General features: G+C 34.6%; 3 protein-coding genes and 3 long non-coding RNA genes across 8 annotated transcripts; 4 read left to right on the forward strand and 2 right to left on the reverse strand.

Moving 5' to 3' along the window:
* Positions 1-24,330: 24,330 nt before the first annotated feature.
* On the reverse strand, positions 24,331-25,987 carry LOC146926382 (putative phytol kinase 3, chloroplastic). The gene has a single exon (XM_085758752.1). The coding sequence runs from the start codon at positions 25,939-25,941 to the stop codon at positions 25,222-25,224; it is 720 nt and encodes a 239-aa protein (XP_085614878.1). The 5' UTR covers positions 25,942-25,987; the 3' UTR covers positions 24,331-25,221.
* Positions 25,988-27,305: 1,318 nt separating this feature from the next.
* LOC146926383 (uncharacterized) lies at positions 27,306-40,948 on the forward strand. 3 transcript variants are annotated; one of them, XR_015034106.1, is made up of 8 exons: positions 27,306-27,511; positions 37,921-38,005; positions 38,111-38,283; positions 38,737-38,857; positions 39,148-39,344; positions 39,426-39,530; positions 40,308-40,560; positions 40,666-40,948. It is a non-coding gene; the product is annotated as an uncharacterized LOC146926383 (long non-coding RNA). The 3 variants fall into 3 exon arrangements; XR_015034107.1 differs by having other exon boundaries at positions 27,372-27,511; positions 38,111-38,173; XR_015034105.1 differs by lacking the exons at positions 40,308-40,560; positions 40,666-40,948 and having other exon boundaries at positions 39,426-39,538.
* On the forward strand, positions 28,323-29,666 carry LOC146926384 (uncharacterized). The gene is made up of 3 exons (XR_015034103.1): positions 28,323-28,704; positions 28,784-28,830; positions 29,001-29,666. It is a non-coding gene; the product is annotated as an uncharacterized LOC146926384 (long non-coding RNA).
* Positions 29,965-32,391, forward strand: LOC146926385 (uncharacterized). Its single transcript, XR_015034104.1, has 3 exons — positions 29,965-30,460; positions 31,241-31,301; positions 32,075-32,391. It is a non-coding gene; the product is annotated as an uncharacterized LOC146926385 (long non-coding RNA).
* On the reverse strand, positions 34,043-37,010 carry LOC146926386 (glycerophosphocholine acyltransferase 1-like). The gene is made up of 5 exons (XM_085700366.1): positions 36,990-37,010; positions 36,794-36,889; positions 36,613-36,706; positions 35,021-35,258; positions 34,043-34,660 (listed from the first exon to the last, which is right to left on the reverse strand). Exons 1-5 carry the CDS (start codon positions 37,008-37,010, stop codon positions 34,354-34,356), a joined length of 756 nt encoding a protein of 251 aa, XP_085556492.1. The 3' UTR covers positions 34,043-34,353.
* A 5,857-nt stretch (positions 40,949-46,805) lies between the features above and the next one.
* LOC146926387 (F-box only protein 8-like) lies at positions 46,806-48,270 on the forward strand. Its single transcript, XM_085708079.1, has one exon. It carries the CDS (start codon positions 46,873-46,875, stop codon positions 48,079-48,081), a length of 1,209 nt encoding a protein of 402 aa, XP_085564205.1. The 5' UTR covers positions 46,806-46,872; the 3' UTR covers positions 48,082-48,270.
* Positions 48,271-57,307: the final 9,037 nt, after the last annotated feature.

The following is a 57,307-nucleotide window of genomic DNA, read 5'->3' on the forward strand; positions in this document are numbered from 1 at the left end:
ACAGATGATGCAGCAGATTGGTACACTAGTCTGAGCAAAGATAACATCCATACCTTTGAGGAACTCGCTGCTGCTTTTGAAGGTCAATATGAGTTCAACACCCGTCTAAGGCCAAACAGGGACTCTCTCAAAGCCCTATCTCAGAAATCAGATGAAACATTCCGTGAATATGCTCAAAGGTGGAGAGGGGCAGCTGCCCGTGTTTCCCCTCGACTTGATGAGGAAGAGTTGACACAGACATTCCTGAAGACTCTGAAGAAGGAATATAAGGAGAGAATGATAGTCTCTGCTCCAAACAACTTCTCTGATATGGTTACAATGGGAACTCGCCTAGAAGAGGCCGTCCGAGATGGTATTATTGTCCTCGAGAAAGGTGAATCATCAACCAGTGCACCAAAGAAGTACGGTAACGGTCATCACAAGAGAAAAGAATCTGATGTAGGGATGGTGTCTGGTAATCCATCTGCAGCTGCCACACAGATACCTCTGCCCTATCACTACATGCAATACTCTCAACACCCTTTCTTCCCACCATTCTACCAACAATATCCTCTGCCACCGGGTCAACAACCAATGCCCGTCAATGCTATCCCTCAGCAAACACAACAACAGCCTCCTGCTCAACAGCAACGGCAGCAACAACAGGGTCCCCGACCCAAGCCTTCTTTTCCAACAATACCAATGCGGTATGGTGAGCTGCTCCCAACTCTACTAGCTAAGGGACACTGTGTTACTAGGCCAGGCAAGCCTCCGCCTAATCCATTACCTCCCAGGTTCCGTCAAGACCTAACATGTGAATTCCATCAGGGTGCTCAAGGCCATGATGTTGAAGGTTGCTTTGCTCTGAAATATATTGTGAAAGATTTGATAGAAAAGGGACGGTTGACTTTTGAGAACAGTGTTCCTCATGTTCTTGACAACCCGCTTCCAAACCATGCTGCTGTCAATATGATTGAGGCCTTTGAAAGGGTTCCCGTTCCTCAAGAGGATCCCATGTTGGATGTCCGCAATGTCGTTACTCCCTTGGTGCCATTACATGTCAAACTTTGCCAGGCTTCTCTGTTCAAACATAATCATGATTCTTGTTCAGAATGTCTGCAGAATTCCATGGGCTGTTGTGTTGTGCAAAATGATATCCAGAGTCTGATGGATGACAAACACTTGATCGTCAGTGATGTATGTGTGATTGTGCCAGTGTTCCATGATTCTCCTGTTGAAAGTGCAAAGAATGTTGAGCCTTTGGTGATCAGGTTACCTGGTCCGGTATCTTATACCTCTACCAAAGCAATTCCCTACAAATACAATGCAACCATGATTGAGAACGGAGTGGAAGTGCCTCTGGTATCCCCAGCTACAGTTGACAATGTTGCTAGTGAAGTTACAGCTCTGAGAAGTGGAAAAGTCCGTCCACCCTTGTTTCAAAGACAGGTGGTCACACCCATTGCTACGGCAACTCCACCGGTTGCTCCTCCTGTTGACAAGAACACCGGCCCAGCAGGCCAATCTATTGAAGAGTCCAATTTGGACGAAATCCTGAGGCTTATCAAGAAAAGTGACTATAAGATTGTTGACCAGCTGCTACAAACCCCATCGAAGATATCCATCTTGTCTCTGCTCATGAGCTCAGAAGCTCACAGGAAGGTGTTAATGAAGATATTGGAGCAAGCTTATGTTGACCACGAAGTCTCTGTGGATCAATTTGATGGGATAGTAAGTAATATTACCGCCTGCAACAACTTGGGGTTCGGTGACGATGAGCTCCCCGAAGCAGGGAAACGCCACAACTTGGCTCTACATATCTCGGTGCACTGTGGGTCTGATATGATATCCAACGTATTGGTAGACACTGGATCGTCTCTGAATGTAATGCCTGAATCCACACTAAGGCAATTGAGCCATCATGGAATTTCTCTGAGGGGTAGCAGTTATCTGGTTAAAGCTTTTGATGGATCCCGCAAAGATGTTCTCGGAGAAGTGGACTTGCCAATTACCATTGGTCCCGAGACATTTCAGATTACTTTCCAAGTCATGGATATCAATGCCTCTTACAGCTGTCTCCTCGGAAGACCATGGATCCACGACGCTGGAGCAGTCACGTCCACTTTGCATCAGAAGCTCAAGTTCATGAGAAACGGTAAGGTTGTCACCGTATACGGTGAGGAGGCATTTCTGGTTAGCCAAATATCATCGTTCTCTTGTGTTGAAGCAGGGTCCGCAGAAGGGACGTCATTCCAAGGCTTGACTGTCGAGGGTGCAGAACCCCGGAGGGCTGGTGCTAGCATGGCCTCACTGAAAGATGCCCAGAAGGCTGTCCAAGCAGGGTAAGCTGCTGGCTGGGGCAAGGTGATTCAGATCTTGGAAAACAAACGTAAAGAGGGCCTTGGATTCTCCCCGACATCTGCTGTTTCAAAGGGAACCTTTTACAGTGCTGGGTACATCAATGCTATTACCGAAGATGCTGCTGGAAGTTGTCACGTGCCTGCATTTGTTATACCAGGAGGCACTGTGAGAAATTGGGAAGCCATTGATGTTCCTTTAGTCATGCATGCTTCCATGTAATGTGTTTTGTTGCTCATGTTTTTCTTGTTTTCAAAATAACAATCCTTTCGCTCTGCCCAAGGCGAAAGTGATATCTTTGTAAGGGCGTGTTTGTTTCGGCATTGCCGTTATCAATAAAAGTTGTCGTTTTTCTCACGACTCTTTGTTTTTTTACTTTTTAGTGCCTTTTTCTTGGAAATAATGGTAATGCCAGAAAAAACCAAAACATTTGTTATTTTCTTATTAATTTCAAAAATCTGCATAGAAAACATTTTTCTAAAAATCATCCCAATCATATTATGCAGATTGAACCATAATAAACCCGTTGAACACAGTGACCCTATGGTTCCTCCAAATTTTGAATTCCCTGTATATGAAGCTGAAGATGAGGATGATGATTATGAGGAGATACCGTATGAGATCACCCGACTGCTTGAGCAAGAAAGACGAGCCATTCAGCCTCATCAGGAAGAGATTGAACTCATTAACCTGGGTACTGAAGAGAACAAGCGAGAGATCAAGATCGGTGCTGCACTTGAGCCAGAGGTGAAAAAGAAGATCATTCAGCTCCTCCATGATTATCCAGATGTCTTTGCATGGTCCTATGAAGATATGCCGGGTCTAGATCCCAAGATTGTGGAACATCGGATACCGACAAGGCCTAAATGTCCTCCCGTCAAACAGAAATTGAGAAGGTCTCGTCCAGACATGGCTCTTAAAATCAAGGCTGAGGTGCAGAAGCAAATTGATGCGGGTTTCCTCATGACAGCTGAATATCCTGAGTGGATTGCCAACATCGTACCAGTACCAAAGAAAGATGGGAAAGTTCGAATGTGTGTTGATTACAGAGATCTGAACAAAGCCAGTCCAAAAGATAACTTCCCATTGCCTCATATTGATGTACTTGTTGACAGTACTGCTCAGTCTAAAGTGTTCTCTTTCATGGATGGTTTTTCCGGTTACAACCAGATACGGATGTCACCTGAAGATAGAGAAAAGACGTCCTTCATCACTCCGTGGGGAACGTTCTGTTATAAAGTAATGATGTTTGGATTGATAAATGCTGGTGCTACCTATCAAAGAGGTATGACGACTCTGTTTCATGATATGATTCACAAGGAGATTGAAGTGTATGTTGATGATATGATTGTGAAGTCAAGTGATGAAGAGCAGCATGTTGTGTATTTGAAAAAGATGTTCGAAAGACTAAGAAAGTACAAGCTGCGGTTGAATCCTAACAAGTGCACATTTGGTGTAAGATCTGGAAAGTTGCTTGGCTTCATTGTCAGTCAAAGAGGCATTGAAGTTGATCCCGATAAAGTCTGAGCCATCAGAGAGATGCCGGCCCCTCAAACTGAGAAGCAAGTCAAAGGTTTCCTCGGACGTCTGAACTACATTTCAAGATTCATATCTCACATGACTACTACTTGCGGTCCAATTTTCAAATTGCTCAGAAAGAATCAGCCTGTTGTATGGAATGATGAATGTCAGGAAGCTTTTGATAGCATTAAAGAGTACCTGTTGGAGCCACCTATCCTTGTCCCGCCAGTGGAAGGAAGGCCTTTGATTATGTATCTGTCAGTGTTAGATGATTCAGTGGGCTGTGTTCTCGGTCAACAAGATGAGACTGGTAAGAAAGAGCATGCTATCTACTACCTGAGCAAGAAGTTTACCGACTGTGAGACTCGGTATACAATGCTTGAAAAGACATGTTGTGCTTTAGCTTGGGCTGCCAAACGCCTGCGTCATTATATGGTGAATCATACAACTTGGTTGATATCTCGAATGGATCCAATCAAGTACATCTTTGAAAAGCCTGCTGTTACTGGAAAGATCGCACGTTGGCAAATGTTGTTGTCTGAATATGATATTGTGTACAAAGCTCAGAAAGCAATCAAAGGAAGTATCCTTGCTGAGCATCTTGCTTGTCAGCCTCTTGATGATTATCAGCCGATTAAGTTTGATTTCCCTGATGAAGAGGTCATGTATCTGAAAGCAAAAGACTGTGAAGAGCCACTGATCAATGAAGGGCCAGATCCCAATAGCAAGTGGGGATTGGTGTTTGATGGTGCCGTTAATGCTTATGGTAAAGGAATTGGAGCCATCATTGTAACTCCACAGGGGCACCATATTCCTTTCACCGCTCGAATAACCTTTGAATGCACAAACAACATAGCTGAGTATGAAGCATGCATCTTGGGTATTGAAGAAGCCCTCGATCTGAGAATTAAACACCTTGACATCTATGGAGATTCTGCACTTGTTATCAATCAGATAAAGGGTGAATGGGAGATTCATCATGAGAAGCTGATCCCTTACCGTGACTATGCAAGACGTCTGTTGACATATTTTACCAAGGTTGAGCTGCACCATATCCCTCGGGATGAAAATCAAATGGCTGATGCTCTTGCTACTTTGTCTTCCATGTTTCGTGTCAATCACTGGAATGATGTGCCTGTAATCAAAGTACAACGTCTTGATAGACCCGCTCATGTGTTTACCATTGAAAATATACCAGATCAGGCTGGTGAGGTTGTGAATGATAAAAAGCCCTGGTATTACAACATCAAGCAATTCTTGCAGAATCGTGAATATCCACCTGGCGCTTCCAACAGGGATAAAAAGACTTTGAGACGATTGGCTAGCAGGTTCCTTCTGGACGGAGAAGTCCTATACAAAAGGAACTATGACATGGTCTTGTTAAGGTGTGTTGACAAACAAGAAGCTGAGAAATTAATGCATGATGTACATGATGGTACTTTTGGGACCCATGCTTCGGGCCACACTATGTCAAGAAAACTGTTAAGAGCCGGCTATTACTGGATAACTATGGAGCGTGACTGTCACAAACATGCTAAAAGATGCCACAAATGTCAAATTTATGCTGACAAGATTCACGTGCCTCCACATGCTCTCAATGTTATATCTTCCCCATGGCCTTTCTCCATGTGGGGCATTGACATGATCGGAAGAATTGAACCAAAAGCTTCCAATGGACATCGTTTCATTCTAGTGGCAATTGACTATTTCACCAAGTGGGTTGAAGCTGCCTCCTATGCCAATGTGACCAAGCAAGTGGTTGTCAAGTTTATCAAGAATAACATCATCTGTCGATATGGTGTTCCCAACAAAATTATCACTGACAATGGTTCCAATCTGAACAATAGCATGATGCAAGCTTTATGTGAAGAATTCAAAATTGAACATCATAACTCTTCTCCTTATAGACCTCAGATGAATGGTGCAGTTGAGGCCGCTAACAAGAACATCAAGAAGATTGTTCAGAAGATGGTCACTACTTACAAAGACTGGCATGAAATGCTACCATTTGCCTTGCATGGTTACCGTACTACAGTGCGCAGCTCAACCGGGGCAACTCCTTTCTCTCTTGTATATGGTATGGAAGCAGTTCTCCCTTTGGAAGTGGAGATTCCATCTCTTCGAGTGATCATGGAAGCCAAGTTAACTGAGGCTGAATGGTGTCAAAGTCGGTATGATCAATTGAATCTAATTGAAGAGAAACGTATGAATGCTATGACTCATGGACAGTTGTATCAAGTGCGAATGAAGAATGCCTTTGACAAGAAAGTCCGACCTCGAGAATTCAAGGAAGGCGAACTTGTATTGAAAAGAAGGATAAGTCAGCAACCCGACCCAAGGGGCAAGTGGACACCTAACTATGAAGGTCCTTATGTTGTCAAGAAGGCTTTCTCTGGTGGTGCTTTGATTCTTACACACATGGATGGTGTTGAGCTTCCAAATCCTGTTAATGCCGATATAGTCAAGAAATACTTTGTCTAGAAAGAAAAGAACAGCGTGGTAGGTCGAAAACCTGAAAGGGCGGCCTAGGCAAAAATGCGCTTCCCGGTGGATCGAAAACCCGAAAGGGCGATCCAGGCAAAAGTTAGGGACAAAAAAAAAATGAATATGAAAGAGCTCGCTGAGATTGTACGCAACTCAGGCAAGAATGAGCGCCTCGATGAGCCGAAAACCTGAAAGGGCGGTTCATGCAAAAATGAGGTTGACAATAAAAGACGAGTAACTATATCTGGCAAATCACCATCACCCCTTGGGGCATCTGCAACTGTCAATGATCGTCTTCATCAGAGGTTTCTGTACTTGTGAATTCAAAATTTCTATGAAATGTAGCGGTCATCGTGTTCAATGTATCACCAACCAATAAAATTACCATTTTCCAAGCTTTGTAAATCCGTGAAGTCATGCCTTTGGCTAACTTTCACTCTTCTACATCAATTTGAGCCTTTCTATTGATTGAAATTCTATTTCCTTTCTACTCTCAATGCTATATACAAAACATTTTCTGTCTATTTGATGATGTCATTGTCTGAAACAAACATCTTTGAAAATTAAAAAAAATCTTTTTCTGTCTATTTTGAAAGCAAACCTGAGCAACAGGGTACATTTCAATGAAACATGCATGAATAAATGAGTGTCAATGTCCATTTCAATACATGTTACAAGCAGGTTACCCCCCAGGATGATCTGTGGTCAATGGCAAGAATGAAAAAACAGAATGAAAAAACACAAAAATACAAATGAAAAGCTCGCTAAGTTGAAAACCCGAAAGGGCGGCTTAGGCAAAAATGAGCACCCCGCTGATTGACAACCTATGAAGGCAATTCAGGCAAAAATGGGGCAATGAAAAGAATCTTTACTCCCCGGTGAATCGAAAACCCGAAAGGGCGGTTCAGGCAAAAATGGGGTTTGAAAATGAAAAATGAAAGAATATAAAAGCATTGACCACATATGCGAACATCCAATGTTTACCCAGCACTGACACGCCTAGCAATGGCGACCTGTATACAAGGACTTTCCAAGGGTCCCTCCTTTACAAGTTTTATTGCCCTCAGCCATGGTTTTGATACGTCTCTCAACGACGGTCTCTCCAAAGAGGTTGTTCCCCTGTGAATATGTTGCAGCACGAGCCACTACGTGCCCAATCTTCCAATGTTTTGTCTGCCTTTGCGAAACTTCTCTGCCAAATTACATCATGCATTCCAGCATTCATACATGCATAATCATGCATTTTATGTGCTCCTGCATCCAATAATCTTGCTATATTTTACATACATGTTGCATATCCAACTTTCAACTGCCAAATTCAATACAAGTTTCAACTCTCCAACTTCAATCCCAATCATGTCAACTGTCAAATTCGAAGCAATTTCCAAATCTCCAATGTCAATTCCAATCTCAATTTCAATGCCAAACCGTCAGATTCAACTCAATTTTAAAATGTCAAATTCGAAGCAATCTCAACTCCAATAACAATGTCAATGTTGACATCCAATGACAATGTCAATGTCAATCTCCAATCCCAATGTTGACATCCAATGACAATGTCAATGTCAATCTCCAATGCCAAATTCCAATTCCAATGCCAATTTTCAATTCCAATTTCAATGTCAATGTCAAATTCCAAATTCAATGTCAATCCCAATGTCAAAATTCCAATTTCAATCCAATTCCAATATCAATTTCCAATTTCAATCCAATTTCAATGTCAATTACAACTCTCCAATCCAATGTCAATGTCTATGTCTCAATCCAATTCCAATTCCCAATGTCTCTTTCAATTTCAACTTCCAATCCAATGTCAATGTCTATGTCTCAATCCAATTCCAATTCCCAATGTCTCTTTCAATTTCAACTCTCAATCCAATGTCTATGTCTATGTCTCTGCCAATGTCAACTTTCAATTCAATCCAAACCAATGTCAATTTACTCTTGGGCCAACAAAAATGGTCATGTCTATTTCCAAATCAAGTCAATAACAATTTACCCTCAATTGGTATCTTGTTAAGCCAGACTTTCAATTGGTATCTTGTTACTGGTCAAGTGCCAGGTTCAATCCAAAAAAGAACCACTTGTACCTGCTTGTATGCTTTGTTATCGGTCAAACGGCAAGTTCGATAGAACAGTTTGCACCCAGCTTATGCTTTGTTATCAGTCAGACGACAAGTTCAATCTGAAGAACAGTTTGTACCCAACTTATGCTTTGTTATCGGTCAAACGATGAGTTCGTTCTAAAAGAACAGTCTGTACTCTCCCACATGATGTGGTGATAATCCAACAAGCAAGTTCGATCCAAAGAAACAGCTTGTATCAACCCTTTTGTCTATGTCTCCTGCCAAACAGCCAGTTCAATCCAAAGAACAGTTTGTGTCTGCCTATCTGTTTGTATCTTCAACCAAGTGTCAAGTTCGATCCAAAGAACCACTTGTATCTGCCTATATGTCTATGTTTCCGGTCAAGTGCCAAGTTCAATCCCAAGAACAGCTTGCACCTATCTCTTGTTTTGTACTTCTTGGTCAAGTGACTAGTTCGACCCAAAGAGCAGCTTGTACCTTATGTTCTATCCCTGGTTTGTCTACCCTATCAATGTCCACCGGAGTCCCCAGTGACATGACAGGTTCCATAGACTCCAGTCGTTTGTCTTGCATTCATAATCAAATATTGCATAGCATTCATAATTTCGAAAGTCTGAAAGCGTATTTTTACGTCCAAAAACAGTGCAAATGTTAATATTTAAGTATCTTCGTCCCGTCAACTCTAAGACTTCGTCTCTTGACTCTCCGGACAAAGAAACTTAAATAGGGGCAGCTGTTATACCCTAATTTTGGACCTAAAAATACTAGTCAATTTTTCTCTTCTTGCATTACAAGCTATTTGAACTATCTCTGATCAGTTGCATCTTTCTCTGCATTTTATTTCAATTTTATTTGCAAAATTCACATGCAGGGGCATTTTAGTCATTTCCTATGTCAAGTGTCTTTCAGTCTTGTAAAAATTTGTTTGAGTCTTTCCATTTGGTTAGGATAAGTCCCTGTTTCATTCTATGTCAAAATCCATTTCAAAATTTGCATTTGAAGCCATTTTGAGTCAGTTTTGCCCCTAGGGGCATTTTGGTCATTTCAAGTGTCAAGTCACTGTTTAAATCATAAAAAATTGTCTCTGAGTCTTTTAATTTTGCCTGTGTGAGTCTTTGATTCAATTCCTTGTTAAAAATCCATTCTAAAGTTCGTATCTGAGTCATTTACAGTCGTTTTAGCCCCAGGGGCATTTTGGTCATTTCACACGAAATTTCGGCAGAGAGGTACTTTAAAGTACCTCATTTAGGCCATTGGTTCATTTTAGTCCGTTTTGTCAATTGTATTTGTTTCACTTTACGTTCTTTCCAGTTTACCAATTTTATTCCAATTTTATTATTTTTATTTTTTGTTTTAGTCCTAAAACTTTTAGAAATTGCACTTTGGTCCTTTTATGCCATCTTATTTCTTTTTTAGGTTTTACTTTTTAGTCCTTTAAGTCCCTTAAGTCCATTTTTCGATTTAAGTCCTTTTTTCCCTCAATTGCAGTCCAGTCCTTCAAATCCAGTAAATTGCAAATTAGTCCATGGTTTTTTTTAAGTCCAAAACACGTGTCAGCCACTCATAGGGTCAAAGGCCACATGGCTCCCTATAAAAGGAGCATTTACTGCAATGTGCCAGAATCAGCAATCACAAGGTGCCAACTCAACAAACACCATTCCATTTCTCTCTCCAGAATTCACAGATCAAAGTCATAACCGTTTTCAAATCCATCAAGAACAATGAAGAACACAACGAAACCCTAGAACATTCCAGAGTTCAATTTCAGCCAAGATTCATAACAATTTCGAAGAATTCAACACTGTTCTCAGTAATCCTCTACAGGATTATCATCATCGAACAGTTTGCTTCGCAATTCAGTGCGAATTCATCGCCAAGAGCGACGAACTCCAACACGATCACGAAGTCTTGAGAAGAAGAAGAATTGAAGAAGAACTGAATCAGTCCAGAGAGAGAAGAAGATTCACCGATTCATTTTCGGTTGCGAAGGTTTCGAAGGCTTACCAGAACGATCAAGAACGAACGCAGGATCCTTTTGTTCGAATCTCCAAACAAATCCAGGTAAACACATGAAAACCTTCTCGTTCTCATTCGTATTCGTCATCGAAGGCTTGAAATAGAAAATAAACGGTGAATTGATGCGAAGATTCGAAAAGATTTGAAGGAAAAATTGAAAACCGAACCCTAAAAAAGCAAATCATCCAAGATTCACCGTTTATTTCAAGAATCCAGGTTCATTATCATCATCAGTGTGAAAAATAAGTCAAAATAGGGTTTAGTTTTAAAGAGATTAGAAGAAAATTTTGAAACCCTAGGACGTCAATTCAAGTGTAGATCTATTCAAATCCATGCCTGTTTTCAAGAAAATAGTTTCAGAATCGTAAAGAGGAGACTCAGATGAACACGATAGTGCAAAAAGATTTCAAAAATGTTCAGGTGTGGTGGCGCCGCCGGCGAACCACCACTCCTCCGCCGTCGTGTTCATCGGAGAAGACGAAGAGAGATTGCAGAGCATCTCTCTTTAGAACTTTGTAGTGAGAGAAGGGGAAGGAAGAAGTGAATTGGACCGGTTTCATTGTGCTTATATAGGCACATGAACCGGTCTGGTTCAACTCGGTTCATTCCATCTCTCAATCTCCATCGTCGGATCCATGGCTCTCCACGTGGACGATCCTGATGCCTTGTTTCTGTGCGTCTGTATGTTATCACGGTGTGCTGCGTGTTTACGAGCGTTGGATCTAGGGTTTATGGATCCTGGATCAATCTAACGTCCCTGGCACGTTTGGATAGTCCAGGATCCATGTTCCTTTGGGTTTGGGCTTGTTTGTTGCGCAGATTGTCCTCTGGTTTGCTTTTTCTTGCTATGTACACCCCTGGACTCTGTTTCCTGCACCTCTTGTGCATCAAAACCTTTTACAAAAATTCCAAAATACATTTCTATGATTTCTTGATGTTTTTTAGGTGTTTTTTCTAACATTTTTGCATGATAAATCTTGATAAAATATATATATGGCTTTTTTTTTTCTTTTCTTTTTGTTAGAATTAATAATTTTCTTGCACTTTTTAGTCCAAAAAACCTTTAAAAAATTCCTAAAAAAATTCATGTAGATTTCTTGATATTTTTGTAGTATTTTGTGATAATTTTCACATGTTAAAGTTGGTTAAAAAATTAGGTGTCAATTTTCTTGCTATTTTTGTCATATTTTGTGCTAAAAATAAGTGGAAATTTGCTTGATTTCAATCCAATTTGCTTGATGAATTTTGATGACCTATACCATTTGATCTCATAGAAGTTTAGCCACTGTTTGTGTTTAATTTTGTTGCATAATTGTGAATTTTGGTAGGTTACTTAGCTTACAAGTCATTAAGTAGTTAAATAATGTAAATATGCTTCAAACTTGTTTTAAAATGCCAAGTAAACCATGTAGCCTTAATTCCCATTCCAAAACTTGTTTCTAAACCTTTAAAATGTAATTGGAATGTGAGAATTATAGATCACTTGGTTCTTGCATTTTATGAACAAATTTTAGCCATGTTTGCACTTATTTTCTACCTTTTACATTCTAATATTTCTCTTACTTCACTTCTTTGATATTGCCCTATGCTACTAACCTTTTCCTTTCATATTTCATATTCACCATAAGCATCATCATTGCATCCCATTTTCATCTCTGTTTTCTTTCTTGCAACTTAATTTGTACCAAAGTTAGAATGTAAACACTTAGGAATTCTTGTAATATTTTTTCTTTTTGCACTTTTATTTTTCTTGGCAAAGAGGCCATAGAATGTATCTAGGGTATGATGTAAAGGACAATGGACTCTAATGATGTACACCGACACAAGCACCGACACATGCACACACATCACTATATAGCTAGAATATGCATGTTTAGATGTATGTTTAGGATTGTATGTTTAGATGAATGCCTAGGACTTATGCTTAGAAAAAACCAATTTTCCAAACAAATGTGAACAACTTCACTCAAATCTTTTCCAAATAAACCTTGGGATCCAACATCCCATTGTATTTTCTTTTCCATTTTCTTAATCAAATTTCAATGAAAATAATCAAATTTTGACTTCTTTTGCAATTCACTAATTCAACCTCACTATTTCCTAATCTCATGCCCTTGAGGCCCCTTTCTATTCTTCAAAATCCATTTTCAAACTTAAAATCAACCAACAAAATCAAAAACATTTTTTGAGAGAGAACTACGGTGGATTTGATCCCTTAAACGGGTACGTAGGCAAGGAACAAAATTCCTTCAATTCAACTAAAATAAAAATCCAAAAACATTCTTCTCCCTCCAATTCTTCATTTAGTAACTCTTAGGTGTAAATAACATTTTCAAATAGCATTTAAAGATAAAGCGCGCGCGTAGAAATTAAAGACGGTTCCTATAGGTTACTATAGTCGTTATGGGTGCCTAACACCTTCCCGTAGCGAAAACAACTCCCGGACCTCGATTCTCAAGGGTTTTGCTTACTTTTTCCCTTCCCAAGAAAAAATAAGATATCACCGGTTTAAAAGGTTCAAACGTAATCAATGTTTGACACCCGAAAACCAAGATAAAACATCCCTCATCCACCTTTGTCATGAGAATGTCGACCAAGCAACCGTACCGCCCTCGAAAATGATCTGGATCCTCCAATCTTCTTGGTAATTTCCTTAAGCTCTCCAAGTCTGGTTTCTTGAATTCATACCTATGAGTCCTCCTTACATTCTCCATTTCCTATGATGTTTACAAAAAACCTACATAAGTCCTTCGATATTTTATGGATGAGAGGAAAAAACTATTTATGAATGGATGCATGTATGTATGATTATGCATGGAAAACATAATGAGGTTTAAGGTATACAATGTTGGAGTCAAGGGTAACAATGCCATTTGGTAAGGACTATGGTTTTATTTATACTTGTAACAAAGGTTCTACCAAAGTTCCCGAATTCCAACCGCCTTTGAACTTTATCGGATACCGAGACAACACCCGGTCCAACATCGTTCGTAGGAAAGTCTAATTCGAGTGTAGTATCGCGTGTCGACTAATACCGAGACAACACCCAGTTAGCCACCGCACTACGTCCTAAAAAGGCCAAGATGGGTTAAGGGTTACTAAAGGTCCTTAGCGTTCAACGGAAACTTAAGAGTGATAAAGTCTAAGCGTGACAACACCCGCCGACATATATCACTTCAAGCTCCTCCGCTAAGTGTGGTTATCTCAAGTGTGACAAGACACGAGAATAATCTCGGTATGCCACTACGAGTCTACCACTCCTATCTTATGTTTCACTCAAGTCCGGGTTAGGACTCATCTCACCACTCACGTTAAAAGAAAGAAGAAAGAAGAAGGAAGAACATATATACACGTATTTCCATTTATTATTTTTTTTTGATTTTTTAAGCAAGTTATAGCACAAAAATTAAATAAGACCAAGTTAGGCTCAACCCTCTTTAGACTTTCCCCAGTGAAGTCGCCATTTCTGTCGCGTCATTTTTCGGAGATCAAGGCTATTTGATTAGCTTTTGACTCACTAAGTATTTTCACGACTTTGAAAAAAATTATTTAAATTGGGGGTCCGGGGGTTGGTTACATAAAGGGAAGGTGTTAGCACCCTTTATGTCCGTAGTACTCTACGGGAACCTTTTGGTTTCACTTAAATAATGTGCTATAACTTGCTTATTTTTGAAAAAAAGATGAAATTTTGAATGATTAAAAGAAAGACCTAGTTATCTACATTTTATTGATTTGGAAGGACAAGGTCCTCTGCCTACGTACCCGTGAAGGATCAAAATCACGTAGTTCGTGGTTAAAAATGACGTTTGATTGGTTGTGTGTTTTTTATTAGTTTTGAAAAAGGTTTTAAAATGAAAAGCCAAGTGGCAAAATGAATTTGTTTGTATTTTTTATGTTAAAGAAAAAACTACTTGAAATATGATTAAATTGATTGAAGTTTGATTAAGGAAAGAAAATAAAAAAGCGTCACTTGATTTAAGATCAAGGTTTATTTAAAAAATATTTTTTTGTTTTTTTTTTTTTGAAACTATTTGCATGTTTTTGTTGTTTTTGAAACAATTAGAATATAAACTAACGGAGCATAAAAGTAAAGCGTGGGCACCTTATGGTGGCGTTGGACCACCACAAGGACCTTTTACCTAGTCTAGCAACATAAAGAAAGGCATACACGCACGCACGCGCGCACACACACACACACAACCTAAGCTATTACAAAAAACCTATTAATACATGCTAAGGTCGCGATAAAAATAAATTACATAAATCCTATATTTACATTCTAAATTCTGTGCAAGAAACGAGAATAAATAAATAAGTTACATGAAAGCCTATATACAATCTAGCTCGATGAAAATAAACAATGATAACTAAAAAATGCTAATGATAAAAAATGAAACGTAAAAAATGGAAGTAATGTGTCCTTAGAATGAAGCAAAATTGAAATGCAATAGAAGGTAAAAATGCATGGGAGGATTTAAACGAGACATAGCAAAAAAATATGAATGCAGGGGGTGCAGCAGTGTTCAGGGGGATGCAGGAATTAAACAAAATAGGAATTGGGCTTGAAGAAGACAAAAGGGCGCTGGGGTGTCAAGGATTTAATCAAAGTCGCCTGATTGAAATCAAGTTGCCTTGATTTGATCATGAAGAGAGGCATCAGGGGCCTCTTGATCGCAAACCAAAGGCTGGAAGCACGAGGGTGTACGCTAGTGTGTGTACAGAGATGCATTGGATCCACGAAGCCTTTAAATAGGCAGTAACACTAGAATTCATTCATTTTCCTGATCTGTTTCTCTCTCTTATTCTCTTCTTGCTCTCGGCTCTCTCTCTAAACCCCATCTTCTTCTCCGACGGAGAGATGGCGGCCGGAGATAACTCCGGTGCGGCGGTTAGCCGTCATAGACGGCGGCGCCGCCGCTGCTAGCCTCCAAACAACTCTTTTTTTTTAAAAATTTTTCGGTTTCTTGCCTATTTCTTACCCTCCTTTCGCTTACGACACTTAAAAATCCCAAATACTATCCCTAAGCTTTTAGATCTAGAAAGATGGAAAGGAAAACTACCTTCTTTTTGGATCGGTTTTAGGTCCTGATGACGTATCTGGTCTTTGTGTTGTGCAGATTGCTACTGGGTTGTTGATGCTTGCGGTCGGGTTCGTGTTGGGAATGGCTGTGGATGTGCAGTTCTGTCCTCTTCTTTCTGCCGTCCTTTCTTCCTCCCCCTTTGCTGGTTTGTGCGTGTTGTATTTATAGTGTTAAGCTGAGGCTAGGGTTTGTTATTTAAGGAGCAAAAATCATGTGATTGGATTTGGATTGGAAGGGAAACAAGAGAGCAATCTGTTCCTGTGTTTGGGTTGAGATAAAGGCGTGAAACTGGATTGGGATGGATGAGAGAAGATGCGCATGAACCTGGACAGGATTCGGATGGGAGGAACGCGTGACTGGATTGAGACGAGATGATCACGCGCGTGACAGGCTGTGTACTTGGACTTATTTTTGAGTTTTTTAGCAAATAGAAAAATAAATAAGAAATACAATTAACAAAAGAATAAAAATAAAAGAGGATAACTACATGGACTTTATTTTTTGGAACTTATCGCCTAAATAGAAATAAAACGTAAAAAATAAAAATAAAAAAATAAAAAAGGGATAAACACATACATACATTTTTGATTTTTTTATCTTCTAATTAACAAGTAAATAAAAAAACTTGGATTTATCTAAAAAGAAAATAACAAAAGAATTAAAAGAAATAATGACTAGATAAAACTTTAAAGTTCGAATTTGATTAAGAAAAATTTAAGAGATGGAAATAAAGAATAAAAAATGATATAGAGACAAGGGCTCGATTCGGAACTGAATATGAGGTATTTAGAATATCTTTTTGCCAAATTTTAAATGAAACATCAGATCGACTAGGGTCACATGACGTGTGTCAGTGGGACCTTAGGTCAAAAATTGGGGTGTGACAACACCTTTTGGTCACTACCAAAAAGAATTCCAAATAAGTAGTAACTGTAGAGGGGGCAACACCAAAATACTTCCTCTGGTATTTTTCATTATAGACATTTGAATCAACAAAAGTTGAGGTATCTGGTTAAAAAAATTGAACCAATACATTAACTTAAAATATGTCTAATAAGCTTAAAATATGCCTCCTCCTCAAAATCATCTAATCTCCAGGTCAAAACATAGCAACTTAACGTTTCTTTGAGACACCAATTGTCTTTCATCTACGACCAATCGTCTAGGTGTGCTGCTGACCACGATCACGAAGGCCCCAATAGTGCCTCAAACAACGACGGACCCTGCATAATACATAGAAAATATGTTATATTTATTAGTTTGTTCTTAGACCAGATATCGAGTTTTAAAAAAAATATAGAAAGGATGTCAGTCTTCAAATTTTATTAACCATAATGATGGTGCATGATTAGAGGTGTCAAATGGGCTGGCCCGGTCCAGCCTGGCCGGAGATAATGCAAAGAGTTCCTTGATATATTTTTATTTTTATCAGTCAAAGCAAATATGCTACTGAGATTTTGGCATGGTTTGGAATGGAAAACTGCACTATGTTGTGCAATCCAATTGTAACTTGAAGTAAATTGGTGAAGTATGAAAATGGCAAAGCTGTAGATGTAAGTAAGTATAAGCAGATTGTTGGATGCTTGATGTACTTGCTTGCCACCAGACCTGACCTTGCATACTCAATGTGTTTAGTGGCTAGATACATGGAAAGACCTACTGAGATGCACTTATCAACGGTTAAAAGAATTCTTAGATACCTGAAAGGAACTGTGAACTATGAAGTCATATATAAGAAAGAAGAAAAGGTAGATTGATTGGTTGGTCATATTCAAATTATGTTGGTGACACAGATGATAGGAAAAGCACCTCAAGGTATGTGTTCATGATTGGAAATGGAGCAATATCATGGTCATCTAAGAAGCAGCCTATAATTACTCTTTCTACTACTAAAGCTGAGTATGTTGCAACAACTTCATGCTATTGTCAAGGAGTTTGGCTGAGAATGATTTTGAGCCATTTGTGTGAAGATCAAAGGGAAGCAACAGTGGTATATTGTGATAACAGTTCATCAATCAAATTGTCTAAGAACCCCGTCATGCATGGAGGGTGCAAGCACATGGATGTGAGATTTCATTTCTTGAGGGATTTGACCAAAGATGGAATCATGGAACTGAAACACTGCAACTCACAAGATCAATTGTTTGACATTATGACAAAGCCACTCAAGCTTGAAGCATTTTGCAAGCTGAGAGCTAAGCTTGGTGTTATTGATGGATTAGACTAGCATACACTCTTGTAAACTGTTTTCTGATATTGCATAGTTTAGGGGAGGGATTGTTGGGTGTTAGAGCTTATAGCTTATGATACTTGGTGAAAATTAGAGTTAGTTTTGCATTATTGCTTGTAAAGCAAGCTAGTTCAAATTAGTTGGATACTTTACTATAAATAGGTATCCATTTGATGTATTTCACACTTGAACAATTTCTCCTTATAGATTCTACAAAAGCGGTTAAGTAAAATCCTTCAATTTTAATTGCGATTTTATGATTTTCGATTTTGTAATTCCCAATTTTGACAACTTGTATTTTACATTATTTCTTCACCATGTTGATTTGAAATGAGAGGATCATGATCCGATGGATAACACTTGAACACATCCCACATGTTATCCTTGTGAACGTGTATCGGAAAGGGCAGCTTTATATTTTTTTGGATAAAAAAAGGCAACTTCATTTTATTTCATTTTTTAAAGTATTTTATGTTGTTTTAGTACCCCTTCATTTTTTTTACCCCTTCATGAAACATATACCATTTCCATGGACCATGAGTGCGTGTCAATTAGCGGTAAATATATTGTTAGTAACGTGTATTATAGATTGATTATGGTCAATAATTTATTAGTGGCTTGTTTACATTCACACTCATTAAAATGTATTTGTTTATAATTATCTTATAAAAAAAACGTTTTTTCAATTAAAATGTATTTGTTTATAATTATCTTATAAAAACACGTTTTTTGATTTTAAAATAGCACTTTTCACTTATATTAGTTTTATACAAACATGTAATTTTTAAAATTAGATAAGTACATTGTAACAAAAGGAAACAAGAGAGTAATTCACCTAATTAATACTATATATTGATGTTAGGTTGAGAGGCCATAAAATAAACGAAATTAAAGGCTAACCATAGAAATAAACACCCCAAGAAGACTAGGTCAAACATGTTTCATTACAGGTAATTGGTATCAAGCATGCATATATCATATAAATACAACATGTAGAATTCATATATTAATGCTTCTCATTATTCAATAAGCTCCCCTTGTGTGCCAAATTGCCAATATCTTCCTTCCTTCTTGAATTCCATTTGAGAATTCAAGAAATATGGGAGATTTTGGATATAAAGTAAAGGTGGCTGCAGAGAAAGCTAAGGATAAGGCATGGAAAGCCAAGAGAGTAATTTGCAAACATGGGGGCAAAGCTGTTGGTGCTTGTAAGAATGGTTGGGCCAAACTCAAGAAAAGCATTAAAGGAAAGAATAGGAGAGTAGAATATTTAGGTGATCGCCATTAAATCAAATTGAAATATTATTGTGGTTAAATTATATGATTATTCTTGAGGCTTGACCATTTATTGTCTTATGTTAAGTTGGCTTTGTAATGTTGGTTATTATGTTATGCAACTAGCATATGTTGTTATATTACACAATGTTTCACCCCTATAGATTAATTCAATGGGTAAATAGAAAATTTAATTGAGTTTTGCACTTAGCTTTTGAGATGCCTCATACCAATAATGAAAACTATGGAACAAATCAAGATGTTCTTATTTTTTCTGCTTTGGGCTTAACATTATGGTTCTTAGAATAATAAGTTTGATTATTTCCGGAATTTTGTCGGAATTTTTTCTTATTTTAATTAAATCAAACTCGATACTCTAGACCGATTAACTTTTCGTTGAAGTTTATTAACTATTTGAGTAGACTCGTTATTTAATCTCTTAATGTTTCTTGATGTGCGACAGAGATTAAATTCTTCCAAAATGACAATACATTCTTCAAATTTCCATGTAAAACCTCATAAGATTGTGTATTTTGAGCATTTTATTCAATAATTTTTCTCTTATTCTAATCATTCGTAGAATCTGCACTTTAGAGCAAGGGACGTCTCCCTATAAATCTATTTTCATGCCTAATCTCATTGAATTATTGGATTCAAAACAATCTTAAAATTAGACCATTAAATTCTAAAAAAATAAAGATACAAAGTTATGTCAAAACAAATATAAGTAACATAAAAAGACTTTGATCATGAAAATAAGTAACAAAACATTCATGCGTTCGCAAGAGACCACGAGTACGTATGGTTGAAATATAATCAGATTTTCTCGTAATATACATTTTTTTTTTACCAAAAATAACTCATTATTTCAACTCAAGAATATAATTAACCGTTATTTTTTCATTGATTCTAATCATGAGTGGTACTACAATGCTAATATAAGCTCATGCGTACTTATAATTAGTTAACCATTACAATTACAAGATATCAATGATAGTTATACTAGAATTCCTAAAATAACTTGCTACTAAAAGATAAAAAGATAAAACAAAATTAAACTAATATCATAAACTTACTCCATTCTAATTTATTCTAAAACTAAATATAACGTGTTATTCCAACAAACCAATAATCTATAGAGAACTTCAATAATATTGAAGAAATGCGAATTGGCGTTGAAAATCAATTGAGTTACAAGAGTACAAGTACACTAAATATAACGTGTTATTCCAACAAACCAATAATCTATAGAGAACTTCAATAATATTGAAGAAATGCGAATTGGCGTTGAAAATCAATTGAGTTACAAGAGTACAAGTACTTGTCTTCAGTGGCGGAGCTAAAAAAAAAGCTAGGGTGGGCCATTAAAATTAACCATAGACCTATAATTGAATTATTTAAATTTTTCGGGTGGGCCACTACATCACTTTGCGGGAATTTGAATCAACCGAAACCTAAAACCGACATAAAATTGTATAAAAGCTCGCAAAATAGACCTATAATTGAATTATTTAAATTTTTCGGGTGGACCACTACATCACTTTGCGGGAATTTGGATCCACCGAAACCTAAAACCGACATAAAATTGTATAAAAGCTCGCAAAATAGACCTATAATTGAATTATTTAAATTTTTCGGGTGGACCACTACATCACTTTGCGGGAATTTGGATCCACCGAAACCTAAAACCGACATAAAATTGTATAAAAACTCGCAAAATAGACCTATAATTGAATTATTTAAATTTTTCGGGTGGGCCACTACATCACTTTGCGGAAATTTGGATCAACCGAAACCTAAAACTGACACAAAATTGTATAAAATCTCGCAAAATAGACCTATAATCGTTGATTTTTTTAATTTTTGGGGGTGGGCCGTGGCCCACCTCAGCCCATGAAGGGCTCCGCCACTGCTTGTCTTCTCAAAAAATAAGAATAATTGAGTCTCGATTAAGATGTATGTTCTTATGAATTTCTCATTTCATGAGTTCAATTTTTGCTGAAAAAATATTTAGAGTTCAATTGTTAAGCATATAAATATAATATAGATGAATAGTCATTTTGGTCGTAGAATGTTTGAAGAGCTGTAACTATAGTCTCTAATTCTACAAAAATTGCAAACACATCCTAGTGCTTATTTTCATAATTAATTTATGGAATAATTCGACCAACGAAATACATTTAGGGACTAAATTGACTAATAAAATAAACAATTGTAGATGTGTTTTTTAATTTTAATGCATTCAATGACCAATGTGACCAATATAATATAATATAATATACCATTGTTTGGAATTATTAATGTGAAATGACTAAGATCTTTGTTATTGAGTATATTTCTTATCTTTTATGTAGTCCATTTATCTATGAATATTTAAATTCCACTATTTTGGCTTGATTTTTGGTTTGTCTATAGAAATAATCCACTAATTTGTTTGTATCCATGGTCAGTGTCACAATAACCGTCCTTATGCTAAGTTCTCTTACTGATTTTTGAACTCTTAAATTAACAAACATATTTTCACATCACATGACTAGCATTCATGTATAAAGCATTCATGGTTATCATGTTTATGAAAAGAGTATTAAAAATTCTAGGGTTAATGTGATTAATAGTTTCATTATCCTATTGTGCAAGTTCTATAGGGTCCTGCATAGTTACCTTTTGAATTCTCGCTTACCTCAATTGTGTATAATATAAGAAGTTGAATATATATAAAGTATTCAAATCCACCTCATGTAACTATGCAAAGTTACCTTTTTTAATTGCCATATCATATGCATATGGATCTCAAACTACTAGAGTTGCACCTTACATTTTCTATGCTTCTGCAAGTTCTAACATGGTCATGATGCAAAGTGTTAGATAATATGTAAGAACTTCTGTTTCTTCCTTGAGGTAAGTGAGAAAAAAACATTAATATGTTCTTGAGAGAGCCTCAATGGTATGCTTAGAAAACTTAACTTAGGTGTAGGCATGTAAAAAACATTATCTTTGTTGAAGGTTTAATTTTTTTTTTTTTTTTTGAGATTGTTTCTGCTAGTCAAGTTACAAATGAATGTTTATAGAGGGTTTAGGGTCTCACTCTTGATGCATTTTGTTAGATAGTGTACGAGCTAAACATATTAAAAAACACCGTGATTTATGCTTTGATGGAATGAATAGAGCTACTGAATTATTGGATAAATTCCATCTTCTTCTTGTCGATTTATTTTTAGTTGGTGTCTACAAATTTAGAACTTAGTGATCTCATTAATTAGTCTGATTGATGAATAAAAAGAGGTGAACTTAAGTGTTACTACTACTGTATATTTTTTTTTTTTTTTTTTTTTGTCTTTGTAACCAAGGTTGTCAAAATCGGGATAAAGTTATTAGAATAAGTGACACATTTTATTTTATTGTTACTAATGATAAAGTTACAAAAAATATAAATAAGTAACATTTTTAACATTAAAAAAATATTACTAATATTACTTAAAAATGTTACTGAACTCTTTAGTAACATACACTTTACCTAACATTCGAACTTATGTTGCTAAATGAAATCTGTAACATATTTTTTTTTGATTTAGCAAAGTATTCAAATGTTACTAGATCTCATTTATTGTGTAGCTTCATATCAAGGATTGTTAATTTCTTCCTTGTAATCTTTGTGACTATATGTCTTTTTTATAAGCAAAATAATTTTATTAAGGATCAAACTGGCACAAGATATACGTAGTTGCTCCCAAACCATTTGAAGTGTTTTCTTTAATAGAATCTAGGGTTAATTATGTTTCTAGTCCCTATAAAATAGCGACCTTGTAAGTTTAGTCCTTACTTAATTTTAATAGCATTTTTAGTCCCTAATTTTGTTTTTTTGCCATGAGTATTAGTCCCTACTCAATTCAAATTTGTTTAATTTATGCTTAAACTCTTAAATTTTTGAACAATTTTTTGCAGACATGTTTAGAACATTACTAAAAGTTCCTCCGCAAAAAATTATCGCAAAATTTGATTTCTACATCCAGATTTTATTACTTTTTATCTTTAACTTTTGTCGTTTTAAAAAATTCATATTTAATTCATTTCATATCTGAAAATTCTAAATTTTAGTAAACGAACCTTTCATAGTGTTCTAATCTTGTCTCAAAAAAATCGTTCAAAAATTTAAGAGTTTAAGGATAATTAATCAAACTTTTTTTTAGCAGGGACTAAAATTATAAGTAAATTTTTTTGATAGGGACTAAAAATGCTATTAAAATTAAGTAAGGACTAAACTTACAAGGTCGCTATTTTATAGGGACTAGAAACATAATTAACCCTAGAATCTATGGTGGCCACTCTTAAAGTTGGTCCACGATAGACATTTGAGATTAAAGTTAACATTCAGAGATTTATTTGGCATACGGAGGAAAACGTGAGGGACTTAAACATACGTTTTATTAATTGTAGGGCCAAAATGAAAACTTGAAATTATTTAGGGGACCAATGGATCAAATAAATTTTCGGCGATGCAAACCAGAAATTTTCTCCTGTTCCAGAACAAACAAACACGCTTCAGAATTCGGATTGATGAAGAAGAAGAAGACATAAGATCTTATTCAACTCATTCAAAATTCGTTGCTTCACCCCATTCAAAATCTTATTCTCTCTCAAAATCCTAACCAGAAACAAACTCCTTTTCACAACCATCTTGTTGGGTCTAGGCGTGTGAGAAAAAAATAATAACAATAAAGAAAAAGAGAAGGTAGGCAGAAAAGAAAGGAGAGAGAGAAGAAAAAGAAGAGTTGGAATCACATGGACTTGTCTTCCCCTTGCTGGGTCCTCCATTCTTTTCTTCTTATGTTGATCCATGAATGCTAAAATTGAAAAAGTTGTGATTTTTATTGTTTTTGTTGGATTATGAAGCTGTAAATTCATCTGGATTGTGATTTAAGTTTAATTTTTTCCGTTGTTGGTTGATGAAGGGATTGTTAGGGTTTGTTATTTTGTGGGAAATTGGGTGAATTAGATAGGAGATCTTGTGTTTCTTTGGATTTGTATTTTGAAATAAAAAAATTCAGGAAAAATGTTGATATAGATTGAGGAAGAAGAAGAGAGAAGATGATGAAAAATAAAAAAAAAATTAGGTGCTGACGGTTCACTATAGATACAATGGACATTCAATCGAATGGTTAAAATGAAATCAAAAAACGACATAGTTACTTATTTGACAGAAAGGACGTTTTTGAAATTTGTTTCAGAAGTTGAGGGACCAAATTGATGATTTTAGGACTTATGGGACCAAAATGAAAACTGAGAATTAGTTGAGGGACCATTGGATTAATTTAGCCCAATTTTTATTACTTAGAGATGAAACTTTGTTTCTTGATTGCTTACTTGATTTACAAATGACAAGCTCTCCCCTTTTTATAGGCTTCAAAGGAGAGTTCTAGACACATCATATGATAACTTTCTACACACTTCAAGAGAGTGTTCTACACACTTCTCTCAACTACATGATATTTCTTCATACTAGTAATCTAGTTCGAGTAAACCACCAAATTGGTCTTTGTCTTTGTACCAAATTCTTAAATTGGTCTCTGACTCTATTAATAACTCAAAATGGTCTCTGTCTTTGTCAAACGTTTCTCAGATTTGTCCCTGACTCTAATAGTTGTTTTGCATTTTAAGTCATTAACGTACCAAATAAGATCCAAAAGGCATTTGCCATTAACCACTAAATAATATCCAAAAGACATTGAGCCATTAACACTCAAAATACAAAACAACTAATAAAGTCAGAGACTAATCTGAGAAACACTTCACAAAGACAGAGACCATTTTAAGTTATTAATAGAGGCAGGAACCAAATTTAGAATTTGGTACAAAGACATGTACCAATTTGATGGTTTACTCAATCTAGTTTTACATGACTCTAGAAACTTTCTTAGGCTACACCACTTATTAGAGAATTGGGCCTAACCCAATGGACCAAATCAACTTTATTATCCAACAACAACAAATCAAGTTTTATATCAAGAGAATTGCTTTTTTGACTTCCATTGTTTTCTAAAAACACATGGAAATGACCAAAAACACTCCAGCGGTAGTTAACTACCGCTGACTTATAACTAGAAAACTGATGGTAGTTAACTACCGCTGGGTTTTTGGTCATTTTCATGTGTTTCTAGGAAAGAATGGATGTCAAAAAAACAAGCCTCTTACATCAAAAGACCGTACTTCCTACCAATATAGAAGTAAGGGGAACTGTGAGATTGTCATCAAGATCGGTGCTGATAGGATGAGATTCCACAACTGCTGTGATAACAGACACAACTAGGAAACCTATAACCTTGCTCCAGCCTCCCTCCATATATCCAAATAAGGAAAAATACCACATATACCCAATAGAAGCCAAGAATCCAGCAGATGCCATCGCAATTGAACCAGCATAGGACTTGTTTTTGTTGTAAGGTAACTTTTTACCACCAAATCTCCTTCCAACGATATCAGCCATACCATCTCCTGCACACAAATTACAGATTGCAGCAATGGAAATAGGCGAAGTTCTCCAGTATATTATTGATGCAAACGTAATAGTTGCAGTATAATACAGTGATCCCCTAAGAAGCTGCCTATAATCTCCAAATCTGCTCAATGATTTCACAATGGCCTCATCTTTATATATTCCAAGTTCAGTCACAAGTATCCGAAACATATATACTCCCGGAACCAAAGCAGCAAAGAACGATGCCCATCGGTCATTACTGAATAATGGCCAACATAGCATGAATGCCAGTCCAAAGGATATATGCAAAAGTTTCCTATGCAATTTCTGATCAAAAAGTCCTCTTTTTGCAGTTTCTTGCAACACTCTATCACAAGAGACAGCAACAGCACGAGAGATAGCTATAGCACCGAAATCAGAAACTAAAGAGTACACCATTATTCCAAAAGAAAAAAAAAAAGGCACGTGGTGTATGGTTTATCAAAGCTATAGTTGTATGCTATATAGGTCCTTTATCATGGAGTGTGGGTGTGACCTTATACTGAAAAAGTCACACATCATTTTTTCATTTTATTGCCAGGCTTGATTAATTTCCTAATAACTTGAAACCGAGAGGAGGTAGAGGTAGAGGTAGATCGGATTTAAATTCTTCATTGATTGATTGTTTTTTACTTATATATGAGCCATGTTGTTCTATGATTTGAGCTGATTGATTTTCAAATACATTTTGTCCTCTTATAATTGACGAATTTGATGATCAAAAAGAAAGACGTATCAGAAGCGCTAAATAGATGTCTAACCATTTCAAAACAAAAGACCAAATACCCAAAAAAAAAATGCGCAACCAAAATAAAATAAAATTTATCGACACTTTTCTCAAAGCTTAACGAGTAGCACACATACTAGCATATTTGACTAAAGAACTTCGCACCAAAGAAAATTGTACTCCGTGAAAATCTTTTAACTTAACCGTCAAACAAATAAAGAAAGATGGCTACTAATTTACACTCACCGAAAAACACTAAGGTGTAAGTTAGCAAGCTACATCCACTAACCTTTTACAAAAAAACCCAATTTTCATTATTTTAAATAACTTGAAATCAAAGGGTAGGGCTGTCAATTCCATTTATTTTTCAGAACAAAAAAACATGCCACCTTAATCGCCGGAATGGTTACGTGTTTTGCGCGAACGTTGATTTTTTTTAAGGCGTATCACATTGTCAATATTCTTTGGTGCTCTATTTACGTGTTCCTCCGGGTGAATTAAATCATGTTGTATTGTACCAAAAAAAAAAAAAATCATGTTGTAAAGGTATATTATGTGTGACTTTAGGCTAGTTATAAAACTGCCCTTTTATTTAAAAGTAATTTAAATAGAAACAAAATGGTGTTTTATTAAAAAAATAAATGGGTGTAGCTTACTAACTTACACCTCAATGTTTTTAAGTGGAGGTAAATTAGCAGCTCCCATAAAGAAACCTTTTAAAGAGACTACTTTTTTTTTTTTGTTACAATTAAAGAGGCTACTTTATCTCAAATAATATTTAAAATGTCTGAACGAACAATATGTTCCAGACAATATGTTATATGCATCACTAACTATATAATCTTCACAATGACCGAGTTTCCAATTCAACTTCTCTTGCACAACAAATCACAACATTCCCACACATCTGATCTTATTCCACTACAAGAAATTTGCCATATAGCAACAGACACTTTTAGTAACCGTAGAAATAAGGGTTGCTATAGATAAAAAAATCCGAGGAAACATATACATCGCTCCATCTTTTCTCTTTTTCGCGTGTTGCTCTTCTATCCTCTCAAAAACACAAATCGCTCCACCTTCTCTCTTCTCACAAACAAATTGCCACTATGAATCTTCTCGCAACAACAAACAAACCCAGTCCGCAACCATGACTCTCTCTTCTCCACTCTCAGCAGCAGTAGCTTCTCTCTTCTTCAAACCCAGTATCTCTCTCACAGTTTTCACTCACTCTAAGTCAAGGTAAGTCAATTGATTCTCTAATTGAAACATTCCTTCTTCAAATTGTCTGTTTTAGGGTTTTAGAATTGGGAAATTTTGTAGGGTTTTAGAATTTGGGGAATGGGGATTGAGAATTGTTAATGGCTTTTTTTAATGCATTGAAACATCAAACATGCCATGGCTTTTTTTTTTTGCTTCATGCTTCAATTGAACTGAAATATGACATAATTCATGGCTTAATGATGCACCAAACTATGGGATGGCTTTCTTGCTACTGCCATTGCCATATGTATACACAACTTAATTAAGTGCTTATATTGTTAAAAAATTAACCCAATTAACCACTTTTCAGTTAAGTTCTTATGTATAAGCTATTTCTATAACAAATCATAGAATCAAATCAATCTGTTTTCATATAATCTAAACCTATAAGCTATTTTTGTAAGCTATACTATAGAGCATATGGATATAGGCCCTGTTTGGATAAACAAGTTAATTTGCAGCTTATAGCACTATCATGATAGGCTTTTTAGTGTTTATCATGATATGCACTTATGTATAAGCTATTTCTATAACAATAGGTAAAATAAAGTTAAATTATTTTGATATAATAGCACTATCATGATAGGCTTTTTAGTGTTTATCATGATATGCACTTATGTATAAGCTATTTCTATAACAATAGGTAAAATAAAGTTAAATTATTTTGATATAAACTAGTATAATTATTTTCACAAGCTATGTTCAAGAGCTTATGAAAATAAGCTGAAAACAACTTATGAAAATGTCATATGTATCATTTACTTTCCTTATGACTTGACTAAGAAATAAAGGGTGTGGTTATGGTGCATAAGGAAAATCCTTATGCACCATGCATAAGTCCAGCCCATTAACTTGTAGCCCAACAGAATTGATTTCTACACCCCCCAAACCCGAAAACAAAAGAAAACTGGCCAAAAAGCAGAAACACAAACGCGTTAACTCCAATCTCCACCACCGTCACCCAATCTCCACCACCGTCGTTCACCACCACCGTCGAAACGCGTTTTCTCTCCATTTTCAACTTCAACCACCACCGATAACAAACTTTCACCACCGGAAACCGTCTTCGTGACCGTCGTTCAACTCGTCACCGTCGTTCAACTCAACAACACCGTCGTTCACCACCGCATTCACCACCGTCGTCCAACTCCAATACTACCATTCTCCACTCTGTTAGTCGCGTGTTTATCTTCAATTTTCGTTGTTTCTGTTTCCTCTTTTCTCTCTAACTTTCCAAATCCCAAATTGCAGGATGATAAGGTTGTTGCTTTTCGGGACATTAATCCATCTGCTTTCAGGTATTTCCAATTCATAATCATAGGTTTCTGTATCAATTTCATCATTTTCAATTTTAATTAGTGTTATAGAAATGACTTATTCATAAGCGCTTATGCCATAAGTTGCCAAATAATCTGTGTATTCAAAATCGACTTATTAAGGTGATCAATTTGAACTTGGCAAATTTTAGGCATTACTTAGTGGTTCCTGTGGAGCACATTTCTACTGTTAAGGATCTTCAGAGAAGAACTAAAGATTATTCTTTGGGTAAATAATAAGCTTATAGTTGTAACCACTTCACAGTTTAATTTTTGTGTAGATTTTCAAATCTGATCAGTTCAATTTCATGTTTGCCTTATTTATACCGTAAGTCATATGTTACAATGGTGCATTCACCATAACCGCATTCACGTCGGAAACCGCATTCATCACCACTGAAAATCACGTCGGAAACGGTAACAATCACGACGCAAACTTCCACCACTGCAAAAACCAATAAATGGTTTTTGAGTGTTTAAATGTGCTTATTATAGTATTTTTGTTTAAAATTTATGCCAAAACCAATATGTTGTGTAAATGGTTTTTGCAAGTTTTACTCTGAAACCATTTTGCTGTGTAAATGGTTTTACTTTGGTTCTTTTCCAAAACATTTGTAGATCTGTTTTATATGCAAATGATAATTGTTATAGTTGAGAATACATAACAAAATTAAGGAATCTGATATACAATGCATTTATATACACCAAAATGGTAGCATGATAAATCTTTGGTAAAAATTGTAGCATATTTATATGTTCTGTTGCAGATAGATACGTATGTCTCAACTTCTTTGCTACTCTGTGCTTGAAACTCTGCCATAATTAGCTTTCAATTTTGTGTTTAAACTCTTGTTATCAAGTCTAAGATTGTTAGAATTTTAGTGTTTATGATATGACGCTTACTATATGTAACAATCGGATAATTTGTCCCATTCTCGTTAGGGAAATCTACTGTTCAGTTTCGAGGACGAAACTATTTTAGGTGGGTAGAATGTAAGATCCCGGTATCTTATCATATTTTTATTCTGAATTATTTTATCTTAATTTGACTTTAAAATAATTTACCTTTGTGATTTATTGAGTGATAACATTATTTTTTTTTCTTTCAAATTATATAGTCAAAACTCATTATACTAATTATTAAATAGTGTACCCTATAACTATCTATTCCTACTATTATGATAAAGAAAAATGACTTGGTCTTCATTCAATTGCTTTATGTACAAGTTGTTACCATATTATAGAATCACTTTCTTTTTCTGTGTGCACGTGTAGCAAGTCCTCCCCATCTTGATCTCATGTTGCTATTAAATTAATTAAGTAAAATCACCATCCCAATATTATAGAACAAGAAAAAGGAACGTGTATAAGAAAAAATACAGAGCAACGTCCTATTCTTTATGTATAGTGCCACTCTTTTAGGAAGGGAGTTAGTGGGAGGTTATCTCACTATTTAATAACAATCAGTTATCTTTTTATTCTATTCATTCACCTCTCTACCGATCATACACTTAGAAAAATAGGGAAAATTTTTGAGAGAGAGAGAACCAGAGAGGGAGTCTCGAAAGAGAAAGAAAATGGAACTAAGAACCAACAATTAGACTTCACACAAGTAAGACTTTCTTCACTCTTGTTATCATTTCTTATTAATTCTTATTTTTAGAGAGTTCAATCCTTTTATGCCCTTGACACCTTTTAGTGTAGTTTATGTAAAAACTTTGAATTGTTAAGGCCATAGTCAAGTTCGAGTCTTTGCTTTGTTCTAAAAGTATTTTCAAATTTTAGTAACTACTGCTCTTGCATTTCTTATTGTTCTTTAATTTACTTATGGAATTCGATTTTTCTAAAACGGGATAAATTTTATGAGTTTAACCATAAGAAAAAAATTAGTCTAATGTTCTAGCAATCTTGAGTGAGTTAGAATGGTTTATTGGAATGATTAGTTGATCAAAGCTTTTTAGTAAAAACAAGTTAGGTTTGATGCTTCTTAAATAATAGGACCTGATATGATAATAGAGAATGATACGGTGTGTTTGTTTTGACTACATGAATGAAACCTTTGAGTAAATTTCGAGTCAGACTTTTTGATTATAATTGAAAATGTTACTAGTAGTCTAGTATTATGATTGAGTCTTTTATTCAAAGTACTTGAAAAAAAATAAGTTTTAGTGGAAGTGATTCTAGAATTTAATTCCTACCATTTGTTTATAATGTAGTAACTATATTCGTACCAGGAGCTTATATTTGTTTACTAATCTAAAAGTTCTATTTTAATAACCAAATAATTAAGCAGGAGTTATTGGTGAATCTTATTTTAACCGAGCCTTGAGTAGGATTTAGGAGTAATAGGAATAGGAGTTGGAAACTGAGTTAGGAAATACTTTTTGTGAAGGTGTAGATTCAGTGGAGCAAAGACCACGAGTAGAAATCTTAATAGCTGCTATATTGCTAAGGTAAGGGAAAGGGCGCTCCATTTTTTATTTTATATATGTATTTACTTGTTGTTAAAATGATGATGTTTTTAACATGTTTATGTATAGTACCATCCTTACATACTATGTGAACTTGATTTTGTATTACTTGGTTGTGAGTATAATTTGTTGTTTTCATGCTTGAATTGTGGTCTTGCATATGTTGTAAGTCGGAGTTATTGTCGGTATAATCTATGTCTCTAGCCGGTGGTTAAGACAATGATTCATTTAGTCGGATACTCATTGTGAGTGATTTATTTTGTGGAGTTAATTACCAGGTGTCGCATGCATCCATTCATTGTCGCGTGGTGCCCATAATTGGTTGGGACCCGAAGTCTTGAGTGCCCATAATTGGTTGGGGCTCGTCGTTTCCTTTTGAGTGCTCATAATTGGTTGAGGCTCATTGTTTTCTTTTGGTGCCCATAATTGGTTGGGACCCGTGGGGTATGTGGTGTCCATAATTGGTTGGAGTCACAGTGGAGTGTTCATAATTGGTTGAAGCCCACAAATATCTACGAAGAACTTTTGTGGCCCTATAAGGGAGGTGATATCCGGATCATTTGTGTCGCATATAGGTTAACCTTTAGGGTGTCGTGCATTTGTCGAGTCCACTGGTGTTTTGGGTGTTGACATTGTGTGTACTTTATATTAATTTTGTACTATTTGTGTGCCTTTAAATACATGTTAAATATATGTATAACTTGTATATTTGTTGTTGTTTGGGAGTTGACCCTTTTTCCGTATTTGAAAATCAGATAATGATAACGATTTACAGTTGGAGGCTCCGAGATATGTGGACCTTTGGTGCGCCTTGGTGAGATTTCTCACAAGTGTCCAAAGTTATGACCAGCTAGGATGTGTTCTTGGGTAGTGAAAGGCTGAAAGCCTTGTTCTTAGGAATTTTACATTTTGATGTAAAAACAACTCTGATTTACTATTCTGAAAATTCAAGAGAAACTTATTTATCCATTTATTTTGAAGCCAATGAATTTCAGTTATTTTTATTATGCAAGAAAAAAAAATGTTCATCTTTTTCACTAAGAATTTCATAAGTTAATCTCTCAAATTTTGGGTCGTTACACTATATACCACTTTAAATGCATTCTAACCATTGACCGGTTAAATTTATCGCTCTTTTTAGTTCTGTCACTCACAAATACAATATTTGAAAGGATCTAGCTGCAAGTTTCTGATCATGTGCTTGTGATTTTGTTTTGGTCAGCACATGAATTTACTGTCTTAGATTTATTGAAAATCCAATGGCACATGATCCAACTCAACAGTTGGATATCATATAAACTGAGATCAAATGTTTTTCTTTCAATTCTTTTGCCGATGCACTGGGATCATATAAACTGAGATCATATAAACTGAGATCAAATGGCCGATGCACTGGTTTTCTTTCAATGCTTTTGCCACATTTCAATTACTTGCTCCATCCTTATGAAGCCTGACACTAATATGTTTGGTTTTATTTTATGTGAGTATGAATTATTTGAATATAACAAAAAATTCATTATTATTATTTTTGTTAGGAAAAAATACACAAGAGCCATAAATATAAGTGAAAATAAGATGTAATATGGACATAGAGATTTAGAAGCCATACACCACAATGCACTTTGTTAGAACTTTGTTAAACTCTAAAAACTATGCTAAAACCATTGTGCTGTGGAAATGGTTTTGGTGAGTTGTACTCCAAAACCATTAGATGTATTTAATGGTTTTCTTTGATCATGCAGGTGAAAAAAACTAAAAAGCTAGAGCCATTGTCATCATTCAGTTTTGGGCTAACACAAATGGATGAGGAGGAAAGGAATGACACAACTTCATCATCTGATGGTGGTAAAAAGAAGGAGCAGAAAACAAGAAAGTCCAAGGGTAAAGAAAAGAAGCATCAAATAAAGAAACAACAACATGTTGCACAAGATTCTGATGAAGGAAGTTCAGCTGATGAAGAATTGATTCAAAAGCTAGCATGTTAATGTTTTTTTTTTATTGAATTTCTGGATTTCTAGATTAGTGTTAAGTTTCTTGTTAATGTTTGTATCAAGTTTATGAATTTTTGGATTTGTATAAAGTTTATGGTGAAACAAACTTAGGGGTATGGAATACTGAAACCATAAGTATGGTTTAATGGTTTTGATAGTTAGGTGTGTCTTTTTATAGTATCTATCATATTATACTATTCATCTTATTTAATTTTTGGCCCAATAATGTTCAATTTAATTTAATTTTACTAAAATTAGGGGCATGGAATACTGAAACCATAAGTACGGTTAAATGGTTTTGATAGTGTTCTATGTGAAACCAAAATAACTGCCTAATGGTTTTAAATGAAATTATTAATTAGTTTTAAACAATTTTTCTTATAGAAAAAGAAAACATACTTTTGCTTTATTTTATGTTTGTTTTTTGTGTTAAACCTCTCGAGTTTCTATGAAAAGTGACATAATCAGTTGGTTGTCTTTTTATAGTATCTATCATAGTATACCGTTCATTTTATTTAATTTTTGGCCCAAGAATGTTCAATTTTATTAAAATTAGTTTTCAATGTAACCACTTAATAGTACACATTTTGATAGTTTTCAATGTGAAACCAAAATAATTGTCTAATGGTTTTGTAATAAAAAAAATGTGATAAACATTAAAATCATTATTAAGTAACCACTTTATAGTACACACTCATAAACTATTAAATAATTGTCAAATGGTAAATAAAATAAAAGAATAGTGAAAATTATTATTGATAAATGGTTTTAAATAAAAACAATTACTGAAACCATAAGCATGGTTCAATGGTTTTGCTAGTGTTCTATGCGAAACCAAACTAACTGCCTAATGGTTTTGTAACAACATATAATCATGAATACGTAACAACAAAGAATGTGAATGTTATAATTTCCAATAACAAGTGCTTCACAACAAGTATGATTAGTTCGGTCATACTATGGAAATTAATCCATGTTGGGACTCGGAGATATCTATCACAACAGATTTGTTGAACTTCCTATCATTTTAACTTTATCATCATCTATGATTGATCATTTAGTATTGGAACAATTTGCATCTCTAATTTCTTTTTTTCCTTGAGAATAACCTGCCTAGGCATAACCTCTAACAGAAAGCTTGCTCCATTCCACACTGATGCAGAATCCTTCAGTATTTGGAAAACCACGGACAATTTATTGGACAAGAATATCGGAACAGTCAGCGCCATCGTTGCCACCGTAAACATTCCTTGAAGAAGAATGAACATTAACAAGCGGTTTTGATCCCCGAGCAAGCCACTTAAGCGCCACCACATGTTATTTGCTTTCTGAGCTTTTTTAGACAGTTCCCTAAAAAATGTAAGATTAATAAAATGTTTAGCGTCAAAGAATGCTCTACCACTCTAAAACACATACTGTACAAAAACAGTTTGAAGGAAGGTTTTAAATAATAGTCAGGTGTCCATGAGTTCAGCTCAGTTGTAAGAGCTTGATCTTATAACCTCAAGGGACGACAGTTGCAAAACGATCGCTAGTGCCACTTGAAGCAATGATAAATAATAGTCAAGTACATTGTGACCCTTGATATTGTAGAGAAAAGCGGCCAACTACAGCTAGTGTGGTTCCAATCACGATTGTGGACCACCTTTTGAAACTCTATTGGTCTAAAGCAAACATAACTGGCTAAACCAAATGAGAAGAGATGATTACCTATAGGAAGTCATGACTTCAGGATCTCTTAAAAACCGTTGTCGGCGTAAGACATTGACAATAAGGTAGTATAGAACCTGCCACAAGGTGTAAACTACTAAGGGAACCAAAAACAGCCATGTACATAGATAGGATTTATCTTCGATATAAGGCCATGTAACTCTTGCGGCAGCTCCGTCTGGTCGCATAGCTTCTAAGGTCTCAGGATTCCACCATCGAATAGTAAAGAAAACCAATCCTGGAGAAAAAAATCCATTAAGGTATGATGAATATTATAAATGGATGCATAAAGTAACGTAAAGGTGACAATGACATGTCTATCACAAATCCATTCCAATGGTAACATCTATCAAATATTGTCATGCTTAGGTAGAAGTTACAGCTCGTCATATAAACAAATACAAAAATCACTTTTATACTAATTGTACAACATGAAACATGGGGAGTTAATACAATATTGTTAAGACCCCTAAATGGTTTTACATCTGACAGATAAGTAGTAATGCAAGGGTGTAGAGATGAAGAAAAGAAAACATCCAAAATCAGGCAGGCGTGTCAACAAACAATAGGATTTGGTTCAACAACTAGTAGTAGGCCAAACCAGATACCAAATATATTGCAACACGTAAATAACTAAACCAGATACTGAATAACATTGATCAAAATTTTCCATTTTAAGGCCAAACCAATGTAAAATTGTAAATTTGCTAGTAAAATCGAGAATTTACCATGTTATCAGAGTTTACTCGAGCTCGTAATTTTGTATCAAAAAGAGAGTTTACATGTGTGTTTAGTCATTTTCGTGACCACCGCAAACTCAAGAGTTTGACAATGACAACCATGACTACTACCATGGTTGAAATCAACATCAAAGAAATGAAAACTACCAGTGTATTGGTGGTGTTTTTTGTGGGGCAGCAAAATTGCAGCTCTATTGACCAGCATAAATAGAAGAAAATAACAGAGTATAATGTTACACATAAACACACAGAAGGTCCTTATAAACTTTTAAGTGCGAATTGTGAGATCTACACAAATAGAATAAAGCACACATCTACAAAATTTTCCAGCTTCAAAACTTATGATCAAGAAAGCTTATTTTTGTTATCACTGAACAATTTTCAAGTTGATCACGTATACGGACTTTTACTACTAAACTTAAGGTCTCCTTGTCTAGCATGAATCTCTTGAATAGTAATGTTACTTTTGTTTATGTAGAAAAATGTTAGTAGATTTATATATTAGTTTCCAGGGTTTGGACCCTGGACCTCCTTCTTAAAAATTATTTGGTGTCGCTTAACTCACCAACCAAGCTACCTTCGTGGGATAACAAATATATATATCTATGTGAACAAAAATTAATGGACTAAGCTAAGGCCAATGCTAGATACCACGAAAATCATGATAGTAGAACTTGAACACAGCAAGTAAAATACATTCCATCAGAGATATTATATGCTTTTGTTTCACAGATATGTCCAATATTGAATCAAATGCATATTCTACAAAGACCATAGTAGAAGCCAATGATTTTGCAAAAGGTTATTATCTTGTTGAAAAAATGAATATTAAAAATTGTAGGTAGAACATACTTGGTAAAAGATGGATAAGAACACTAACGATTTTGTCAAGCGAACTGAACACCAAACTGCAACGCCAAACAATCAATGCCCATGCTAACGGACCCTAAAACCGCACTTAAATAAATCACACATTCGACCAATGAACCATTCTTGTGCTAGGATGTCAAATTACTAAGGATAAAATGCTCACCTCAGCAAATGAAAAGCAGACCAGAAAAAACTTCTCATTCTTTGGATAAAAAAGAAGGTAAACCAAAAAGATTGTATTGGCATAGTAGCAAAAATCCTGAAACACATGAACAATAGTTCAATCAACTTATTCTCATTACTTATGTTTGTACAACAATAACTGAACAAAGTAATAACGTTATCCTTATGATGATGACAGTGATGAGGCACTCCTCCATTGATTTTAATTATAAAGGTAATTGAGTCAATTCAAGTGTTTTCAATACACTACAATGCTAAAGTGCTTATACTAAATACTGGTCAATTCAAGTGTTTTCAATGCTACAATCCATAATTCTCTCACATAGGTATGTTTGGTTCTTGGGTGACAAAAATTGATTTTGAGTGAATTGATTCTGGTTAAAAGTGAGTTGAACTATAAATTTGTGCATAAAAATCAAAAGCTACAAATTTGTGCGTAAGAATCAATTCTGTAAGCAACTAAAACATCTCAGAATTAATTCAAAACCACCAGAATCAAGTTCATAATAGAAGATGAACGCAATAATAAATATATAATTGAAAGCTAACCGGAGCGGCGAGCAAGGGTGAATGCCGGTGAAATCAGGCCGTGAGCGCGAGCAAGAGAGAAACGTCAGAGCAATTGAGTCGGAGGAACGTCGGAGCAGTTGAGTCACGCCGTGACCTAGCCGGAAAACCACGTCGGAGCAAGTTCCAGCGCGAGCAAGAGAGCAACGTCGGAGGAATCAAGTCGGAGCAGTTGAGTCGCCGTGACCTAGTCGGAAAACGACGTCGGAGCAAGGGTCAGGGCAAGCAAGGTAACTTCGGAGCAGTTGATTGCGAAAACGCGTGCGAGCAAGAATGATTTTTTGCAATCAAAGTGTGGGTGTGAGATGTGAGCTGTGAACCGTTAGATTAAGCATGATCTGATGGTTGATAAGTACTTATGCATGATGCATAAGTTATGGCTTATGCACCATAACTTTTGCCAGAAATAAACACCATTTACCTAATTTACTTTCCTTATGTATAACTATTTCCTTTTAATGTAAGCTGAATTAAACAAATACTCATATGTATCATTTTATACAACATCATCCAAAACTGGACGGTGGTATTGGTACTCAGTACTCTTCACGGGAATTCCAATTCAACATGCATTGACGATGCAGATTCAAATATCTGAATTACTATTTCTCTTTGTGTTATCGATGTAAGTTACTTTATAAGTTGTTGAAATGTTAATTTTTTATAGTAGTTGTATCTTTCCAATATTGAGAGGTTATAATTAACAACATCTTTATTATGAATGTGACAGATATAGAGCACCGATGTATGCATACGTCTTAAACATATGTTATTTTGAAGAATAGTTTCCTATGTAAGTTAAGAGGGTCCTATTAAAGTCACTATGCATTTCCTTAATTTCAAGAACATTGGATCTTTTCATGGTGTTGTTGAACAAACTGATCTTATGTGCAAGAACAAAAGGTGGTGCATCGATTAGTGCCTTTAATTTTCTTGTTTATTATTATAATTTATTATTATAAAAGGGTAGTTTTGATTATCTGAGAAATGCCTTACAAATTGTCCTAGCTTCTAAAAAATTAAGATAGAAACCAATGCCTTGGTTGCTAGCACAATTTATGAGCACATTTCTTGCTGGAAGCTTGTTCTATAATTGTTTATCTTATTCTTATGAAGGTATAATACTTTGTTCTCACTTGTGAAAGTACTAATATATTCATTTAACTTTTTTAGTAGTTCACTTTATTTCTATCTCAATTTGTAAGAGTCATCCCTGCGTAGGGTCATCTATTATATTGTTAAAAAATCAACTCAATTAACCACTTTTCAGTTAAGTGCTTATATATATGCTATTTCAATTAACTTTTTTATGATAATCTCTTTCACTCACAATCAATACTTGACATGTTATTACAGGATGTACCCTACTTCCGTTGAATTTCAACAACCTTCGTTGAGCTTTCTTTATTCTCTACTCTGTTCAGCGACAACTGCACTTGAAAGGGCAGCTTAAAGGAAATACCTATTACTGAACAAGGTAAAAATTGAAAACTAATTTGTCTGTCTTTGTAGTGCTTTAGTTTACAATATCATATACTCCCTCTGATCCAATCAGAGTTTTCCGCGATGCACCATTGACATAATGAATGAGTCAATCAGAGTTAAACCAAAATATTAAGACTTTTTATTGTAGCCCTCTGTGCTTTATTTGGCTTGTTGATATCATGTTTCGACCTACTGTTACTTGGTTGTATTAGTTTTTTAGTGTGAACTGCCAGAATGAATGTTGAAGATTAAACATGTGTGTTTTGTATGTGTGTTTAATAGTGAGAGTTTGTATGAAGATGAGGAGTTTGATCCGCACCAAAGGTCGCTGCACTGCTTGTATCGAAGGTATTGTTATTCCGCTCATTATGTTGTATCAATTGTAGAAAGAAAGTAAAAAGAATAGTCAGAATCGTAAAAGATATGAAGATATTCATTGCATGGGTACAAAAAGTCTCCCAAAATTGATCAATGAGAAGGTTAGTTAATATTTGAACTTGTAATTGAATAAATTGTATTTATAAAACAAGTTACTTATAATTTCATTTGTTTGGTATTAGAAAGAAAAAGCCAAAGGAGTGTCGCCCACACGCAAAGAGATTTACATTGATACACGTACTCGTAAAGATGGTTCAATTGTTAATGAACATGCTGCAAGATTTATAGTAAGACTTTCTTTCGTTCATACCTTTTTTGATTCTATAACTTATACTGAAACGATATGTTAAATCAATGAAATTGGATCCCCGGCTATTGTATAAAATTGAATGTTTTATAAAATTGAATTATGACCGTAAGAATTGAAACTGGTTCAATTGTTCTGTTTTAATTGTTCCGAATTATGTTCTGATTATGACATAAAATTGGACTTGCTTATTCAATTTTAATTATTCTGTAACAATTGTTCTGGTTCAATTCCTCTGATTGAATTTTGTTCTGAAGTTTGTTTTGCAAGTATAGTTCAGTTAGTTCCCTTTGAATGATTTTTATGATGCCATTCAGGTGGGGAATTTTGTTATTTATATTGGTCTCATTTCGGATTGTCTTGTCATGATGCTGTGTGTTTTTATTGTTGGTAAAATTGAACTAGTTGTTACAAATAACTGATATATTCGAATGAGCGGTCCCCTATTTGAATTACCATCCACAACCATTACTTTGATCCTGCTTATTCTGTTTTAATTGTTCTGGTTCAGTTGTTCTAATTTAATTATGTTCTGAATTTTGTTTTAAATTAGTGAACTCTGTTTTGAATTCTGTTCTGAATTATGTTCAATTGTTCTATTTTAATGAACATTTCTGTTATGATTATGACATAAAAGTGACCCTTTTCAATTGTTTTGATTGTCATATTAATGAATTCTATTTTAAAATGTATTCTTATAATCTTATATATCTTAAAATTTTACACGAAGAACTAAACAAATATAATAATGAGGCAGAAACTTCTCAATCGGTTGGGACACAAAGTCATATGCCTTGGAAGAATGACATTTATTCCCGAGTAAAAGGAGCTGAAAAGAGGGGACATGTGCGTTGTATATGCAATATTCCCAAACCTAAGAAATCAAAAGCTTCTTTGTTTGAAAATCAAGAATTGAGGGATGAACTTAAGAAAATGCGAGAAAGTCAAGAGAGGACAAATGTGTTTATGGCAAATATGATGTCAGTGATATTTTACAAGCTGCAAAACAGGTATATTATATAATTGATATTTTACTTTTTGAGTTCAGATTTCGAATATTTTGGTAACATGAATTAAGTAGAGTTTGTAACATATTTTATGTTTATTTTTAATAGGCCACAGATGGTGCTAGTATTCCAAACCAGATAAATTCTTCAAGTCGATGCAGTGATGAAGACGGAAGAGAGGAAGATTAGAAAGTTTTTATCTTGGATATGTTTAGGCTCATCTAGTGTTTTTTTTGATATAGTATCTATTTTTGTGTTGGTTATTATATAAAATTGACATTATTTTGTTATTTTGATATGTTTGTAAGACTTGCTACTTTGATCATATAATTAATTTTTTTTTATGTTACCTTAAATTTTGTGTAGTGCAATAAAAAAGTATTGCCGAATATATTATTTTTTTGGTCAGGAATTATTGTGAAAATTTTATTATTATTAAAAAATATTTATATTAGGATGAATTTTATTAGAAAAAAAAAGAGAGAGAACCTATAGCAACGGACAATTTGGTCCTATACCAACGGATATGGAGGTTGACTAAAGCTATTTAATAGGTGTAAAATGCCGTCGCTATAGCTCCGAAATCTATAGCATCAAGCTAATTTTCCGTTGGTATAAGCTATTGGGACGGCATTCTTGCCGTTGGTATAAGCATAGTATCCTAGACGGTAGCAGTTGGGTGTTGGTATAGGTTTTATGACCTATAGCAACGGCTTTTGAGACCTTTACCAACGGTTTCTACCGTTGCTAAATGGCAAGTTTCTTGTAGTGTTCCTTGCCAACACCAATAGAAAACACAAATATATATACAGAGTGTCTGTTTTTGTGTCCCAATAGCGTGTTCAAATTTCAAAACTTCCAATAACATTTTTTTTATAAAAAAATCTACTAAATAATCTCACAAAATTGCACTATACTTGCAAAATTGTATATGTTAAAAAGTCCATATCCTCCCTAATGTTTAAATGAGGGTCGGTTTGGAATTAAATGCATTTATCTACCAAGTGCAAACAACTATTTGTTCTCAATAATAATGATTGTTTTATATAATGCTGAAACTTACCACTACTCTTGTACTCACATTGAACCTCAATAGCAACTTGTTCACTAAATTCCTTTCGAGAATTGCTCATCCAAACAGTGATAATTTGTTGTTTTTGTGGTCATACTTTGTATCAGTTTTAAAAATATATTAGCTCTTTGATCCACCCAAAGTTCTTAACAGTAACACACCATTTTTTTTTCACCTTTAACATCACCATCTCAACAAAACTTCTAAGAGCATCTCCAATGGGGGTCCTTACTTAACAAGGACCACTCCCCGTTAAGGACCCTCCATTGGAGGAAGAAAAATTGAGTCCCCGTTAAGGAACGGGTAACTATATAAGGACCCTCTCTCTCCTGAGTAACTAACGGGTCCCACGTTTAAAAAAGTAATAAAATGTGTACTACTTGGTCCCACTTGCATAAAGAAGTAATAAAATGTGTACTACTTGGTCCCACTTGCATAAAGAATTAATAAAATGTGTACTACTTGGTCCCACTTGTAAAAATGAGTAATAGATAAATTATTTTTGTTTAATATGTAAAGATAGTGGGACATATTTAAATACTTTTCATTGGAGTCCTTATTAGTGTATTGCCATTGGAGTCATTGAGTCCTTAATATGTACTTTTATTAAAAAATTATAAATAAGTGATGTGTCACGTGTGGTCCATTTAAGGAGTCCTTGTTAGGGAACTACCATTGTGGATGCTCTAATATCCTACCAAAATCACAGTGGCTATATACTAATTAGAAAAAGAACTAAAAAAAGCAGTGGCCTTCCACTACCTGGTTGAGGTTCATTTCTCATTTCCTTACTTCTCTGTCTTAGCCCATTTCCATTTATCTTCTTAAACATACTTGTTGTGAATTCATAGCAAAAATCACACCAATAAAACTTGATGTTTGGAGCAAATAAACCAAGCATTCAAATCACGCAGATGACAATATAGTTCAATAATAAACAAGAGAGGAGAGAAGAAGGAGAACAGAAAAGAATTTGTTTACCCAGTTCGATCCAATATTGACATACTCTGAGGGAGAAAGCAGCTATTCGTTTCACTATAATGATGAGTTTATTTACAAAGAGATACAGAAAGGTAACAAGAATTAGTCTTCAAAACTAATTCAACCCAAAGACTTTATCCTAATAGTGTTTTGTTCAAGGTGAATCAAAACAATTCCAATCCTAGTGTTTGTTGTCTTCTAAACCCTGTTTTTCTACCATATTTTCATTTAATACAAGGTCTATATTTATAGTAAAAGTACACCATTATTCCAAAAAAAAAGGCACGTAGCGTATGGTTTATCAAAGCTATGCTTTATTGGTAATTGAAAAGAAGGCAAAGTTGTACGGCTTATACTAAAAAAAGTCACACATATCATTTTTTCTTTTTATTGTCAGCTTGATTAATTTCCTAATAGAGCTAGTTGAAACCGAGAGGAGGTAGATCGGATTTAAATTCTTCATTGATTGATTGATTTTTATTTATGAGCCATGCTGTTCTATGATTTGAGCTGATTGATTTTCAAATACATTTTGTCCTCTTAAAATTGACGAATTTGATGATCAGAAAGACGTGTCAGAAGCGCTAAATAGATGTCTAACCATTTCAAAACAAAAGACCAAATACCCCCAAAAAATGCACAACCAAAAAAAATTATCAACGCTTTTTTCAAAGCCTTAAACAGTAGCACAAATATTAGCATTTGACTAAAGAACTTCGCACCAAAGAAAATTGTCCTTTGTGGAAGAACAGTTACCTTCACAGGTTTCTAATTTGTGTGTTTTGTGTGATAGGGAGGAAGAATCATCTTGTCACCTCTTTTTGCATTGTGAGGTGACAAAGTCGGTTTGCTTGAAATTGATGGCGTGGTTGGATTGCCTTTTCATTATACCGTCAAATTTATTCATCCATTGGGAGTGTTGGTGTGGGATGGGAAACAAGAAGAATGTAGTTATGGGATTACGGCTTATTTGGAATACTACGATTTGGTTGTTGTGGAAAGCGATAAATGAGGAGATTAAGGTTATGTCTTGGCGGTGGTCTGTTTATTGTTACCATGGCTAGTTTTAGTTTGCAGCTGTGTTGTTTTTTTATTGCCGTATTTTGGAGCCTTGGATAGTGGAGTGGTGAGGCAGGGGTATTCATCCGAAGTGGTATCATCTTTTGTTCGCCGCGAGTATGTATATTTCAGCCTCATCAATATATAGGAGGTTTTCGGGTGTGGGTTCTTGTAGGCGTTCCATACATATGTGTCGCCGATATTTGTAGTTCTTTGTTTTTTTCCGTGAGTGTCTTTGCTTCTTGCATTAACTCGACGTAAATAATATTTTCCGTTTCAAAAAAATAAAATAACAAAACCTTTTGAAGAGGCAACTTTATTCAAAATAATATTTGAGATGTCTGAACGAACAATATGTTCCACATCAGACAATATGTTATACGCACCACTAACTGTATAATCTTCACAATGACCAAGTGTCCAACTCAACTTCTAATGCACAACAAATCACAACATTTCCACACACATGATCTTATTCATTGCCAACACCAATAGAAAACACAAATATATAGAGTTAACGGTACATACAGGGTGTCTGTTTTTGTGTCCCAATAGTGTGTTCTAAACTTCCAAAAACATTTTCTTTTTTAAAATCTACTAAATACTCTCACAATATTGCTTGTATATGTTAAAAAGTCCATATCCCCCTTTAAGGGTAGTGCTAACCAGTGTCCTCAGACACTGGTTAAGGAAGCCAAAATCGAAAATTTTAAGCGCAAAAGAAATCAATTAATGCATTTATTATACAACTTTGAATGCAAATATTACCCTTTTTGGATCATTAACTATAAAATATGTTTCTATTTACTCATTTTAAAATATAAACCTAACAATAAATTATAAATTATAAACTAACGATGAAAATTATAAACGTAACAGTATACAGTTTACGATTTTTCAACAAAAAAAAAGAACAATGTATGTTTTTTTTCTAAAGAAAGAACAATATATAGGGGTGTAACAGTTCGGTTTGGATTGGTTTTTAGTCAAAAAAATGTCCGAACCGATGAAACCTTCATCGGTTCGATTTGGTTCGGTTTTCATTGTTTTTCAAAAAAGAAGCCGAACCAAACTAATCGGTTTGGTTCGGTTTGGATTGGTTCGGTTGATCGGTTAGTTAAAAAATACAGTAAAAAAAATTCATATTCTCAGAAAATATTTCATAGAATTGTATAATTATATTTCATATTTTGTTTTTTCATGTTCTCTATTTTTCAAACAACTTTTTATAAATAACCTTACTCAATATTTCATACAAATGATCCAAGCTTCATTCATCCATCATTCTTTAAAAACAACTTCATCAAACTCAAATATTTCAATCATCCATGATCCACACATGCATCATTCTTCAACAAACACAAAAATTGCAAAAAGAACATCCCAAAATAAAACATAGTCAAAATAACAAATCCATGCAAACTGAAATTAAAACATCCTAAAATTTAAACATCATGAAATGTAACGAGTATAAATCAATGGCATAAACATGACAAAACTAACCAAGAGATGAACAATGAGTTTGGTGTGGTTGACGGCTAGGGTTTCTTATTTAGTTGAAATGAAAGAGTCTTACTGATGAGAGGAGATGTCAGATAAAGATGAGAGAAAGTGAGTGAATGGAATAAAAAATATTTTATAATTTTGGACCTAACCATAAGTTTGTGTGAGGTGAGATAATATTAGTAAAATAAGGAGTGTATTATCATCGGATTGGTTCATCGGTTTCACGGATTTCAAAATGAAAAATCATGAACCAAATCAAACGACATCGGTTTCAATTGGTTCGGATCGGTTTCAAACCGAACCAAATAAGGTCGGATATTTTTTTTCTGTTTGGTTCGGTTTGGATTATCGATTTCGTTGGTTTAGTCCGAACCACTTACACCCCTAACAATATATGTATATAAATATGTATGTAATGGTAACTTAACAGTATTAAACCTTTTATTAAAAAAAAAACAATATTAAACATTTATAAAAAACAAAAGAAATGTAACTTTAAATCTATTTGAGTTTAAATTGTAATAAATTATAAAAAGGTAAAAACGGATGCTAGTTAAAACTAAGGGTAAAAATGGAATAAAAATGATAAGATATAACCTATAAGCTTCTAAGTCTCTAACAACGCTAATTGAAATAATTTCTGAGAAAATAAGCTATAAACTAGTAAAATAAACTATAAACTCATAATGAAAAGACTATTACTAAATAGGTCTCTTTTTTATCACATGAGCTTATAAGTTATACTCTAGACGTTAGCTTTCGAGTCTTTCCAAGGAGACCCTTAATCTTTCCAACCTTCTGTTACTTGGAGATCCTTTCTTTGGAGTTGAGATTGAGAAACCAATCAAAAGGACCTTGTCGGAGAAGTCTTAATCTACAAATACAAATTTTGTGGTGGCATTTCACATGGGAAATGCCAATCCTTTCCCATTATGGACAACTTCTTATTAACCATCAGATTTTAGAGTATATTACATCTTACCATATGTCTTTCAACTAGATCTAACTATTTATCTTTTACACCTGATCTCTCTCTTTGTCCAAGTGCAACCACCACCACCAACACAAGCTCACGGTTTATATTAATGTTCATAATTTTTTTTTCAATTTTTTATTATCATCATCTTCATCTTCATTTAGTTTCTTCATCACACTAAAATTCCAATAATATTTTTTTCTTCTTTCATGTACCAATAAATCTACTAAAACTCGTCCAACATTTTTTTTGTGGTGTGGATTGTAGAGGTTGAAGATAATGGGTGGTGGAAAGTGTAAAAGAAATAATCTAATGTTGGCAGTGTATGATAAGATTGTGCTCTTCAATTTATCTAATGGCTAAAATTAACTTTCCTTTGGTGGGAAAGGAAATGCCACCAAATTTTGTAAGATTGCTTTAGAGAACTTAGGAAAAAATAATTATGACAATTTTCACAAGTTTTTTCAACTTCTCGTCGGTCATGCTAACCGGTGTGTCCCAGAAGCATTGGTTAGCATTACCCAATTTTTAATTAAAAAAGAAAAATTAATTGACAATTAAGGCACTTAAAATTTTAGTAGTATAATATTAAATACCAAAAAGGAAATTAAAATCTCCTCCTTTGGTTTGTCACAAATTTTAGTAGTAATCCCTTCTTCCATTTTGCATTGCACAGTTCACAGAGAAATCGCTTCCCCTTGTTGGAGAAATAAATCCATCCATGGCTACAAAAAGTGACAAGGTTAGTAACCGTAGCTATATTGCTGATGACATTGCCTTTTCTATTCTTTCCAAATTACCTCTCAAATCTCTCAAACGATTTACCTGTGCCTCGAAATCATGGTCTCTTTTATTTCAAAACCCTAATTTCATGAACATGTTCCGCACCAATTTCATATCTATGCATCGCTCATTGTACGATCACACCTATCTCTTTCTAAATATTAAGGAGATATCGCCACATCCACGAGACGGTTCCAATCTGTATTTGCTCTCTGCTGAGGAATTCGAGAATAGGGTTAAATTGAAATGGCCAGTTTCATTTCAACAGGATGATGAGAATTATATTGATATGTTGGATTCTGGTATTAATGATGTGCTTTGTTTCTCTGATGTTGATCAACAGTTTATTGCATTATGGAATCCAGCTACTAAGGAATTGGAAACTGTTCCTCCTAGCCCGGCTGAGTCTTTACCTTTTAATACTGTTTGGTTTCATCTTCATGGATATGGCTATGACCCTGTTAACGACGACTATAAGATCATTCGTCGTGTTTATGTTAAAAAATATAAACCTTGTGACGATGTTGATTGGACTTATCTGCCAACCGTACCATGCCCTTTTTGGGAGATTTATAGTCTAAGAAGTAACTCTTGGAAGAAACTTGATTTCGATATGCCTACAAGTATAGGTCGAAAGGTGTACTTGAATGGAGTGTGTCATTGGTGGACGAATACAGGTGTAGATGATGCATACATGGTTTCTTTTAACTTGAGCAATGAGAACTTCTGTACTACACATTTACCCTTGGATATGCAAGATAGCTATTCTGATGAGTGGGTGAAGAGAGAAAGTGATCCTGACGAGTGGGTGAATAGATGCTTTGACTTGGTGGTGTTAAATGGGTTCGTTGCATTGATCTCAAAGCATGTAGAGACATCTTCTTTTTACATATATGTTTTGGGTGAACTTGGTGTTAGAGAATCATGGACTAAACTCTTTATTGTCGGACCCTTGCCTAGCGTGGAGCGTCCTGTTGGAGCAGGAAAAAAAGGTGATATATTCTTTATAAAAAATGACAATGAAATAGCTTGTTTTGATTTAAATACCCACACAATTGAAGATCTGAGTGTTAAAGGGGAGTATTTTTGTTGTCACTTTGCAATTTATAAGAAAAACATTCGTTCGTTTCGCCGAATTAGGAATTAGGTGTTTCTGTATCCCAAGAGCTTTATGTGTACTGTTGTTGTTAGGATTTAAGATTTTATTTCCAAGTTGAATGTTCTGAAGCCATTTCAATACAAATGGGCTTGCTTTTTTCCTGTAATACATTTACAAACAAGTGTACGAGAAAGAAACATTTGTGATATGAACCTTTCTTTACCATTTTTATTTCAATGCACTGCTCTCTTTCATATTGCATATTGTACTTATGATTCCAATTGTATGTATGGTGTTTTGTCTCTTTGCTGATTATGTGTTAATTACTGCTGCTCACATTCAACTATCTGGTAGATGATTTTTTTCCAACTCATTGCAGTTCCATTATGCATGGCTGTAGGTATATGTTGTTGGCTTGTTTTACCTCATTGATTAGAAGTAGGGAACTAATAAAATATAGATGGGCTCAAACAATATGTTTTGTAGAAGAATTTTCTTTAGAATTGTAATAAGATATTCGGTCCACAACTCAAGAAGACGATGGCGGCATTTCCTATTTATATTGTCTTTGTCTCTTTAAGTCTTAGGGAAGAATACAACAGCAACAACCAAGCCTTATCCCAGTAAATGGGGTCGGCTACATGAATCAACTTACAACCATATAATTATAACACATTCTTCCCATTGATCTGGATGAAAACATATTTTATAGACTTCCGGTGAAGCGCTCCTGCTTCAGTTCCGATGCATGTCCAAGCAGTGGAATTCTCTGATCTCGAGTACTGAATACTCTATTTAACAATTTGTGATTGTTTCCCTGTTAAGTGGAATTCTTCCATCAGTAAATTCAAAAAGAAAAAGAAACCTTCTTCTTCTCACCTTCTCTTAAAAACAAGCAACTACTATGTTTCTTTTCTTCACAAATCAATCATCAATTGATCCTTCTCTTCTCTTAAGAAAACTACCAAAAAAAGAAAGAAACAAATACCTTGCTTTGTCCTCTTCAAAAAGAAACCTTATCAGCACCACCACCTTCCCTTTATAAGCAATAACCATGCTCAACTTCTCTTCTCACAAATCAATCAATCCAATACCTTTCACTCTTCATTGCCTCACAATCTACACTCAGCAGAATCCCCGGTATTTTAAACACAAATGATTTTAGGGTTTGCTCATGCCACTGCATCCTTTGTTTCACCATTCGTCTTGTACTTTCCCTCTTTTGTGAACCCTCCATTATAAAATTCAAGATTTCCTCCCTCTGGAAAACACTTTCAAAGAGGGAAACACGTTGAATTTTCTAATGGAAGGGTTCTACAAAACAAAACAGGGAAACTATCATGAATGGTGAAACAGACGATGCCGTCTCAAGTAATTTTGAGTTTTTTAATAAAATTTAATGAATAATATTCTTTTTGTGTCAAAATCTAATATTACAAAATTTCGTCCAAAAGATTCAAACCACGACATGGTTGTAGGATCTCTTTATATAGCTTATGCTTACATAAACCAAACTCAAAACCATCTTCCTCCAAAGCTTAAACCATACATCTTAAAAACAAAGCATAACTTAAAAATAAAAAGGCTAAGTTTATTTTCTCGTGCTTTTCATTAGCAAATACACTACTATGTCATGTCATGGCTACAACTACAAATAGAAGAATAGACAGTATTAGTTGAAAGTAGGTCTTTAATAGGCTATTAGTTGTAAATGGTGGCACAGAAGAATAGGGAAGCAATTTGTTGGTGTTGGAACAATAGTTGGTCAAATAGTCTATCATTCTATTCTTTCCTTAAAATGAGTTAAAAATTGAGACAAATTACTTGCATTCGTTTCTGAAACATGCAGCGAGACAAATTACCAATTGTTTGATTTTTTGGTCAATGATACAAGAAACCGTTTTGATGTTAAAGAGACAGTAACTATTCCTGAAAATGAAGTTATTGGGAATGACTTTAGTTTTGAGAAACTATTGACATGCTTGGATAGACGTCACATTCTGTTCCCTGATCAACGACATTGGCGGAGGAACACATGTAATTCAGATGGATCTCCCTACATGCAGAACCGTGAAGACGTGCGCTCTGTTTTCTAGAGTCCTTATCTTCAAATAAATGTGAAAGGACAACTAACCATGTCTCGATCCGGTACGCTGAATCCAAGTATCGTGTGTCGCTAATGTAGTTTCCGAGTCTTGTTGGCTTCGGAATTTACTCTTGGAGCTTCACTATCTTGTCACGAAGACTATTTTGGTCTATTGTGATAATTTAAGTGTAGTTTTACCTTCTGGTAACCCTGCTCAACATCAACTTTTGAAGCACATCGAGATGGATATTCATTTTGTCCGTGAAAAAGTTGCTCGTGGTGAGGCCCAATAATTACATGTTCCTTTTCGTTACCAAATTGCTGACATATTCATGAAGGGACTTCCGGTGCAACTCTCTGATGATTTTCGAGATGGTCTCAACATTCGTCCACCTCTTGTTTCAATTAGGGTGTATTAACATAGCAAATATCTTTTGTATATATCTTTTGCAACTAGCTAGAGAATCACTAAAATGAATATGTTAAGCTATGGCTAACTTCCTAGTACTTGGTTTAATGATTTTGGTAAAATCTGTTCGTGCAAAGAATTATGCATGATTTGCCATTGATCCAGTTATTTTTCTCTATTTTTGAAAATCTATATCTATATAATGACATGCCAAGTAGTATGCTTCAGTAGATTATAAATTTTGGAAAAACAGCATTTTTATCCACTTTTAACTGATTTTGGTTGATTACTTATTATTTATTAGCCTGAATTTGATTTGAATAGACTTTTAGATTAAGGAAATCATACTGATGATTAATGTTATTTATTTTATTTTTTTTGGTCAAGTAGCCTAGTGGCTAGAGCTCACACAATTAAATTGTGGAGAAGTGGAGTGTCCGGGGTTCGAACCCCGACTCCTGCATATAATATGCAATATCCCTACCAAGCTAAGTTCACGGGTGATTAATGTTATTTCTTCCTCATGGGTAAATGTTTTATTGTGCAATTCTATCATTGGTAAATATATTCCCTCATAAAAAAATCATTGGTAAATATATATAAATAAATTCTTTTGCGCAAATCCACTTTGTAAATATAAATAAATTATTGTGCAATTCTATCATACAAAATATATATGAATCTATCCTGATCATGGGTAAATGTTTTATCAAATTATATAATAAACTAATTTTAACGGGACAAATAGGTTAGATTCCTCTCCAAAAAAACCAAAAAAAAAGTAGAGGTTAGATTTAGTGCAAGAGATAGACTCTCAATGTAATAGTGAACAAACATTTACATTAACGGGATTATCAAATGTATGCAGTATTGTCAAAGCATTGCTTGTTTCTTGCTATCAAGATTACATATAGCGGCTACAATATTTAGGGTTTCACTGCCAATATTTTCAAGACTATGAATCATCCAATCAATAAAGGATATATTATTCTGATTAGAGAAATTAATGCATATAAGGGAGAGCCAAACCATATATTATTTGTGCAGACCAAATACAATCTTCTGATTAGAGAAATTTTTCTAGACATCCAATCAATAAAGGATATATTATTCCGTGTATTAGTCCTAACAATATTCTATGGAACTTGAAAAGAAGGCAAAGCTATACTAGTAGCCAAGTAGGTCCTTCATCATTGACTGTGGGTGTGACCTTATATTGAAAAAGTCACACATATATTTTTATCTTTTTATTACCAGCCGTGATTAATTTCCTAATAGGGCTAATTGAAACCGAGTGGAGGTAGAGGATTCAGATTCTTTATTGATTGATTGCTTTTTTATTTTCGACCCATGTTCTTCTATGATTTGAGTGAGTTTGTGGCTGTTAGTTGAATGGAATTGAGAATGGAGATTTCATGTGGATAGAATTTGGCATCAGGGCCGGCCCTAGGCATTGGCCGGGAGTGCGACGGCCTAGGGCCCATGCCTGTAGGGGGCCCTAAATTATTTTATCTACCGAGGTGTATATAGCAAGAACTGGATATTTCGGTGTGTATATAGTAAAATATACCAACAACAGGCCCGAAACATTGTAATTGAATACTGGGTTGTATTGTTGTGGCCCTTTTGATGCAATTTGTTATATATACCATATATAAAACAAAACTTTCTATTTACACCCTCCCAAATAAAATCTTTGTTCATGATGACGTGCCAAGAAATTTTTGATATTTTTTGGGGCCCTTTGTTCCTAGTAATGTGTCTCGCTAATATTAAAAATATTGGTGATATTTATTATCTTGAAAATTGGGGGAATCTTCACAGTTAAACAAATTATATTTTAGTTGAAAATGAGCATACTAAAGAAATTTCAGTCTACTTCGCATGAGCAATTGTTCTCTAATTCTATGCTATTTTGTTTAGTTTTGGTTTCTATGAATTATTTGATTGATTTGAAGATGTTGCCTAAAAAAACTTGTATCCTGTAGTGAAAAGCGAAGAAAAAACGAAATGAAGCGCTAATAAAATCATAACAACAAACTAAAAGAGTTTATGATGTATTATGTAAGAGAACTTTTTCTCAAATTATGCCTAAGGCCCCAAAAATGCTAGGAACGGCCCTGTTTGGCATCATGGAATGTGGTCCATTGTTAATGTCTGTACTTAGAGTCATTGAATGTGTTGTTTAATTTTTTTTAGTGGTTAATGTTATGCTGCTTAAAGTAGACAATAGTACCACACCAATTACATCTTAACGTGTATTTGGTTGTGCGGCGGCGAGAGTTGATTTTGATAAAATTAATTATGTTGAATTGATTTTGGTTAAAAGTAATTTTAAGTAAAAGTCATGTAAAAGTGAGTTGAACCGTAAATTTGTGTGTGAAAATAAATTTAAAAATCAAAAACTAAAAATTCTAACTTCAAACAGAATCAATTTTAAAGGCAAAATCTACTCGACATCAAACAAACATGATCCGCCCCCAGTTAGTGAGATACTTTAAGTAGTTGGTATGACATATGTTAAATAAGTGGTTAATAGATGGTTAATGAAGTAACCCTCCATATTTTTTTAATTAGATTTATTTTATAAAAAAATTGACTTAATTAAAAGTATCATTCATCGTATTAAAACTATTTGTTCTCAATAATGACTTCTTTATATAATGTTGAAACTTACCACTACTCTTGTACTCACTTTGAACCTCAACAACATCTTATTCACTAAATTCCCTTGGAGAATTGCTCTTCCAAACAATGAGTGCTTCTCACAATGTATAATTTGTTGTTTTTGCGGTCATCCTTTGTATCAGTTTTAAAAATATATCTTTGATCCTCCCAAAGTTCTAAAAATCACTAACACACCTTTTTTTCCACTTTCAATATCACCATCTCATGAAAACCTTCTCATTTACTACCAAAAACAGAATGGCTATATACTAAGAAAAAGAAGAAGAAAAAGCAGTAGCCTTCCATCACCATCAAAGGCATATACTTTTACTGGTGCAGTAGGAAACGACGCACAAGAGAAGGCTGAAGACGCTAAAAAATGGAAGACCCTCATGACGAGGCAGGGAACATAACGCCATTCAAAGAGTGCTATGATCTTCGAGGCTGTGTGACAAGATTCTAGAGCTTCCTTGGGCATGGGTGGAATCGGTAAATAGGTAATTTCCATAGCAAACAGACAATGGAAATTCTTTGATCGTGTTGTTTAAGCAGGATTGGCAGTTGTTAAAAGGCAAATCTAATGTGCAGTCCATTTATGGAATATTGCATCAATCTGAAGAATTTCAATGTCAGCTTCAACAACCTCGCCGGTCTAATTCTTTCAAGCTTAAGCAATGGCATCAATCTTGACCAATCTTGCAATGGCATCAATCTTGACCAATCTTCCTACACTGGCAACCAATACCTCTGCGGCCGCCCCCTTACAATGTACATTTAAGAAATTTCATCTAAGAGATACTTCTTACATAAACCAAAATCAAAACCATTTTCCTTCAAAGCGAAAGGAGTTTGTTGTAAGTTTGTTATTCATTTAGAATAACGAGGTTAGAGAAAGATAAAGGAGTTTGTTATTCATTTTTAGGATTATGCCACCAAAAATTATAGTCAGAGTCGAATGCAGCATATCTCAACTTCAACCATCAAAATGAATGAAGTTTAACTTTTTTGCCTAAAAATTGTAAATGTTCCTCTTTATACCGAAAGATTCGCCTATTTCTTTCTTTCCATATAGATCACACCAGTGAGAGCTTAATAATGTTAAATGGCGGAGAGTTGAGTCGTAACTTCTGAGAAAGAAGATGAGTGTGAAAGGAGTTGTTTGTGTTTCAGGAAAAGTGAGAGAGCAGTATTGTAGTTTTCATAGTAACTAAAGGCTATTTTAGTCGTTTTCAATCTACGATTGTAACCAGGCCCGGCCTCCAAATGTTACGGGCCTCAAACAAAAAATTATATCTAATATCCACCCCCCATTTAAATAAAAAAAAATATATGTTACTTCTTTTTCTTTCTTCAGTACACGTTTGAGTTTTTTTAGACTCTAGTTCTCCTTCCTGTACATAAATCTGATACTATCAGACCATCCTAATTTGTAAAATCACTTAATCAGTCAAATTGGAAAGTTATTTCATTGACAGAATCACAACAATCATTTTTTTCCGCATAAACCATTCGTTTTCCCTTCCCACAACGAATGAGTGACAAATCCAAACGACACTGTTAGGTAAATTTCATCTCTCTTTCACTTAATTTTTTTTTTATTTCGTTTCATTTTTAGAAGTTCTTATTCTGATTTTTTAATGTAGTTTAGCTACACAAAAAAATTACGTTTTTATTTTACTAGGGACCTATTTTAAAAAGAGAGTCGAGCCTCCTATTTCATAGGGACGGCCTTGATTGTAACCACCATTGATAGTGTTTTTATTTTTAATCGGGTGGTCGTAGTCTACCCCTTTCTTCAAGTGGCTCTGCCACTGAGCATGAGATAATGGATGCAATGAGGCTGGTGAATAAGAGTAATGTGTTCAAATTAAGTAATAATGATTAATTAATAAGGCTGATAAATTGGAATATTTTATTATTTTATTATATTCCAATATCATTATGTGGGCAAATATCGTAATAATGATTAGCTATTTATCAATTTGAAGCCTTAATTGATTTGTGATCAAATTAAGTAATAAGGCTTATTAGATTTCTATTTAGAGTATTAATTATATAATTAATGGATATGGACTCAATATGGGTGGATGTCCGGATGACCCATTAAAGGAATAATGGGAAACCTAATGACCATCCAATTTAAAAGAGGCTATGGTCCCCAATATACCGTACATGGCAAACTCTCTCTTCTCCCATCTGAAGAGAACTTGAGGCATAAAGGGACCGGTTGAGGAAGAACCAAATCAGCCGCCGCTAACCGTGTTGATGTTGATGTTTGTTTCAGATCACCTTCTCTCTTTATTGCTGTTGTCGAGAGGGCTGCATGAAAGCTTTATCCAGGTATTCCTAATACCCTAATTCTTAATATCCTTGATAAATCAAACATGTCACATGTCGTAGATCCGATCATAATCATGTTCAATGTTTTGTTTGCTTCCGCTATTGATTCTTAATTGTTGAACATGTTTTATGAAATCTGTTACGTAATTTTCCAACAAGTGGTAAGATTTAAGGCTTTGATTCTACATGAATTTTATGTTTTGTATCATGTTTTACACGAACCCTAAATCAAATTCGTAATTTTGTTAACTTTACGAAATAATCTACGATTTTGTTGAAATCGATATCTGTTTTTTTTGTTTTGCTTCATTCAGTTCTTATTTTTATTTAGCGATTGTTGATAGTGAATCGATGATGATTCGGCTTTTGCCTTTATTAATTTAATAGTGATACACTGGCAATTTTTCCTTCATTTGATCCAACAATTTCGAAGCTAGATATATATTTATAAATTAAAGTCGTCTTTTTGAATTTTATTGGTTTTCCACATCTTTTGTTATGGAATTTGTGCTACTTTGTGTGTTACTTCGATTGATCTCAATTTGGTGTGATTCTGAAATATATTTGATAGCTATTGTCAGTCAAATTTCATTCGAAATTGTTTCCATGCCATGTGCTATTTTGTTTGGATCCAATCCTAATGGATAAATATCATGGATTAATTTCTCCTGTCTGTATTTTATATGTTTTGTTTTGGGATGATTCACTTTTGTGAAATATATTTTATATGGATCATGCGGCTGTTGCACCATATACACGACATTTAAACCTTCTTTGTATAGCAGACATAATTTGTTGCCTTGATATATGGATTTGAATATAGAGTTGATAAAGATTTGGATTTTATTTTTTATTTTGGTGATTTGATTCTATATTAAATCTTTTGGTAAAAATAATTTTTCAATTTTTTTTCATATTTTGCAACTTAATTTCTATTTAAAATTAGTTTTGATTCACGGAGTTTTTGTACATAAAGTTGTTTTGAGACGTAGGCAAATAAAGATTAAAATACATTTGTGATGTATTTGTTGCCTTTAAATAATGAATCTCAAAATATTGTTGCCCTGATTTTGTAGTACAGAAAATAAGGTTTTGATTCTTTAAATTTTGGAAAATAATAATTCTAGTTTTTGTTTGTTTATAAACATTTAAAGTTAGTTTCCTTTTTTTTAGGAAATATTTATGCTAGAGTTATGTTTTATTTTGTGTAAAGAATCATTCAGTTTATATTTGTGAATCAATTATAGCATGAATAATTTTGGAATATAAAGATTCAATTTTCATTTGATTTGAAATTGAATATTTGGTTATAGCATGATTATCATATTTGAGTTTATTGTTATCAAGTTTTCTACAATAATATTTTCTTAATCATGCATTTTGGATATATTTCATGCTATGTTTTTTTTTTGTTGCTTTTATGCGATATCTGTAAATGTATTGTCATACCCACATAGGTGTGGTTTTTTGAGTTGCATCTTCTTTAGAATTTTTGTGAATTTGTCTTCACACTTAAGGGTTGTTGAGTGGCCTAATAGTTACACAACGACATAAAGAACTAATTCGGCCCACATTATGTCAGTAGTGCCTTGTAAATTTAAGACCATTCCCATTTAATTTACTGTGAAATGTCTAGTAATTGCGGTTGTTTTGGTTGAAGCAACATGTTGCCAAAGTAACCTCTGTTGCGTAGATTTGATTCAACTGAACTTACAAAAGGTGTAGTATGAAATTATCCATGTGAGTTGTCGTCGGCCCCAAGGAAGGCACAA

The sequence above is a fragment of the Medicago sativa genome, chromosome 4, assembly GCF_051527215.1.
Source record: "Medicago sativa cultivar Bolivia chromosome 4, Bolivia_mono, whole genome shotgun sequence".
Taxonomy (NCBI): Eukaryota; Viridiplantae; Streptophyta; class Magnoliopsida; order Fabales; family Fabaceae; genus Medicago; species Medicago sativa.

Excerpts from the sequence above, each read along its gene's own strand:
- LOC146926387 (XM_085708079.1), top strand. The coding sequence starts at position 46,873 with ATGGCTACAAAAAGTGACAAGGTTAGTAACCGTAGCTATATTGCTGAT.
- LOC146926386 (XM_085700366.1), bottom strand. The coding sequence starts at position 37,010 with ATGGAGGAGTGCCTCATCACT. Across the intron at positions 36,890-36,989 it reads TGGAGGAGTGCCTCATCACT|GATTTTTGCTACTATGCCAA; the intron begins GTCATCATCATA and ends CATGTGTTTCAG. Across the intron at positions 34,661-35,020 it reads GAAGTCATGACTTCCTATAG|GGAACTGTCTAAAAAAGCTC; the intron begins GTAATCATCTCT and ends TACATTTTTTAG.
- LOC146926382 (XM_085758752.1), bottom strand. The coding sequence starts at position 25,941 with ATGGTGTACTCTTTAGTTTCTGATTTCGGTGCTATAGCTATCTCTCGT.